The sequence below is a fragment of the Armigeres subalbatus genome, chromosome 2 (genome assembly GCF_024139115.2).
Source record: "Armigeres subalbatus isolate Guangzhou_Male chromosome 2, GZ_Asu_2, whole genome shotgun sequence".
Taxonomy (NCBI): Eukaryota; Metazoa; Arthropoda; class Insecta; order Diptera; family Culicidae; genus Armigeres; species Armigeres subalbatus.
Window position 1 is genome coordinate 457,129,130 of NC_085140.1, and position 72,089 is coordinate 457,201,218.

At 41.5% G+C, this 72,089-nt stretch overlaps 1 protein-coding gene and 1 pseudogene across 1 annotated transcript; both read left to right on the top strand.

Moving 5' to 3' along the window:
* Window positions 1-21,524: 21,524 nt before the first annotated feature.
* On the top strand, window positions 21,525-43,681 carry LOC134210497 (small ribosomal subunit protein uS12-like; annotated as a pseudogene).
* A 17,629-nt stretch (window positions 43,682-61,310) lies between these two features.
* Window positions 61,311-63,095, top strand: LOC134210498 (uncharacterized). Its single transcript, XM_062686540.1, has 5 exons — window positions 61,311-61,393; window positions 61,522-61,834; window positions 61,910-62,106; window positions 62,301-62,386; window positions 63,075-63,095. Exons 1-5 carry the CDS (start codon window positions 61,366-61,368, stop codon window positions 63,093-63,095), a joined length of 645 nt encoding a protein of 214 aa, XP_062542524.1. The 5' UTR covers window positions 61,311-61,365.
* Window positions 63,096-72,089: the final 8,994 nt, after the last annotated feature.

Genomic DNA, 72,089 nt, shown 5'->3' on the forward strand with positions numbered 1-72,089 from the left:
GGGATTCCGACGGGAATCCTTTCGGGATTCCGACGGGAATCCTTTCGGGATTCCGACGGGAATCCTTTCGGGATTCCGACGGGAATCCTTTCGGGATTCCGACGGGAATCCTTTCGGGATTCCGATGGGAATCCTTTCGGGATTCCGATGGGAATCCTTTCGGGATTCCGATGGGAATCCTTTCGGGATTCCGACGGGAATCCTTTCGGGATTCCGACGGGAATCCTTTCGGGATTCCGACGGGAATCCTTTCGGAATTCCGACGTGAATCCTTTTGGGATTCCGACGGGAATCCTTTCGGGATTCCGACGGGAATCCTTTCAGGGTTCCGACGCGAATCCTTTCACGATTCCGACGGGAAATCCTTTCGGGATTCCGACGGGAATCCTTTCGGGATTCCGACGGGAATCCTTTCGGGATTCCGACGGGAATCCTTTCGGGATGCCGACGGGAATCCTTTCGGGATTCCGACGGGAATCCTTTCGGGATTCCGACGGGAATCCTTTCGGGATTCCGACGGGAATCCTTTCGGGATTCCGACGGGAATCCTTTCGGGATTCCGACGGGAATCCTTTCGGGATTCCGAGGGAATCCTTTCGGGATTCCGACGGGAATCCTTTCAATTCCGACGGGAATCCTTTCAGGATTCCGACGGAATCCTTTCGATTCCGACGGGAATCCTTTCGGGATTCCGACGGGAATCCTTTCAGGATTCCGACGGGAATCCTTTCCGGGATTCCGACGGGAATCGCTTTCGGGGATTCGACAGGGAATCCTTTCGGGATTCCGACGGGAATCCTTTCCGGGATTCGGACAGGAATCCTTTCGGGATTCCGACGGAATCGCTTTCGGGGTTCCCGCGGGAATCCTTTCGGGATTCCGACGGGGATTCTTTCGGGCTTCCGACAGGAAGCCCTTCGGTCTTCCGCCGCGGAACCCTTCGGGATTCCGACGGGAATCCTTTCGGGATTCCGACGGGAATCCTTTCGGGATTCCGACGGAATCCTTTCGATTCCGACGGAATCCTTTCGGGATTCCGACGGGAATCCTTTCGGGATTCCGACGGGAATCCTTTCGGGATTCCGACGGGAATCCTTTCGGGATTCCGACGGGAATCCTTTCGGGATTCCGACGGGAATCCTTTCGGGATTCCGACGGGAATTCTTTCAGGATTCCGACGGGAATCCTTTCGGGATTCCGACGGGAATCCTTTCGGGATTCCGACGGGAATCCTTTCGGGATTCCGACGGGAATCCTTTCGTGATTCCGACGGGAATTCTTTCAGGATTCCGACGGGAATCCTTTCGATCCTTTCAGGATTCCGACGAGAATCCTTTTAGGTTCGGGATTCCGACGGGAATCCTTTCGGGATTCCGACGGGAATCCTTTCGGGATTCCGACGGGAATCCTTTCGGGATTCCGACGGGAATCCTTTCGGGATTCCGACGGGAATCCTTTCGGGATTCCGACGGGAATCCTTTCGGGATTCCGACGGGAATCCTTTCGGGATTCCGACGGGAATCCTTTCGGGATTCCGATGGGAATCCTTTCGGGATTCCGACGGGAATCCTTTCGGGATTCCGACGGGAATCCTTTCGGGATTCCGACGGGAATCCTTTCAGATTCCGACGGAATCCTTTCGATTCCGACGGGAATCCTTTCGGGATTCCGACGGGAATCCTTTCGGGATTCCGACAGGAATCCTTTCGGGATTCCGACGGGAATCCTTTCGGGATTCCGACGGGAATCCTTTCGGATTTCCGACGGGAATCCTTTCGATTCCGCCGGAATCCTTTCGGGATTCCGACGGGAAACCTTTTGGGATTCCGACGGGAATCCTTTCGGGATTCCGACGGGAATCCTTTCAGAATTCCGACGGGAATCCTTTCAGAATTCCGACGGGAATCCTTTCGGGATTCCGATGGGAATCCTTTCGGGATTCCGTTCGGGATCCCGACGGGAATCCTTTCGGGATTCCGACGGAAATCCTTTCAGGATTCCGAAAAGAATCCTTTCGGGATTACGAAGGGAATCTTTTCGTGATTCCGAAAAGAATCCTTTCAAGATTACGACGGGAATCCTTTCGGGATTCCGACGGGAATCCTTTCGGGATTCCGACGGGAATCCTTTCGGGACTCCGACGGGAATCCTTTCGGGATTCCGACGAGAATCCTTTCGGGATTCCGACGGGAATCCTTCCGGGATTCCGACGGGAATCCTTTCTAGATTCCGACGGAATCCTTTCAGGATTCCGACGGGAATCCTTTCGGGATTCCGACGGAATCCTTTCGATTCCGACGTGAATCCTTTAGGGATTCCGCCGGGAATCCTTCAGGGGTTCTGACGGGAATCCTTTCGGGATTCCGACGGGAATCCTTTCGGGATTCCGACGGAATCCTTTCGGGATTCCGACGGAATCCTTTCGGGATTCCGACGGAATCCTTTCGGGATTCCGACGGGAATCCTTTCGGGATTCCGACGGGAATCCTTTCGGGATTCCGACGGAATCCTTTCGGGATTCCGACAGGAATCCTTTCGATTCCGACGGGAATCCTTTCGGGATTCCGACGGAATCCTTTCGGGATTCCGACGGGAATCCTTTCGGGATTCCGACGGAATCCTTTCGATTCCGACGGGAATCCTTTCGGGATTCCGACGGGAATCCTTTCGGGATTCCGACGGAATCCTTTCAGGATTCCGACGGGAATCCTTTCGGGATTCCGACAGGAATCCTTTCGGGATTCCGACGGAATCCTTTCGGGATTCCGACGGAATCCTTTCGGGATCCCGACGGGAATCCTTTCGGAATCCCGCCGGAATTCCTTCCGGGTTCCGACGGGAATCCTTTCGGGATTCCGACGGGAATCCTTTCGATTCCGACGGGAATCCTTTCGATTCCGACGGAATCCTTTCGGGATTCCGACGGGAATCCTTTCGGGATTCCGACGGGAAGCCTTTCGGGATTCCGACGGGAATACTTTCGGGATTCCGACGGGAATCCTTCCGTAATTCCGACGGGAATCCTTTCGGGATTCCGACGGGAATCCTTTCGGGATTCCGACGGGAATCCTTTCGGGATTCCGACGGGAATCCTTTCGGGATTCCGACGGGAATCCTTTCGGGATTCCGACGGGAATCCTTTCGGGACTCCAACGAGAAGAAAACTCAATGATACAAATGCCAGTACGTCGCACTGTTTTGTCTAGCTTAATTTTACATCGCCTCGATTATATTGAATATTTTTTAGATCAAGAAGAAATTACATCGCTTTTGTTTATTACACGGCAAGCTCTTGGGTACATCACGCAGTGTAATATTCAATTCGATTCGACTGGATGCATCGAATTCGATTTCATATCCAACACCTTTGTTTGCTATGTGCTTTTTGTTTGTTTGCGTCGAAACATTGATCCACTCTCACCATTGGACCGTCACGACGGCATTGTCTATATGGCGAAACCCATCACATTTGTTGAAATTTTTTCGTTGCCTATCTAGCTTCAGAAAAAAATTATGGCCGTTATTATGGCAAAATGTAATTTAATTGCAAAGCTCTTTTCGTTTGCACAATTGTATTAAAAAATACATTTTCGGATAGGAAAGCGTAATTAGGCCGATACAAATATTTAAAAACAACTATGCCTCTCCGCCCTTCGGATTTTTTACCCAAAAATAATATTTTGAGAGAGCAACGAAATAAAATTCATATGATTTTGAGGATTTTCCAAACATTCTTTAACAAATACGAGGAGTTTTTAGATTTTTTAAATTTTATTAATTTTTTTATTAGCCCCCCCCCCCTTTGAGCTTTCGGAGACTAGTAGGACATAATTTAAATTAAATATTTGTAACGGCCTAATTACGCTAAGAAAAACCTACTAATTTCCAACTCGTTTTCTTTCTTTGTTATACTTTTTATACATTTGAGTATCATGTATAAAATGTCGCTTTTTATTAGAACCCCGTTCCTCTCAGTATGACGTAGTTAATGCAATTTCTAAAGCGAAATGTTTTTGCTCTCCGAAATATTTCGTTCCAAGTATTTATACAAGTACCTTCGATAACAAAATCATTTCCAAGAGCAGCGGAGTCCCAACCCAACTCAACTCTTATCGCCTTTGATGGCCTTCTCACATGGTGGTGTGTATTTAAGTCTCTTCACTGTGCACAGTGCGTGTGGAAATGCCAGCTCTGTTTTTGATCTTGTAGTCCGATCCGGCCAATTTGCAATTGGAAACAATGGGACAGGATTACTTGTCGAATGCAACTTGTCAGTGGCTGAACAGTTGGTGATACTTTTTGCGCACACACTTACTTACAAACCCATACACACACATACATCACCTGAATTCGTCGAGCTGAGTATACACTATGGATCTCCGGGCCTTCTATTAAAAGTTTGTTTTTGGAGCGAACATGAAGCCTTTACGCATATTGTGTATACCATCGTCGGGGGTGACAATGGGTCAAATGGGGGTGAGAATGGGTCACTAGAGTGATTCAAATTTTGACTTTTTCGCTCCCCTGTGCTTAAAAAATTGTTTTTGCTATTTTAATAGTCCTCTCAAATTTTTAGCTGATTTGGATGTAATTTCATTGTGCACGTGCCATTTGAAGGTTATATGAAAATTATTATGAGAATTGAAAATGATGTAAAGGATCGTTTCGTGAAGTAGCCCAGAATCTATTTGAATATATTTAACACATCGCTATCATAGAATAGATCCTAAGCTGAAAGTCAGTTGTTGTTGCGAAGCAATCTTACTTCTGTGAGGAAAATTATAAAGAAAACAGAAATGCTCATTATTGATATTGATGTTATTCTTTTACGTGTTAAATTGAATTTCCCACAATTCAGTATTTCCCAAATAACTTTTGTTGCCAGCATCAAATCGTTTGGCAACAACGACGATATTTTCCCTTGTTAAATTACCTATGTTACTAACGTATTCATACATTTTTACAGCTTAATGGGCAATGATGGGGAACGGTTTTTCACAAAAGTAACTGTTTTCATAGCAATTTTCATATAAGCTTCAAACTGCTTGTGCTCAGTTAAATTACATCCAAATTAGCTAAAAATTTAAGACGATTATTAAAACAGCAAATGCCATCGTTTAAACATAGGGGAGCAAAAAAGTCAAAATTTGAATCACTCTAATGGGTCACTGTTTCAACTACTTATAATGTTTGTAGAATGGATTGAGTGTATCTAAGAGCAAGAAGTCTAAAATATAAGAGACCTTTTTGAACGATTTTGCTCTACGACCTCCAGGCTGCCGGTGAGAGCGATGACCCATTCTCACCCCCAGACCAATTGTCACCCCCGATGGCGTACGAGAAAGGCAGAACTGCCTTCGTTGATACAGGTGCAAGAAGACCTCTATTTTTGAAGAGTTCCACTTTAACGCAAAAAATACTTCAAGAAACACGATAAAATAATTAACTAAATCAACACCTACTGAATATAAATCCGTTCACTGTGACGGATTTCGATTCGCAGGATAAAAATCCTTACAGCCATATTTTGATTTGATAATTAAATTAAAGCAGACCAATTGATTAGACTACCATTGTAAAAAGTTCAATTAGTACCTTGGGAAGACATCCCTATTATTTTTATTGGTGAAGTTGTTTACGTGTTAATGCAATAACAGGCATAGAAAAGCTTTTTAATTAATATGGAACATAAATTGAAAATCAGGCAAAGTTTCAATTGCAATGAAGACCTATTGAAGAAGAAGAATATGTTCCTTATCCCAGGAATGACGAATGCACGTCTCTGTTATTTCACTAGCCCATTGCTTATAGCCAATCGTACTTCTTTCCCTAGATAACATAATTCCAGTTTTTCTGTGTCATTTGTACTCTGATTCAATTATTCCTAGATATAATGAACCAGTATCACCCACACGCCACTATTCTCAACCATACTGAGCAAATAGAATTTGTTGCTCAGTCTGGTTGAAGACTGTTTCGTGTGGGTGATACCTACTTCCCTATGAATCCTACGATCTGTTGATTTATACATTCCCAGGAATCGATGAAACGAAACCTTTCGTCGCTCTACGACTATCCTACGGCAAACGACCGGCGGTATTTACCGTATAACGGAAAGCTGAACATTCTCACTATCACTTCGAAGTTTCACCCACGCGGATTCCATTAGCCGTATGAACCGAAATGAATTGGCACATAAATTATTGGTTTCAGTATAGTTACTCAGCGGGGTGGGTGTCTCATTGCTCGCGACTATGTATAATAATAGGAATATTCTGACAGCAGGTCGTTGATAGAGTTAATATCGCCATGCAGTCGTAGTTGTCAACAAGGTATTCCATCAGTGACATATTCTGAAAGGGGTGTTTTTTATGATATTCAATTCAAAACCTAATTTTTTATGCTTTTCAAAGATTAAATTTACTAAACATGCTGAAATGTTTCTTTGGTGGCTTTGCTTACATGATCTACTATCAATAAAAGAAAGATTTTATCGAATTTTTATTCTAGGATGGAGCTCTACTGCTGTGTAAGTGAAATATGATATATGCTTTTAGAACTATTCCACATCAGTAGAGTTCCACACTAGAACAAAAATTCGATAAAATCTTCCTCGCAATAGAAGTCAACTTTGAACTATCCCCATATGTCAAACGACGAAGCAGCACAAACAAATCTCTGTTGGATACTGCACATTTGTCAGGAATTCCATTTTCACCGAGTGGAAAAAAAGGGCCAACGAAACCAACCATTCGAAACCGTCCGAAAAACTCGAGCACCAAACAAACAGTCGCAGGACTGGAACATGTGACACATCCCTGGGTTGAAAAATTACAAAGTTAAATTTCCCATTTGTTTCCATTTGCTCTACTTTATAATCTCATTTCTGCCGCTGTCACACGAGGGCTCCTCCTTTTCGCTGTCGTTGACCAAAGCTACTACTACCAACCTGCCATGTACCTCCTTCTCAGTGCATCATCGCTGGAGTCATCTTCTCTCTTGCTCCCTCCTGGTTCAAAGCCACTGCGCTGCTGGTGAATTGAACCACTCTGCTATATTACTGGCGCATCAACCCCGATGCCCCCTATGTCGGACCCGAGTGAAAAATATATTTGATAATATCCTGCTCTATTCAGTAAATAAAGGCGAAACTAAACATATACGCAGTAAGTAAGTTTCTAAACCGCGTCTTGGAATTCATTAGTTTGCTATTTCAAAACCATATTTGATTATATGTTGCTCCCAAACAACCACGTTGTAGTGAATATGTTATCCATACCTACTCGGGAGATTAGTCGAATCCAGCTGGATCGCACTCTACCAATGTCTCTCGGGAGCTTTCCCACAAACAAACACACAAAGCCCCCCCTGAACCGAACGAGATGAGTTTGGAAAAAATCCACTTTGCAACGGGTGAGTTACACCAGAGCATCTTACTAAGCACGTGCATCCTTCAACCAGACCCTGCTGCTGGTGGTTGGCTGGATGGTCGGTCGGTCGGGTTGCCCTGGTTGGTTCCCCGTTCCCCCTTCGGTTTGACACATATATTTTCAAATTATTCTATTCTACAACAAAAACAACTTCCATAAATTCCAGCAACTTGGCGCGACGCTGCTGCGCTGCAAGTGGATCTCCCCCATTCGGGATTCCGGTTCGTTCTCGGTGGAATGTCACCGTGGATTTGGATGTTGGGCTTGTTTGAATTGGAATGAAAATCTGAAAATTGGGATTTTGAAACGTGAGAGCTGTATAGTCCGACATATGAGGCAGAGATTCAATAGCGTCCCGAGTACTAATAATATCATATTATATTAAATTATCGTAAGTCCTGTTTCAATTAATACACCCAATATTTTTTTACACGGTTGGTATTCTTTAATTTCCCGGGTCACCTGATCTTTCACAGCTTTTAAAATACCACCTGAATTTTCTTTGATTTTTTGTGATTTTTTTCATTTCCAAAACCCACCCGTGTAAAAAACAGAACTGGGTGTCACAACTTCACGCATTAGTAGTTGATAAACACTTGCAGCCAGTACAGTACCAGTACAGTTTTGATGTAACTTTTCATATTTGTTTGCTCAACATTCTGGAGCGACTCTAGCATACTGACCGGAAAACTTGCAATGGAACACTCAGTTGGGCAACAAAATAACTTTTCTCAGTTGTTAATATGATATAAAATTGCATCCATCTTCAAAAATGTAACGATTTTCGAAAACATGTTTCACTGGCCAAAACGCCCCAGTGTAGGCAGGACGGTATGCTCTTACCAACTGTACACAAGCACAGCGAGCCTGCAGCAGTTGCTTTCAAATTGTATGGACAATATTGAAATGTAATTCACACCTGGATGGACTTATGTTGGTTTTTTAATGCCAAGCGCATAAGGATTTATAACCTTTTTGTTATGGGATAGATAAAATACTAATGAAGGGCTATGAAACGTGTTTGATTACGGTGGGGCGTATTGCCCAGGCACTTTTTGAAATCCAGTTTTTCACGACTTTTCAAAAAAGCTTTATTACATATTCTCAGTAATATTTTTATATGACTACTCACAGGTAATGCATTTGCGACTCGATGAACTACCAAATAACACAAAGTTTGCATAAATTACGTTAAAAAGTAAAAAGTTTTCATATGAATTGTCTTAGGGGGGGCATATTATACCGTCTTACCCTATATTGAAAAATGGCCAATAGGCATTTGTAACAGCCTGTCGATGTAGTACAGAAGCAATTTAGCATGTAAATCAGTTTTATGAATGTCACGTCTGAAGATTTAGTATTTTATAGTTGATTTCATCGTAGCAAAACAATTTGAACAAATGCATTCTGAAAAGTCATCTCGCCATATTTTTTTCACTACATATCAGTACAGATTTTTAATCCAAAAATATATTTATACTGCATAACATTCATGGTTACAGGTATACGATGTTTAAAAACGAGTCAGCTACAAACAATAAAAAACAACAATAATAATTTAGCAGAAAAGTGCTAATTTTGTGTTTTGTTTGTTCTTGTTCTTGTTCTTTCGAAAAATAATTGTAAAAACGGGGTTTTACGAGAGCGCATCTGTTTATTCTATGTATCGCACCATATGACACAGTAAATCTCCCTCGGCACTAAAAAATGACGCACCATACATCAAATATGCATTAATTATGTTTATCGGTAATTAGGAATATTTCAATTGAGTATTCGATTATGGCATTTCATGGTTTCATGTACAATAAACATTAATTAATTTTGTTGAGACTGAAGATATTTTAATAATCATGTGATTACTTGAATAAAGTTATATCTAGAGAATTCCGCAGGCATCAAGATTAAGTGGCTTTGAAAAGGTTTTATATGATGCCAACTTTCTTTTATAGTAGTTAGCAAGAAGCTTTCGAAAGGTTTTGGTGGCCGAGCTCGTATCCATGTTCTTGAAGTCCGTCTTACATTCCGATCTTGAAGTTCGTCTTACATTTACCTTTCAAAACCATTGCAAGAGTGGGCCAACAAGAAGTTTTGGTGTAAGCTCTGAAGAAGCAAAAGCCTTGACTAAGGTTTTATTGATGTAGCATTCATCTCCTCTTGTAGTAAATCATTAAACTTAAAATGTTACTTGGGCAGTGTAACAAACTGCTTTGACGTCCGTACGCCTGCGGAGTGGACGTCCTTACGTCCCCCTAGCTAGCTCTCCTTGCTCTTAACTTCTCAGGGTCGGCAAGACAGCTGTTTGGGGGAACACACGACCCATAAACCTTGCAGAGATAGACCAGACAAGGAAGTCTGGCATACGACTAAGAAGATGCGCTAGAGACATACCTTGATTGGGGGCGTTCCATGGGTTGATACGCCCGAAACGCAGGAATGGGTTCGACGGTTTGGCTTGCCCGGAACCAAGATGGAGGTGATGGCTAACACGTGGCGTCGCCAGGTTGGTCGCCGGAGGTAGACCGTTACGTGGCTTGGTGGCGTCCGACGGGTTCGTTAGCCCGTTCCTCGAAGTGGGGGTTGAACTCGGAGACGTTTTATTGACTTGGTTTTAGTCCGACGGGTTCGTAAGCCTGTTTTTCCATCGAACGGAGGTTAGATTTGAAGACTCTTTCGTTTTGAACTGCACGCTTCAACTGTATCCGACTAACTCCACGATTCACTCTCTTTTTTTCTCTCCTTGCTGCCACTTTCATTCAGTTCTCGGGTTGCCTCCTTTTCACTCCAAAAAGCAGAGGCTTCATTGCGCATCTCATCTCGACAGCTCTTTCGTATGACAGTTTGCATGATTTGCTCGTTTCGAGTCGAGATGCGCAATGCCATCACAGGTTGCCCAATTTCATTTCGCCGGTTGTGGAGAATGTCCAGGGGTGTGTTAGGTTGTTTTATGGGATGGATTTCATTCGGTAACACCGGCTACTCTGCCGTAATCTGAAAAAGTGACGTATACGCCATTTTCCAAAAATGATGTTATCGAGTAGTACTCATCGAGCTCTTTAACAGAAAAATGGAAATCATGTATGTTGTAATTTGGCGCTTACGTCACTTTCTCAGATTACGCCAGTACTGTGAAACTGAAAGGGTCGCTGTTTTTACATCAAACGATTTATTTTTGTTGACGTCGATGACTAAAACAACCGAAGAGAAGAGCTCGGCAGGATAGTTGCAAGGTCATCAGTCAATTCGAAGTTGTTCAGGTGTTCCATGTTCATAGTCTGCCTTAGCAGCCCGCGGAATGGTTCGCGGTTAATCGCACCTATCAGAATATCGTCGTGTACGATGAGGAACAGTAGCGGTGATAGAATACATCTTTGCTTCACACAGTTAGTCTTTGCTCACACCAACTACTTCCGATGGACAAGATTAAATAACAGTTGATTTTGATTTTGTCAAGACTGAAAAAACATCTCAAAAGAATTAAATCACAGTCGAAAGTAATAGTTTATCACACCAACTACGACTCTGATGGGGTCGGACAATGGGCGGGTGTGTGGAGTGCATGATCGTGAGCTGTTCTTGGTAATATCATCGATCGTTTCCTGGATGATGGCAATATGTTTTTTTTTTCATTTCCGAGATTTGTGAATCATATTGCATTTTAACTTCAACTTCAGTAGCTCCGGAAATGTGGGAAATGCGATCATTGGAGTTGTTCAACGATAAACGTTTATCTCGGATTTTATGTATAGTTTGGATGCATTGATCACATATCCAACACATGTATTATGATTTTCACGGTATTTTATTAGTTTATAACGGCTGGATATGACACATTTAGCACGAAACACTTTACTGCACAATCCTTCACATGCGATGCAGTCGATGCGGGCGAAAAACTACAGCATTGTTTACAGATCGACGATTCGTTTTTGTTTGGTCTTTCAGCCGTTATTCGCAGCAAACAAAAGAGCTGAAATTACCAGCAGCTGATGGTTGTCGAAGTCGATTGACTTTAATTGAATGTTATCGATATTTGCCGGATGTAATTGTAGGAATAACACTTTGGTTTGGTGTTTGGTGCTTAGTTTTACAATTAAACAATCTACAATTAAATATTATCAGGTGGAACACAAATGATCATAAATGTGCATAATTGATTAATACTCGACGATTTGCCTTAATTTTTATAAATTCGACTTTTTATTCTATCTCACCTTTCAACCCAACGACCTTTTTCCCTACAACCGTTAGTTCTATTTTTGTTCTTTCGATTTTTTGCCCTTCGACCTTTTGTATCCTAGACCTGTTGACCCTTCGACCTTTTGACTCTGATTTTTTGTTTCTACCTTTTGTCCCTTCGACGTTTTGACCCTTCGACCTTTTCTCCTTTCGGTCTTTTGACCTTCGACGTTTTGTCCTTCGATCTTTTGACCTGGCCGAAATGGAGAGAGAATGAAAGAGAGACCGCATAGTCAGCGCTTACGCGCTGCATGTGGCCTGGGAACTGCATAGTCTGGAAATAGTCATAAGACAATGACACTGTAAATTGACTCTTTCTTGGGAAAATGTGTATGCAGTACATCGACCATCGATGCGATGGGTCGATGACTGACGAGGGTTAAGAATTTATTGCAGTGTGCGTGTGCGTTCTGCTAGGATTGAACTAACCGGGATGACATGTGTGATGCACATGCCACAAACTCATTTAACTTTGTCTTATTACGAGATAACACATACTCTACACATTTACCATTTCATTATTCCAAGCAGCCCGCTTTTGAAAAACCCAGATTATTCCACCTAGCGGTGATGATGCCTTTCTCGTGCGGTAAAAAATAATATTTTGGGCGAGATTTTAGGCATTACTTCTGAGTCCATCGTCCGATCCGGCCAATTTTCAATAGGAAATAATGAGACAAGATTGCAACCTTTTTGTTTTTTGAGCAAGGGTTAACGGAAATCTGCATCCAGACACTTGAGGAGGTTAACTCAGGTAGTGTGGGGATGGGCATGTTATCCGACCCACTAAAACCAAAACCCTTTCGCCAGTCTGTACCCCCGGCCCGCAATTAAGCAATACATCAGGGGAAAGAGTAAAGTGCGGCAGACTGGGTTCGAACCATGGACGTCGGGGTCGGGAGACCGGTAGGTAGACCACGCGCCCATCGACACTTAACGATTTCAAGTCGAGTCAAGTACGAGACACTGAAGACGGCCTTACTGTTGAGGTCGAAATACGTATCTGTCAAGATACAATTAAGTGGTGGAATTCAATGGGATTGTACAAACTCGTCTTATGACAAGTGATTAAAACCGGGTTTTCCATTGCACAGCGTCGAATTACCTGAACAGGTTTCCCAAATTATGAAATCTAACTCCTGCTAGGAAGGGGGAAGGGGTTTCTCACAGACTGTTTCAACTGCACTTGTTAAAAACACTTCTTCAGCACACGGACGCCTGATATTAAAGAGGCCGAATTTGGGCCATGGCTCCTCTTGTAAAAGAAATTCCCTCCATGTTTTCCCGCTATTTTGCATTTTCCAAGCATAATGCCATGTTGGATATTTAATAGCACTCTCATGTCATTACAGCGGTACCAAACCCTAACGTTTCTGTGGTAACTCTGCTGGTATTACACGAGAAACGTGAAAGCTCCGACAAAACAACATGACAACCAAACAAAAATCAGGGTAGAGAATGCAGTGAGATCTTTGGAGCCTTATAAATCTGCAGGACCGGACGGAATAATTCCAGCAATGCTTCAAAACGGCGAAGCAGTGCTGATTCCGCCGTTAATTGAGATTTTTAAGGCAAGTCTCTTTATACCAAAAGTAGGCAAGCGAGATAAGACGCATTCTAAATCGTTCAGGCCCATTAGTCTTTCATCAGTTCTGTTGAAAACTATGGAACTATGATTATATCAACTCAAATTACATGATTAAACATCCACTGTCTAAGTTCCAGTTTGCTTACCAGTCCGGTAAGTCAACAATTACGGCACTTCATACAGTGGTATCTAAAGTGGAAAAAGCGCTATCGGCAAAAGAAATAGCACTTTGTTCTTTCTGGGATATTGAAGGAGCTTTCGATAACGCTTCTTATTCATCAATGGATCGTGCAATGAAGAAAAGAAACTTCGACACGAACATTATCAAATGGATTCACAGCATGCTTGCAAAAAGAGAAATCTCTTCAAAGCAGGGAAGTTCGTCTCTTACAGTATGGGCAACCAAAGGTTGCCTTCAAGGAGGGGTCCTCTCACCACTAATGTGGTCCTTAGTTGTAGACGATCTTCTAGGAAGCTTGAAAGAAAAAGGTTTCGAGGTTGTAGGCTTTGCTAACGATATTGTGGGCTCTAAATTTTACCCAATCGTGGTGTATTCAGGAAGGCCTTAGCATTAATCCGTCAAATATTGTAATTGTATCATTCACCAGGAAAAGGAAACTTGATCTAAAAGCTCTAAAGCTTGGAGGACTAGAAATTCAGCCTAGTGAACAGGTCAAATACCTGGGAGTCATTTTGGATTTTAAGCTGAACTGGAATGCTCATATTGAGTGTGCGATCGGAAAGGTAACTAGTGCCTTCTGGATATGCTCTAAAACATGTGGAAGAAAATGGAGCTTAAGACCAAAATGATAAAGTGGATCTATACTTCCATTGTTCGTCCAAAACTTACATACGCAACTCTTGTCTGGTGGCCAAAAACAAAAGAGGCTACTGCACAGAAGAAGCTGACAAAACTGCAAAGGTTAGTGTCCATCAGGCATTACAATATCATCTGAGCAAAGGATATTATCTTTGCTTCTGCAAAGATATTATCTCTAATCAAAAAGCACTTTGGTAAGATATTATCATTTGAGCGTTTGATGATGATCCGGATAGCCAACGCAGTTCGGGGTTTGTTCGCGTTGCGAAGGTGTTGCTACAACAAAAGCTGTGAAAAAATGTTTCTCCATGACGAACATTGCACTTTGTTTACTGAGCGGATAGATAACTAAGATCGATATCCCATCATTTCATCAGTATATTTGCTCAAAAGATCAATTGTTGGGATGGTTTGCAATGCCTGGTGTCCATTGCTATAACGGGAGCGATGCGTAGCAACCCTTAAAAATCTTTAGATGCTATTCTTAATCTGCTACCATTGTATGAATTCGTGCAGTTTGAAGCGGAAAAGAATATGCAAAAATTTAAACGATAGAAGTTATTCAAGTCAGGCGATTTAGTTTTTTTTTAATTTTAAAATTAAGTTCAACACGTGAGGCGATTTAGTGGGCCACTTGAGTATTTCACAAAATTTTCAATATGGGCCAGTGATGAATATGAATGGAGACTGGATGAAACCCGTGGAGAACTATGACATTCCTTACAACATATATGAATCATCACGTATGGTTTGGGATGTCGGAGGTCCCACTGTTCGAGACGGTTCCATAAAATTCTACACAGATGGCTAAAAAATAGAAACAAAATCGGGTGCAGGAATCTTCGGCCCTGGGATAGCGATCTCAGTGGCAATGGGAAACTATCCAACGGTGTTCCAAGCGGAGATTTTTGCTATAATGAAATGTGCTAATATATGTGTAGAAAGGAAATATAGATATGCAAATATTTGTATTTTCACAGATAGTCAAGCGGCACTCAAAGTGTTGAGTAGCTTTAAATGTACGTCAAAACTTGTCTGGGACTGCATTCTTTCATTGCGAAAGGTGTGCCAAGAGAACTCCGTAAATCTGTACTGGGTTCCAAGGTACTGTGGCATTGGAGGTAAATGGAAAGGCAGACGAGCTTGCGAAACGAGGTTCAAATACACAGTTTATTGGCCCAGAACCTTTCTGCGGTATATCATACTGTACTATAAAAATGTAATTAAAATCCTGGGAAGCACAAAGGTTGATGACCAATTGGTTGGTTGCCGAAAAGTGTGTTCAATCAAAGAGATTTATAATTCCCAATGTTTAAGTAACCGAAAAGCTCTTAGAGCTCAGCAAGAGAGCTCTTTGCACCTTTACTGGCCTAATAACCGTACACTGCCCAAGCAGATATCACTTGAAAAATATATGCCAGATTCAGAATGATATCTGTCGTTTCTTTAACATGGAACGTGAAACCTCGGAACATCTGCTTTGCAGTTGTGATGCATTGTACAAGGGTAGATCTAAATTTCTAAATAGTGGCTTTATGCAACCAGGAGATATTTGGACTGCAAATCCTTGAAAGGTAGTGGGTTTTATTAACTCAATTATACCGGACTGGAAAAATACGCGTCTTAGGTTGTTTACTTGACAAATGATGATCAACCTAGAAGATGCGAATAGTTAATAGTAATCAGGGGTATACCACAAAAGTTCAACTCAATGGACGCAGTGGTTCTACGCCCAAAAAAAAAATCAACAATTTGTAACCAAACGGTTATGTTTATCCGGAGATATATTAAAATCCACTCTCGCGTATTCTGCATTTTAATAAGCGTATTTCCAAAATTTCCAATTTGAGATCTGCATTTAATTTGGTTGATATTTATCCTCAATCAAAATGCACAGTTGATCAAACATTTTAATATATTCAACACATACTTTGCGTTGCCACGAATGCTTGCAAATTACTCTGAACTGGATCAGATTGGTTTTCTGGCTGGTAGCTGATATCTGATAGGCAAGCGAGAAATTTCTGGCATTCTTCTTCATTGAGATTGGCAAGTTTTTTTTATTTCATCCCTCAGTTTAGAAAATAAGGACCTCGGGATCTTGATTAATTTACTTACAGTGTTTTTCGAACAAACGCTTCAGATTTGATTCACATTTGGTCTGTGTTCTGCTTATTTCCACCAAGTGGCTTTTTGACTGTATTGTGATAATTATCTCGTAAAAAGAACACAAAACATGATTCATATCTATTTATGCGCTTATATGTATGATAAAGAATAAAACCGAGTTGATAAATGTTCGATACGATTTGTTAATAATAAGAGCCGCTACATGCTATTTTATGCGTAAAATTGAATGACTTTTCGTTGTGTCTTGGTGCGGATTGTTCTGCCAAACTATGACAGTATCCAGCTCTTTTTGATGTTGTTGCGGAAGAGTCTTACGAGCAAGGGTATTTGAGAACTCTTCTACGAGCAGGCATTTACTATTCCTGACATCCGAATTTTAAACCATGCTAGTGCAACATTGATACAAACTCCACAACTTTTCCCACTGTAAAGCGGTGAGCTGCGCGGCTACAAAGCAAGACAATGATGATGGTGGCTGGAATCGATTCTTGGTGCCGGTCTAAGCGATTTTCGGCTGCGAGGCGGCAATGTCCCAGTAGGGGATGTAATACCAATAAGAAGAAAAAAAAACTTTTCCCAATGCTTGACACCAGTTTAAAAAAAAGGTACATATTGCAGCGATGATGTCGTAGCTTTTGGTTGTAGCTTTCAAATCAGTACAAAAATGAAAATCTTATTTCAAGCCTCCTGATTATGCGTAAACCTAATAAATTGAAATTATTTTACTTACAAAAGAAATGATATAATTAAACTAAGAAAATGTATTCAGTTCATGATTGATTCTTCAGAACATTTGATTCAAACTCCATGAGGATTTGGAGATCTTACTACATCTCATATGTCTGGATTTGAGACCCATGTGAAAGACAAATACTCGGAGGATATAATTGGGTTGATACCGCGGCTGGGGACATCATGAAAGCCTTGGTTGATTCGGCAGACCATTTGATTCAAACTCAAGGGCAATTTGGAGATCTTAGAACAACTCATATGCCTACATTTGAGACGCAAGTGAAAGGCAAATACTCGGAGGACATTTTGGGATGAATTCACGGCTGAGGAGTCTAGAGAATTCTTGGATGACCAGGAAAGGAACGGCTGCTCAAGGCATATTAAGTTTGGTTTAATAGATCATACAGAGCATGAACTATTTAATAAAAGAGATAACAGCCCTTCGGTATCGCGGGTAGACCTTAAGACCTATAATCCAGGGAATTCTTGTATGACCTGGAACGGAATTTGGTTCAATATATCAAATTGGGCATAAACCATTTTTTACAATAGATAACAACTCTTTCACCACGCTTGTAGACCTTAGGTCCTCGGTGACGCGTGTAGACTCCAGGAAATTCTTGGATGACCTGGAACGGAACAATTGATGAAGGCAAATGATGTGTATACAAAGCATCTACTTTGTTCTTTGGGTTTCTAAGAGTGACTTTTCATAGGCTTACTTTTGGATGTCAATAATGTTTCAAATTCTTTTTACGTCACGTGCCGTAAAAAGGAGGCCGTAAAACGAAGTGACGTAAAAAAAACTGCCGTAAAAAGAGGGTTGAGTGTAATCACAAAAAGGGTAAAATCTTTGCAAAGGTCTCACGACCCCCTTGAACCGGTCTCGCGCAACCCCTGCATTGACTGGCGGTCAATTGTCATCGGAAGACCAGTGGAAGCGTGGGAATTGGAACTTGGAGGACCATCGCCATGTTAGGTACTCCTTCCCGGATGTCACCTCACCGTTTCGAAGCCCAATTACTAATACGGCCAGGGATATTCGGGTTTTCACTGCAATGTTTAACTTTTTAAAGACACACCATATGTCGCCCTGTTCGTTTTCGGCTGTTGCTGGCTTCTTGATTTATCAAAACATTGAGTTTTCCCCAAAAACATCCACAAAAAATTGAAAAAAGGTGAAATTTAAAAAGCTGGGCCGATAATTGAGGCACCGAGAAATTGGTAGCCTCAGTGTACACGCCTTCCAGTCTTCATTTCCATGACACTCATGGTATTTCAATTTTTCAGTAATACAAACAGCTTTGATTTTTTTTGTTAGAGGAATGGTTCAAACATGCCTTGAATGGCAGACTAGCCTTTACGTACACTTAGTGTACAAGAAAGATAACAAATAAAACAAAACATTCCTTTAAAATAAATTCAGTACCAGGTGGCAAGATTTCTGTTTCAACGAATGATGTAGCTTAAAACTCTCTTACACTTGTGTGTGATGTAATATCCGTCATATTTCCGTAATACCTAATATTGCTTCACGTTACCATCTAACATAACCCAATGATGTATTACTGTCAGGCTCAGTGCTTACGCTTGCAAAAGAGATGATTTACGACGAAATGATGCTTGCACACGAAGCACTCCCTCAAGTACCCCCAAACAACCCCCTCCAGCGGTGCGGGAATGGTAATGGAACTGGTAACGATTCAATAGCACTTTCACTTGGGCAAACAAATACTTTTGAAATATGGCAGCCATCAATACCGGTGGCTCGGGAGCGCGGGAAATCCCCGACGGCAGCGGAGCAGAAAAACCACCATAAAATGCCACAATGCGCAATGCAATTGATAGTCGTGGCGCGATCGGGCGTAAAAACGGAACCGGATATATCGGTTGTCTGACTGATGCTGATGGAGTCTGGGAGATTATTGACATGTAGAGGAAATAATATGATGATAAATGTTGCTGGCCATCTATCAATGCATAAAAGAGTTCCATGTTGGATTCATTTGTTCTATGTTCGTGCAAAAGTAATGGCTTCATATTTTTATGGATTTCAAAAGTCTGCAGTTGGATTCCATGATGGGTGTAACAAAAACGGGTTATCGTGCAATCGGCACGTGCGACGGATTTATTCTATTTGTACGTCTCTTGAAGCATCAATCCATTTCTTTTTAATTTCACGGCCGTGCTCGTATTTCCATTCCTCGCAAAGCTCATTTTCCTTCTGAAAAAATGATTACCCCAATTACTGCTATCAAAGGGGAGGAATCATTTGAGATGAAACCTTTTTCTCAGGCTTTCTTTTATCCTTTTCTTTCTTACGACGATGGACGTAATCATCGCCACAACAAAACGTCCAAGAAAATCGATTACCCTCCCAAACAACGGAAAATGGCATCTTTATCACCATCCTCCGAGTTGCAGAAAAGCGGAGAAGTCCGCAGTCATCGTCCTGCTACCTATCTATTTCTGAGCCAACAAGCCGAAATGAATTTTTATTCGAAAAGTTTGGCTCATTTTGTAAACCAGCTTGCCTTGGGTTGGGTCGATTCCTTTCAGTCGACGAAACGGCGAAAAAATCGGAATGATGGCTACCATCATCGAAGAGTCAGCTACCGCCAGTCAGCTTAATGGGGATACTTATTTTCGGAGCATCCTTTTCCTGGACGGCGATAGTTTGGTACTACTACAGGGACGAGCGTCTGTCTGCTCTGGTGCTGAAGCATTGGGGTTTTTCAACTTTTAATTAAGCTCTTGAGCTTTACCACAGCCTGCGTCTTATCTTGGTCGAAAAGCAGGAAATAAACTTTCAGGAAGTTTTAGCTCGCTATGATACATTAATTATAACGTCTCAATTTCTTTTTGTTAGCTTAATTCAGTCCAATTTATTTGCCTGACAAGGAGTTACATCGGCGCGCAGAAAATCAATGGACGGGTTATGAATCTGACTCTAAAGTTCGACACTAAAAACTTACAAAAATGAATGCCCACATCTGCTGTTCAGGACCATCATTAGAGATGCAATTACGCCAATGGGAACATTTTCTGCGCTTTTGTTTCGAAAATGTCATTCATTTGACCCAAATTAGCTTTGACACATAAAGCATAAAATGCAAAAAAAAGTACTCGCATCGAGAATGAGACTGTACTGACGGTGTACTGAATTCATCGAAATTTATGAGGCAATGCTTTGCCAACGTTCTGAAAAGCAGCCGTACAAAAATGGTGTATCCATCCCTGCGCCTGTACAAAGATGATCATCATTCGTCCTCCAACAGTTGGTTCATTCGCTGTGGCAATGCGTTTGTTGAATGCGACTTGATGACGACGACAACGACGGCGACGACGACGATTGTGAAGCCCAATGAGGTTGGCTTTTCGCATATTTCATCCCGGAGCGGGGCCCACGTGATGGGACTCTGAATTATTCACGGCATGGCCTCGTTTCGCCGTGAATGGGCGCAACAACCAACAACCGTCTGCCTGTTTGTGTGCGATCATGTGCACGGCGAACAAACCACCTAACTCTGCAACAGTTACGGTTTTGCCAAGCTCCAATGCAACGCAATGATGTTCCTCGGAACTCGGACTTTCACCTCTGTTGGGCGTTTGATTTGGATGGCAATAAATTTTAAATGGCTTTCAATTCATTTTGTGTGGATGTTTTCACCGAGTCAGGTATGCACAAAATAGACGCGGAGAGGGGTGATGGGAGGGGCGGGCGCTGGGAGGGGATAGTGGAAAACGATTTCCCCGATGTGTTTGCTTGGTGGTGCTTATCCGGTGAATAGAATTATCCCTTTTTGCGGCTACACACAAAGTGCAATCGTTTCACCGTTGAATGAGTTCAACTACGGCAATAGAATGAATTCGCTCAGGAAAACTGGCCCGAAGGATGAAAAGCTTGTGTCACTTGAATAAAATTTGATTTTTAATTGGAAAAATGTCAAATATTTGTATCCAATTAGGTAGTATGCACTACAGTCCAAAGGCGCTTTGATCATTTATTTAAGATTATCTTCAAAACAATAATGAGAATAGCAAATTTTACCAAACGGCTTCTCGATTAAAATTAGTTTCATAAGCTACTCGATTGATTAACAAAACTATCAAAATGTGAAAACTGTTTCAAATCGGAATTAATGTGGAAATTGCGGTAGTGTCGCTTACTGATAAGGCCTGTGGATGAAAGCATTAAAAATTATATCCCAAGCAACACAACTTGTTTCTAAGTGAGTAACAACAACTATGGTGTGACTTACTAAAGGCCTGAATTATGGACAACGCGTCGTATGTGGAGGCTTTATTGTAACACAAAAAGCGCGAGAGGTGGATCCTTGATGTATTTCCAGAGTTTCCAACGGGGCAGCAGGGACTATGTCCAAGGGCTTTACGATCCCTCCCCACGGTCTCTGCGAGTTAGGGGTCCAGCCTAAGACGTAGTGGGGCTTTACAGCGGGCTCTGATAAACTTCTACAAAAAGCTGCTACAAAAAAACTTAGAGGCTGTAACCAGCAGCACCGGAGTCTCCCCAGCAGTGATGTGGTATAGCCCTATTTATACGCGTGGCAGACCACTATCCGGGATGCGGGTGGTCGCCGAGAAACTCTATGATATCACCGAGTTCGCGAACGCAAGGCAGAACATCAGTAAGGAACTGAAACAGAACCTTTGGATGCTCCGCCAGGCTGTTCGAGTCGCACAAGAGCAGGATGCGTTCATCAGGCGGGTGGTGAGAAGAGAGAAAGCCGACAACGGTGCCCAAATCGATGCCTTCTCCCTCCTTGGAGGAGCGACCATGGCCCAAGAGGCGATTGATTCGCCTGCGCCTAACCCGAAACGGCTCAGGCAGCAATCCGGCGAAGGCTCTCAGAGCCAAACGACGTGCGACCATAAAGCCCAAAGCACGAAGGGCGTAGACCTGAGAAGGCACCAACCATGCGCAAGACCCCGGGCCGCAAGAGGGTACCAGCTGGTCTGTGCCATCTGCACAAGGGACCGAAAACCCCTGGCAGCTGGTCAGTAGGGCAAAGCGGAAGTCGAACGCAGCTCGACCCGCAAAGAAAACTAAACCGATGTCGCCCTCCTGTCCGACCCGTACAACGTCCCTGTCGATAACAGCAATTGGGTGGCGGACGGGTCTATGATGGCGGCTATTTGCACGACGGGACGGTACCCGATCCAAGAGGTGATACACTCCTCTGCTGAGGGTGTCGGGATAGCTAAGAGTGAAATCAGGAGTGATTCAGTTTCATTCCAAATTTTCGACCACTATTCTAGTTTGAATCTGGAGCCAAATAGAACAAACTCGCTGATTTCCTCAGCAGTGTTCTATCCATGGTTTTCAAATTTTCAATTAAATGAAATCATCATGCTGGCGCCAAGTAAGGCGCCGGAATTGCAAAGTGGATTGATCCGTAGATAAAATGACGCATTCATACACCAAAACAATTGGAAAATATTTGAATCTCGTGATTCAATCGTGGTTCAAAACTGCAGAAAATAGAACGGAGCGTTATACCAGTTTTATTTTTTTGACATTTGACTGGTATAAAAAATGAATCTAGAACAGCTGCTGGGAAAATGAATGTTTCAGATTCATATTCAAACTGACAGTCCCGAACAATTTGAATCACTGCTGATTTTACCCTGATCAATGGGTGTGTTCTATTCAGAGCATTAGTGATTAATCATAGATTTAATCATGATTAATGAATAATGGGTTATTTAATCATTATTCATTAATCATAGATTTTTACATTCAATCATTATTCACTAATCATATTCATAAATGTTTAGAGTTTATTCATTAATCATAAATTTTATTCATGGCATACATCGCTTTTATTCATTAATCTTTAATCATAATCATATAATTTTTATACCTTTCAATAACCCAATTCAGAAGAAAGGTTACTTGACTATTGATCATTATGCAAATTATATAATTTTATTATTCATAATCATTAATCATTTTTTTTTTTTTTTTTTTTTTAACTAATTTTATTTGCTGATTATCTAATACATGCATTCATCTCTTAGACTAGGTGTTCCGTGTTTTCTTAACACTATCATCCTTATTTGCTATGTTACTTTTTAGTTATTATTAATACATTTCAATTGCCTCTGGCAGTTAGAATTTTTTCCTCTGGTTGAATTGAACCATGTAGGAATTACAATGTTTTCAACTTAAACTAATCTTAACCTATTTATACTAAGGGTACAAGGAGTTAATCGTTGCAATAGAAGATTGCAACGATTTTTGTCTAAAATTGGAAATTATTTTGTTGGACATTTGTTGCAATGTCTCAATATTAGAAATTCTATGAAGTTCATTGGTACTATACCACGGAGGCAACTTCAGAATCATTTTCAAAATTTTATTTTGAATCCTCTGGAGTGCCTTCTTTCTGGTATTGCAGCAACTAGCCCATATTGGCACAGCATACAACATGGCAGGTCTGAAAATTTGTTTGTAAATCAAAAGTTTGTTCTTAAGACAAAGTTTTGATTTTCTGTTTATAAGTGGATATAGGCACTTAATATATTTGTTACATTTGGCTTGAAGGCCTTCAATGTGATTTTTAAAAGTTAATTTTTGATCTAGCAGAAGTCCTAAATATTTAGCTTCGCTAGACCAATTAATTGGAACCCCATTCATAGTGACAAAATGTCTGCTAGAAGGTTTCAAATAAGAAGCTCTCGGCTTATGTGGGAAAATTATAAGCTGAGTTTTGGAAGCATTCGGGGAAATTTTCCATTTTTGCAAGTAAGTGGAGAAAATATCCAAACTTTTTTGCAATCTACTACAAATGACACGAAGGCTTCGCCCTTTGGCTGAAAGGCCCGTGTCATCTGCAAACAAAGATTTTTGACACCCTGGTGGTAAATCAGGTAAGTCAGAAGTAAAAATGTTATACAATATGGGCCCCAGTATGCTGCCTTGGGGGACACCAGCCCTTACAGGTAATCTATCAGATTTAGTATTCTGATAGTTTACCTGCAGCGAGCGATCTGATAAATAATTTTGGATCAGTTTAATGATGTACAGAGGAAAATTAAAATTCTTCAATTTTACAATCAAACCTTCATGCCAAACACTGTCAAATGCTTTCTCTATATCAAGAAGAGCAACTCCAGTCGAATATCCTTCAGATTTGTTGAGCCGAATTAAGTTCGTAACTCTTAATAACTGATGAGTGGTTGAAGGCCCATGGCGAAAACCAAATTGCTCATCAGCAAAAAATAGAATTGTCATTAATATGAACCATCATTCTATTTAAAATAATCTTTTTAAACAGTTTGCTTATTGAAGAAAGCAAACTGATTTGGGGATAACTAGAAGCCTCAGCTGGATTTTTGTCTGGCTTCAATATTGGAACAACTTCGGCGTTTTCCATTTATCAGGGAAGTATGCCAATTGAAAACATTTGTTAAATAAATTAACCAAAAGGATAAAGAACTCTCAGAAAGTTTTTGATAAGTATGTAGAAAATACCATCATCACCCAGGGCTTTCATATTTTTAAATTTTCTAGTAATAGATCTCACTTCATCCAAATTAGTTCCCAACGTAGGGTCAAAAACATTATCTTGGTTGAGAATGTCTTCGAAGCTTCGTGTAACCTGATCCTCAATTGGACTAGTGAGACCTAGACTAAAATTATGGGCACTCTCGAACTGCTGAGCAAGTTTTTGAGCCTTTTCGCCATTTGTTAATAAAATTTTATTTCCCTCTTTAAGCGCTGGAATTGGCTTTTGAGGTTTTAAGAATTTTCGTTAATTTCAAAAGGGTTTCGAACTGGGATCCAACTTGGAGACATTATTCTCAAAGTTGGTATTTCTCAGAATAGCGAAACGTTTTTTAATTTCATTTTGCAAATCTCGCCAAATAACTTTCAACGCGGGATCGCGAGTTCTTTGGTATTGCCTTCGCCTCACATTTTTAAGACGGATCAGTAACTGAAGATCGTCGTCAATAATAATGGAGTTGAATTTAACTTCACATTTCGGAATTGCAATGCCTCTGGCTTCGACAATTAAATTTGTCAAAGATACGAGAGCATTATCAATATCACTTTTGGTATCGAGAGGAATATCAACATCAAAATTCCTATTGATATACGTTTTATATAAATCCCAATCAGCCCTATGATAATTGAAAGTAGAGCTGATTGGATTATAAATGGCTTCTTGTGAGATTTCAAATGTCACAGGAAGGTGATCAGAGTCAAAGTCAGCATGAGTTACCAATTGGCCACACAGCTGACTTGAATCCGTTAAAACTAAATCAATTGTAGAAGGATTTCGACTGGAAGAAAAACAAGTTGGGCCATTGGGATATTGAATAGTATAATATCCCGCAGAACAATCTTCAAATAAAATTTTACCATTGGAATTGCTTTGAGCATTATTCCATGAACGGTGTTTGGCATTGAAGTCACCAATTACGAAGAATTTTGATTTGTTGCGAGTCAGAATTTGAAGATCAGCTTTTAATAAATTCTTTTGCTGCCCATTGCATTGAAAAGGCAAGTAGGCTGCAATGAAGGAAAATTGTCCAAAATTTGTTTCAACAGAAACTCCCAAGGTTTCAAAAACTTTGGTTTCAAACGAAAAAAATAATTTATGTTTGATACGTCTATTAATGACAATGGCGACCCCACCACAGGCGCTGTCAAGACGATCATTTCTGTATATAAAATAGTTTGGATCTCTTTTAATGGAGAGTCCTGGTTTTAAATACGTTTCAGTTATAATGGCAATATGCACATTATGAACTGAAAGGAAGTTGAATAATTCATCTTCCTTACCCTTTAGAGAGCGGGCATTCCAATTTAGAACTTTCACACAATTATTTGGATCCATTGAAACGGAGTCCGATAACAATTTTTGTGTGTACTTTATACCAACCTGAACAGCTTCAGGAATGGTATTTGCTTTGAACATTGCATCAATCATGTGATGCAATTGTTCAGTTAAAAATCAAAATCGGAAGCAGTCATGCTACCTGAATCGGCAACATGACCGTTATTTTCCGTTGGGACATGGGTATAAACCTCATTTTGAGAAGAGAAATTTTGTCTACCAGCAGCGATGTTTGCATACGTAGGTACATTGGAAAATTGGAATTTACTGAAGTGCTTGCTACCCGTTGACGAGCGGCAAAATTTGTTTGTGAATTTTTGGTGGGTATGAATTGCTCGACCGGTAACTGGTTTCGAAATTTGAGCGTTTGAAACATTTCTACCCGTCGAATCTGGGATCCGATTGAATTTCCCCGTCATCAATTTTGCACGGAATTCAAAACTTTTTGCGTGAAGGGCATTCCCAGAAATTGGATTTATGATTGCCCCACAATTTGCACATTTAAATTTATTGAATCTTCTCTCGCAGGACATGCGTCCTTGGCGTGAGAGGTTCCACCACAAATCATGTATTTAGCATTCATGTGACAATGTTTGGTTCCATGACCCCACTTTTGGCACTTACGGCACTGGGTAGGGTTTTGGAAATTTCCCAGGCCTGCGGAAATGTTCCCATGTAACACGGACATGAGACATAATACAGGCCTTTTCCAAACTTTTCATATTATTTAGTTCACTTTTGTTAAAATGAACTAAATAAAATTCTTGAGAAATGCCCCTCTGGGAAGTACCAGAATGGGATTTCTTTTTCATCTTAATTACTTGGACTGGTGAAAATCCAAGTAATTGAGAAATTTCAATTTTAATCTCATCCAGTGATTTATCATCACTGGGGGACCTTTCAAGACGACTTTGAACAATCGCTCAGTTTTGTCGTCGTATGTGAAGAATTTATGGCGCTTCTCAGTTAAATAGTGAAGAAGACGTTTGCGATCGTCAAAGGATCCCGGCAAAACGCGGCAGTCACCCTTCCTAGCAATCTGAAATGAAACCTTGATCCCCTGAAGGTTACTCAAAATCTCATTCCGGAAGCCAGAAAACTCGGCAACAGATACCACAATTGGCGGAATCCTTTGCTTTTTCGCATGAATCGAATCACCTGGGCTAGAGGTAGATTCGATTTGCTCAATTTCATCATTCATCAAATCGAACTGATTGCTCAGTTCGATTGGAGAAGAATTATTTCCGATATTAGAGTTAGAAGGAATATCTGAATTCTCCAGCTTCCTTCTATTTTTTCCGCGCTTTGGCAGGACGGTCTTGAAACCTTGTTTCTTTGAAGGAAGTGGAGCATCCAGAGACTCCCCCTCCCTCTTGTTTTTGTGAATACTCATTGCTGAGCGTGGAGACGTGACCTTCTAAGAGGTTTTTTCCCAGAACGGTGTCCCTGCAGGATTACCACCGCTTGTCGGAATTTTACTTCCGCAAACGGGTCCAACGTAAAACGAAGGCACGGGTCCTTGCAAAGATCGTAACGGGATCAGTGGGTACAAATAGCGCTAAGAAGCACCGTTGAAATTAAAATAGCTTCGGGTAGTATTAAAAACTTCCTTCCGCAAAGAGAGAAAGAACCGCACAGCACGAAAGCACGATGCGGTCATGAATCATTAATCATATCGATCGTTAATCATTAATCATACACATGATGTGTCAACATTTAATCACGATCATTAATCGTTAATCATACTCCAAAAGTTTTATTAATTAATCATAATCATTAATCATTGTCAAAAATGAATAAATCATTAATCATAATCTTTAATCATAGAGTTGAATGATTTAATCATAACCAATTTAATCATTCATTGGAAGCTTTATTCATTAACGCTCTGGTTCTTTTTGTAGCTGCTATGCCCCACCAAGGTGGCCTTTAAACAGTTCAACCAGTTAATCGATAGGCTATCGTCTGACCTAGTGGGTCGTAATCCGGTCGTCATTGCAGGAGATTTTAACGCTTGGGCAGTGGAGTGGGGCAGCTGCTGCATCAATCGAAGGGGTCAAGCGTACCTAGAGGTGCTAGCGAATCTCGACGCAGTGCTAGTCAATGATGGTTCCGCTAGCACGTTCAGAAGGAACGCGGTCGAGTCAGAGATTGACGTAACGTTTGTCAGTCCTGGTATGGCACCAGACTTCGAGTTGAGGGTGGACGAGAATTACACCCATAGTGATCATCTAGCAATTTGCTTTAAGATCAACCATGGCGTGCAACATCAACATGGTGGAGAACCAATCAATTCGACAGCGAAGTTTTCACCGCGGCCCTGGGACTGAAGGCCAACACTGAAGGTCTAAGCGGGGATGCGTTGGTAGCTGTCCTATCACGCGTGTGCGACGCCACCATGCCGAGGAAAGCCCTACCGAGAAATGACAGACGCCCGGTATACTGGTGGACTCCCGAGATTGCGGTGAAGTGTTTCGAGCTGCAAAATCGAGCAGTAAGAGAGCGTTTTTCAACCTATGCGAAGGAGCCAACCCGAATCCTTGAGGTGACGCCTACAGGATAGTGACAGCCAAGACCAAGGGGAGCTCTCCACCCCCCGGACGGTCCCCGGATAGATTAGCAAGGATTATCGAGATACTTTTCCCATTCCGAGTCCATGGCCTCCTGCACCGCAAAACAATATGGGTGCTCCGTTGACGAACAAAGAGTTACTCGCGGAGGCCAAATACCAATAAAGCTCTAGGGTCTGATGGAGTTCCGAACAGCGCTCTCAAGGCAGCAATTATAGGGAACCCGAACATGTTCAGGCTAGCTATGCAGAGATGCTTAGATGAGTGTAGAATCCCCTAAAGATGTAAAAGGCAGAAATTGGTATTGTTGTCGAAGCCCAGGAAGCCGCCGGACGACCCATCGGCGCATAGACCAATCTGTCTTATAGACACAACGGGAAAGTTTCTAGAGAGGATCATCCTCAACAGGCTGACCACGTACTCAGAGGGTACGAACGGGCTGTCAAGCAATCAGTTCGCTTTTCGCAAGGGTAAGTCCACGTTGGACGCTATCAACTCGATGGTAAAGACCGCAGCAGATGAGTAGTCAGAAAATTTATCTTGGGAAGACCGTACTGCTGTTTATATTGGTCAAACAAGCCGTAAGAACAAGATACGTCTACGAGAACACGAAACGCAGTCGTTACAAATAAAGCAAACGAATTCAGCCTGCCAACAAATTGTAATACAGTTCTCTCCCTATCGGACGTGTACGAATCGTAACCAGATGGACATAGTTCCAAACATGAGTGACAGCGCACGCGAAACCGATCTTGTTGGGGTATTTTTTAAATTTCAGACGATTGTAAGAGCTATAAGTGTTATGTCTTGTCTCGCGTCACACCTCTTATGAGTGATATTCACATCCTTAATGAAGGAAAGCAAATCAGTTGGAATCAACAGAATACTAAGATGGGACTAACGTATCTTGGAAATATTGCCACCTGGTGCCGTAAGTGCCCCAACAAGTTCAGAAATACTTATTTTTTTGACGAACTTGACTACTGACTGGCGTTCTCGACTTGATGTACATTATCCCAGATGGGAAGTATACAAATCTTCTGGATTTCTCTACGAAAAGTTGCATACTGCTTATGAACTGTAACTAATCGAATAATGTCATCGGCACCTGGGTGGATCTTCGTCACTCGTCCCAAGTGCCACTGCTACAGAGGCAACTTGTCTACCTTTAGAACCTAAAACCATCGTTCCAATGTGCAATTTGTCTCTTTTCCCCGTTCATTTGTTCCGATTGTGAAGATCCGACAAGCAATCTGTCGAGTCAACTATCCGTTACACAAAACTTGACTGAACCGCTCGACTCCATCAACTTAATCAGTTGTCCAGAAATTCCTCTAGAGTTGGCTCTGGAATCGCCGGCAGCGGTCGTAGATCAATAAATGTCCCGGAGTCTGTGATTCCAGATATATGTGGTCGTTGTTGATCAGAGTATTCGGTTTTAAATTGCTCACTGATTTCTTGTCTTGCTCCAACAAAGTTCGTGAAATCGTGACAGCACAGGAAGTTACTGCGGGTTTCCCACGAGTTAGCAACGGAGCTACCCGGTCGGCGACATTGAAGAATGCTGATGAACCCATAGCAGCGAGTTGGCAACGGAGCCACCTGGACGGGGACATCGAAGATTGCTGATGCCATCTTTCGGGTGGATGGCGACGACGACCCGTAATGCAACCCAGCAGTTTCGTAGGACGGCGACAAAAAGTGCATATGAACTATTAATGAATAAAGAGTTAGTTCGATTTAGGCTCACGACAGAGTAGGTTGCTTTTTTTTAAAAGAAAATCCTGCTCCGGAATTTTTAACTCGCGTCAAGCTACGAGTCTTCTCAAGGTTGCCATGATTGAATCCTGACCCAGGAATGCTTGGGTTGTCAGATCAGCTACCATCTCTATTCCATGCTTTGACTATTAAACAGATGATTACGCACAGGTAACAGTTAACTGTAGTCTGTAGCTCACTTGCATAATGCTTGTCGGACGATTTACGGACAGCAAAAAAGCAGCTGTGGATCCTTGGTGCGTAATCTTGAGCTTGGCTTCGCTTCATCCCTTGCAACTGATATATCGACTGGAAAGCATTCCGACTGAGCCATTTTGACTAATGCTTTAAGAGCTTCTGCTTTCTTCTTTTTCCCGTGAGGGTGGTCCATAATACATCCTTTACTCTACTCATCGTACTCTTTAACAGAAAAATGGAAAACTTGTATGTTGTAAAATGGCGCATACGTCACTTTATCCAAATCCAATCCAAATCCAATCCAAATCCAATCCAAATCCAATCCAAATCCAATCCAAATCCAATCCAAATCCAATCCAAATCCAATCCAAATCCAATCCAAATCCAATCCAAATCCAATCCAAATCCAATCCAAATCCAATCCAAACCAATCCAAACCAACCAAACCAATCCAAACCAATCCAAACCAATCCAAATCCAATCCAAACCAACCAAACCAATCCAAACCAATCCAAATCCAATCCAAACCAATCCAAACCAATCCAAACCAAACCAATCCAAACCAATCCAAACCAATCCAAACCAATCCAAACCAATCCAAACCAATCCAAACCAATCCAAACCAATCCAAACCAATCCAAACCAACCAAACCAACCAAACCAATCCAACCAATCCAAACCAATCCAAACCAATCCAAACCAATCCAAACCAATCCAAACCAATCCAAACCAATCCAAACCAATCCAAACCAATCCAATCCAATCCAAACCAATCCAAACCAATCAAACCAATCCAAATCCAATCCAAACCAAACCAACCAAACCAATCCAAACCAATCCAAACCAATCCAAACCAACCAAACCAATCCAAATCCAATCCAAACCAATCCAAACCAATCCAAACCAATCCAAACCAATCCAAATCCAATCCAAACCAATCCAAACCAATCCAAACCAATCCAAACCAATCCAAACCAATCCAAATCCAACCAATCCAAACCAATCCAAACCAATCCAAACCAATCCAAACCAACCAAACCAATCCAACCAATCCAAATCCAATCCAAATCCCATCCCAATCCAAACCAAATCCAATCCAAATCCAATCCAAATCCAATCCAAATCCAATCCAAATCCAATCCAAATCCAATCCAAATCCAATCCAAATCCAATCCAAATCCAATCCAAATCCGTACATTTAATCCAACTTTTAGTTTCGCGTATAGTACACCATCAACCATTTGCCATCAACTAGTACTGCTAGCCAATAACTCCAAACTAATAATAAATTCAAACTTCCGAATTCAAATTTCAAATTCCGTGATATCTGCCCTTACAGGTAATCCTGCTATGGCTACTAAGTCAGTACATTCCAAGATAAATTTCTAGATAATATATTTGGCTTTAGGAACAGTTTCGAATAGTACAGCATTGAATATTTCTCCATTTCTCTCAGATTTCGTTACATCATTGCTCAACTGGTAGTCTCATGTACGTCGCCAAGTGGCTTCATGAAATCTAAATTTGTTTTAATCAAAATCAATTCTCGCAGGACTTTGAAATTTTCTAGATCGTAAACCATTTTCCGTTGGTCTTCCATACGCAGCTTGTAGTTTCACAGACACGTCTTATAGTTTTCTAAACCACAAACCATTTTTTCAGCGGTCTTTTAGACGCGTCACCACAAACCATTTTCCGACGGTCTTCCAGACGCGTCTTGTGATTTAGCAAACCATTTTCCGACGGTCTTCGAGACGCGTCTTGTGATTTAGCAAACCACAAACCATTTTCCGACGGTCTTCGAGACGCTCCTTGTGATTTAGCAATTCACAAACCTTTTTCCGACGGTCTTTGAGACGCGTCTTGTGATTTAGCAAACCACAAACCATTTTCCTACGGTCTTTGAGACGCGTCTTGTAATTTAGCAAACCACAAACCATTTCCAACGGTCTTTGAGACGCGTCTTGTGATTTAGCAAACCACAAACCATTTTCCGACGGTCTTCGAGACGCTCCTTATGATGTTGCAAACCACAAACCATTTTCCGACGGACTTTGAGACGCGTCTAGTGATTTAGCAAACCACAAACCATTTCCAACGGTCTTTGAGACGCGTCTTGTGATTTAGCAAACCACAAACCTTTTTCCGACGGTCGTCGAGAAGCTTGATTGCAAACGTGATTTTTAAGGGTATGCGATAACACATTTTTTCCTAACGAAACGAAATGAAACGAAATTTAAAATATTTATGTTGATTCGGATCGAAACGGAACGAAATATAGATTCACTTTCGAGACTTCGAAACGATACGAAATCAAGGTTCACTCATTTCGAAATTTTTCGAAACGAAACGAAATTTTAATTTTTTACCGCGGAATTTTTATTAAATTGGTTTTACATTATGTACGCAATTCTGATTTCACTTTTTCGAAGTCAAATAATTGTTTTGCGACCAATAAAGTTATAATAACAGAAGAGGCAGTCTACCATAAGTCGCCGCTTTCTCGTCGCATGAGGTAAATCGGCGATAAAGCAATACCCCATTATTTGTGCCGCTTTCGAAGGAATTCATCGTGGAGCGTGTGCTCCCGAATCTGACCAATTTTATACCAGTTTTATATCAGTAAGCATATAAAAATTAAGAAATTGTGGGATTTTTTAAATACTTAAATAATTAGTTTAGTCTTATATACAATCAGCTTGACGAATTATGTGTCCTTGGCATATGAGAACAGCTGTTATGATCAGTATGAGCTGAAAGCTGGAAGCTTTTAATGATCTGAATTTTAATGATCTTTCAACCCGTTCTGGTTTTTTTTTTGCAAACTCTATGCGAAGATCTAGAAATGAACGCAAATCTGCAATGTTCCTTTCATATTGTGCAAATAGTCAAATAGCTTGGTCGACTGTACACATCGTAGTTGCTAATCATGATTGGCCGAGAAACAGCAAATATGCACAGCTCACCAATTAAATAATATTCTTGGTAAATGAAATTAAATTATTAACTTATTAACTATCAATTAAAAAAGTTTTTCTTATTGTATACTTTCGTCAGAGTTTCCAATTCATGACCAATACCTAACGATGCTCCTTATTGTCAATTTAGGATTAGGAACGGAAAATTAGTTTAACACTCATTGTTATAAGAGACCGAGGAATGCTCTGCATCTCCGTGAGCGCTACGGGAAAGGAATCATTGGTTAGTTGAGATGGTGATTCATGTGAAGCCCCTTGGTAAGCGACTAAACGAGGTGGAGGAACTCTCATCGCAGTTAAATGCTCTCTGACAAGTTTGTCGGTTCATCTACCGGAGAGTGAAACACTTGAGCAGATTGTTGTGTAGGTTATGCTCACCCATAAATCCGTTTACATCTGTGGCATTTGCTTGAGGCCGAACAGTGACCCCGATAAATTTGTTGCGCATTCCGACTGTGTAAATCAAATCGTCAACATAGCTACCCCATGTGACACCGTAATCCTAGTTGGGGATGACAACCATTCTAGGCTCAAATGGTTATATGATGACGAAGTGGAAGGATACTTGCCAACCAACGCTTCTTCCGAGCAAGAGTTAACTCTAACTGAAACTTTGATTGCTAGTGGCTTGAGTAAATCTGCAATGTATCAAATTCGAACGGAATCTTCCCGAGCAGCACAAGTTGGACAAAACTGGTTGCAGCAACTTGATTGTGACTAAATCTGCGCTAGGAGTCTTCCCAGATGAGTGGAAAATATCAACAGTTACTCCAATTCATAAGGCGGGTAGCTCCCATAATGTTGAGAACTATCGTCCAATCTCGATTCTTAATTGTCTGCCCAAAACACTCGAACTGCTGATTCATGAACGTATGTATGTGGCTGCTAAACCTGTTATCTCTGAGTACCAACAAGGCTTTGTACGAAATCGCTCAACTGTAACAAACCTGATGACCTACACTAGCATGCTGAATTCTAACCTGGAGAAGAGATGTCAAGTTGACATCATTGACATCGACCTTCCGGAGACTTTCGATAAAGTTCCTCACGGATTAACTTTAAATAAATTAGAACGTTGGTGGCTGCGTTCTTACCTGATTGGTAGGCCACCCTTCGTTAAATTGGGCACTGTCTCATCCAATACATACCCTACGCCATCCGGAGTGCCACAAGGCAGTCACCTAGGGCCGCTGATTTTCATCATTTTCGTGAACGACTTATGCTGTAAACTTCGATCTCATCGCCTCATGTACGCCGATGATTTGAAAATATTTCGAATTATTCGACCATTGACCGATTGCTTTGCGCTGCAACAAGATCTAGACGTCATAGCCAACTGGTGTTGTTTAAGGTGATTATACAATAAAGCCAGGAATCGGCCATTTTGTAAACCACGTGCTTTTCCAATATTTTTTTCAAGAGCACGAGATGGAAGAACCATAACGCGTATGGGGCTGAAATGATGGTAGATCTTTCCTTAGTTATGCTGAACAATCATAATTTGAGTTTCGGCACTGTACGAAAACTATTACGCCACATCTGGGCTTTTGGAAATGTATGTAGATGAACGTGTGGTGAATTTGAAATTCACCACGGGCTTCATTCTATAATCACCTTAAATGGTATGGAAATAAATGCGACGAAATGCAACTCAATAAGTTTTACCAGATGCAGAACGCATCTAAACTTTCGTTACTCGTCATGCGGAAAAGAACTGAAAAGTGTGAGCTCCGTAAAAGACATGGGAGCTACGTTTGACCGCAAGCCGAATTTTAGTGAACATATTGCAACGAGTACTGCAACGGAGCGATTCCAAGCAACAGCATCAAAATTTAAGAAAATTTTTAATTCATGATTTTCTATTGAGTTGAAACTTTGCACAGTTTTTCAATTTCATCTAAATCGTCATTTTTCGATATCAAATCTTCATATTGAGTCACGACTAACTTTTCAAAAGGGTGTATGTGAAAATGGTTCAAAAATATTTAAAAAGCTGCACAGCAAAAACGGAATGTTCGATTGTTAGGATTTTTTCAGCAAAGTTAGACAACTAAATGGTGATTCTTAAGAAAATGTGCACAGTAAAAAAAATTTTTTGCCTTTAAAAATATCATTTTGTCACAAAACTCAAATATCTCAAAACCCTATCTTTTTTCGAACGTAATTTTTTTAGGGAAAACGGTCCATTATATTAGCTATCTACCATAAAGATTTGGTGATGGTAAACTAATAAACAAAAAAGTTATGACATTTCAAACATTTCACAATTTTCACATATAGTAAACAAAAAAAAATTTCCGTGTATTTTTTTTCAAGAATCGCAGTTTGATGCTGATTTTATTGTTAAGGGCCTTGCGTGAGTTAAACAAGTTGTTTGTATGATATTCCATATTTATGTATTCGTCGATATTATGTATATTATATGTATAAATATTATATGTATAAATAAATAAAAATGAATTAATATTATCCTAAGTATTAAATTAAATGTGGCAGTTACACAATGTTGTTATAGAAACTCTAAGAGTTTTGAGTATAGTTTTGCTTTAATTTTATTTTCCGACAATGGAATGAAACAGTGAAATTTTTGGGTTCCTTGGATCGTTTTCGCGTTATTAAATTGCTCACTGAGCTCTGAAGCCTTTATTTCGTACTCTTCAGTAGTAGTAAAACAAAATGATAATTTGGTTAAATCTTTTTCGTTTCTACGATTTGCCCAATCAAAAAGTTCTTTCGCAGTTTTAATTGGATGCTCACGTTCTTTGGCTAAACTTGCTCTTGTGGCCATGCGCTTTATTGTTCCTCCAATAGCATCACAAGGACCTTTGCCATGTGATGTAGCAAAAAAATGCCATTCTGCATCAATTCCGTACATTTATTTAAATTGACATAGGCTCGAAAAATTCTTACGATTTTTGTACTGCGACGCTGCTCCATCAGACATGAAATATATCTTTTGACTTCTTTATGCTTATCAACGCGTAAAAAGTTAATCATTTTTTCAATGAACAAGTTTACGGATACTGAATCGTGTCTTAAATCTTCGGAAATTATAATAAAACTTAAGTGTTCAATTTGCGTACTTCCATTAAAATAAATAACGAATGGATGAATTGTAGCTTGTTGTACGTTCCAGTGATGGGACTGCACTTCATCTTGCAATACAAAGCTTAAATATCTTGGCTGTGCATATGCACAGCATATGTTTCGAAATGGACAAATTGATATGAAATTTGCGAAAAAGAATCCACGTGTCCTGGAGGGACTCGAACCCTCAACCTCATACTCTCTAGATAGGCGTGACAACAAGACCACTTAAAGGTCACGTTTGCGGAAAAGCCATCCGAATCCGAGTACCAACCTCCTCCGCGGTTAGCTCTTTTTTGCAAATTTTAATATCTTACGGAAGCTTGATTTACTCAATCTCCACATGTGATTTACTGTTGTATATCCACAGTCAAGCGAGTGCACATTGTTTATTAAACGAGAGAATCGCACTCCATGCCCCCAGCAACGGACTGGGCGGGACGGTATAGAATGCGAATTCAATCGCACTCTGCTGTGCCAAAGGCTTGCTTGGCTAAAGCATTTGATGAGTTTGATTGCCTTTACGTAAACGGTCGCGTGTACTCAGACGACTAATGACGGTGAAAGACCGACACTTGATTACAATTAATTGCATATTATTCGGCAACTCGGCCGTACGAAAACCATTTTTTTGTTAAATATCTTGGCTGTGCATATGCACAGCATATGTTTCGAAATGGACAAATTGATATGAAATTTGCGAAAAAGAATCCACGTGTCTTGGAGGGACTCGAACCCTCAACCTCCTTTCACCGTCATTAGTCGTCTGAGTACACGCGACCGTTTACGTAAAGGCAATCAAACTCATCAAATGCTTTAGCCAAGCAAGCCTTTGGCACAGCAGAGTGCGATTGAATTCGCATTCTATACCGTCCCGCCCAGTCCGTTGCTGGGGGGCATGGAGTGCGATCCTCTCGTTTAATAAACAATGTGCACTCGCTTGGCTGTGGATATACAACAGTAAAGCAAATGTGGAGATTGGGCAAATCAAGCATCCGAAAGATATTCAATTTGCAAAAAGAGAGCTAACCGCGGTGGAGGTTGGTACTCGGATTCTGATGGCTTTTCCGCAAACGTGACCTTTAAGTGGTCTTGTTGTGTAGGGGTTATCACGCCTATCTAGAGAGTAGGAGGTTGAGGGTTCGAGTCCCTCCAAGACACGTGGATTCTTTTTCGCAAATTTCATATCAATTTGTCCATTTCGAAACATATGCTGTGCATATGCACAGCCAAGATATTTAACAAAAAAATGGTTTTCGTACGGCCGAGTTGCCGAATAATATGCAATTAATTGTAATACAAAGCTGTAATTTTCAGAAAAATCACAAATGACTAAAAATTCACCATTTTGTAATGTATTTTTCGTATTTTTTAAAAAGCTGGATTGTTCTGTTTTAATTAAATCGTGAGGGATTAAACTTTCTAATTTCAAGCAAAAATATGACACAAACTCATCTACAGGTTTTACAATAGTTTCTATGTCACACCTATCCGTGGTCACCCATTGCTCAAATGATAACTGATCAATATATTTTCCTTCAAACTCAGCGAATAAAGTATTTTCCAATGATGAAGAATCTGGACAATCCGAACAAGATCGTAGATAGCAATTTGATGTTGTATTTTCACACAAAAGACTACCAGTTAACATTTTAATATCCTTTGTTAAATTGATTCTTTTCAAACTATGTAAAATAAGATTAATATTCTCATGGGTTGTGCACACACACACATTATGTGTTCCTGAATTGGAAAGAAGCTTACATTGCCTTGGCCGAAGGCTTGCAAATGAGGAAAAACCTATTTTAATATTATCGTGAATTTCCTTGAAGCGTGTGTACGCTTCTTTCAAAGTCGTCATCATTAATCGTTTTTGGATTGCTTGACGCTTTCCATCTTTTTTACTGATACATAATCTTTTTGACCAGGCATAGCTCGACTTACTTCATCATCTTCAAAATATTGAACTACTATTTCTTTTGTCTCATCTGTTAATGCAGTACTAGACCTAGTATTTTTGGTTGAAAGACAGTTATTCTTCAATTGTTTTGCCTCTTTTATTGTATTTCTATTGGTTTTGAACTCATCAATGGCATCCTGAATAGACCACGAACTTGGCAGCATCGACAAAATCAATAATTTTTCTTTCCTTGTCGTGGCTGCATTCGAGAACCTTTCCTTCATATTTATAATTACCTCATCGTAGTCTGTATTTTCCACATCATCAGGTCCTAATTTGAAGAGGTTTCTTCGTACAGCTTCGTTTATTTCACGGTATTTTTTCTCCGGGTAATAAACGTAGTCCATCTTACTCCATTTAATCGGAGTCACTTTTATCCCAGCTATGCCCTCGTTAAAGCGTTCGATGTTGACCTTTTGGATACACTCATCTTCCGATTGATCTGTTGAAACAGATTTCGCTGATGGTACGGTGGCAAGGCTCTCAGCACTTAATACTTCTGGTAATTCCTCAGTTGTTGTCGATACATCTGGCAATTCCTCAGTTGCTGCCGTTTTCGAACTTCCTGCGCTCTGCTCAACCGATGATATACAGATTGCTCTTTTGTCAACGTTTAGACGGCAGGACGTGCAAATGCGTAAATTTGTATTCAATGTGGACATTGGAGCATAACCAGTCGCTTTCAGTTTATCTATGGTGCTTTCGGTGAGATTTCGTAACTCTTTTGAACACTTTTTTCCATCAAACGGCCTACAACAGTTGAGAAAGCGGCTACTCATGTTGTTCGTAATATTTCAATAAACAAAATCACTTTTAAGTTTTTACTGACTAGTTTGGTGTCATTTGCTTGACTGAAGAAAAAATTACTATAAGATCTTTAACAACCTTAGTAGTAGTAATTTTTTGCTTTTTCGTGAGCATTGTCATGGTATGTACCTATCATGCATTTGTTGTTGTTGAAGATACCCGTTTCCTCCCGATCATAAAGTCTATTCTCTAAGAGGTATATTTTTTGCAGGTAAACTATAGACGTACACGTGTATATAAATCTTTGATTTTGCAGCTTTTGTCTTAAAAATAACATTTCTGATATGTTTCTATCAACGTTATTATCAACAGGTTTCAACACTATTAAAAAGAATTTTCGCCAGTCACGTGCAATGAAAATTATGACACTATCAATACTTTTGATCACAACACTGGATCGTGTCTAAGTTTCTTATAGATGCTATGAATAATTAAATCAAAATATCATGAAAACAACTTGTTTAAATCACGTCCCTTAACAATAAAATCTGCATCAAACTGCAATTCTCGAAATAACTTACACAGAAAAAAATTTTTTACTAAATGTGAAAATTGTGAAATGTTTGAAATGTCATAACTTTTTTGTTTATTAGTTTACCATCACCAAATTTTTATGGTAGATAGCTAATATAATGGACCGTTTTCCCTAAAAAATTACGTTCGAAAAAGATAGGGTTTTGAGATATTTGAGTTTTGTGACAAAATGACAAAGTATTTTCAAAGGCAAAAAATTTTTTTTTTTTACTGTGCACATTTTCTTAAGAATCACCATTTAGTTGTCTAACTTTGCTGAAAAAATCATAACAATCGAACATTCCGTTTTTGCTGTGCAGCTTTTTAAATATTTTTGAACCATTTTCACATACACCCTTTTGAAAAGTTAGTCGTGACTCAATATGAAGATTTGATATCGAAAAATGACGATTTAGATGAAATTGAAAAACTGTGCAGAGTTTCAAATATTTTCGAAATGGTCGCTCAGGATCGACTGACATGCCCCCGTGGAATGCCTCAACGAGGCTTTCGCCGTACTAAGCTTCATGCGCCAGAACACTGCAGATTTTGATGACGTTTACTCCCTGAAAAGCCTGTATTGCTGCCTCGTGCGGAGTGTACTCGAATATGCTGTGCAGGTGTGGGCGCCCTATCACGAATTCCAGATGACGCGAATTGAAAGGGTCCAAAGCAGTTTCGTTCGTTTTGTCCTCAGGCGATTCCCGTGGGATAATCCTTTGAGGTTACCGTACTCTGAAGAGCGATGCCAACTGATTCGACTCAAAACCCTTCGATAACGATGTGGAGATTTGCAGAGGGTTTTTGCATTTGACATTATTAACAACCACGTGGACTGTCCTGAGCTCTTGCAGCAAGTTAACTTTCATGTTCCGCCAACGTCAGCTCTTCCAGTCTGTCTGACACTTCACAATGTTCGGGCAAAATCATCCGCTTGAACGTTGCTTCAACCTCCTTAACGACATTGATTTGTTCGATTTTAATTGTAGCAGAACGATATTCAAAACTAGATTAAGGAAAATTAGCAAATTAGTTAGCATATAAGTTTTAAACCAGTCTGCACAGTTAATACTGAAGATAAAGATAAATAAATAAATAACTATTTATTGTAAACGAAGCTATTTTGAAAACAAGAAGACGAAAACTGTGTTGCAAATCAATCTAACGCAAGTTCAATGTGCTTCGTTTAATAAACTTTTACAACACTATCGATTCCGCATTAAATAATGTTGTGCTCTTCGATGCAGACGTTAGTTTTATCACTTCGCGTTCTCCAACACTAGCTGGCGTGATCAGCATCAACACGATCGATTGCACACTAGTTAAACAAATTTCTGCTACTCGAGGTAGATTTTTTTCACTTCGCGTTCTCACGGACTAGCTGCCGTCTCACGATCGATTCCCCATTAATATTGTGCAAATAGTAAAAAAATATCACCAAATTTAAATTTGAATCAGTGTTTCACTGAAGACGTTTTATAGAAGAAAACTACATACGTATTTGTCAACTGAGAATGGGGTAATGTAGTGAGCGTTAATAGAAAAATTTGTATAATCTAAAGTTTTGAAAACAACTTTAAGATTTTGTTCAGCGGCGCAGCCAAAATTTTTGATAATATGAAGTCTGGTTTAAGTTTAAATTTGTTTCGAAATTCCGTTAAATTTCGTTAGAAGCTAGTTTTTTCTAGCGAAATTTTTGCAATTTTTCGAAACGAAACGAAATTAAGAATTTAGATTTCGCCATGCTCAAGTTCCGCGAAATTCCGCGGAATTTCGTTTCGAACCACCTGAAACGAAATTTTTCGAAATATCGCATATGCTTAGATTTTACAAACTGAAATATATCACTTGTGACAATTTAACCACTTTAATTCAACTCACCTCATGAAATCAGCGACATGATCCAAAAAATGACTGGCAGGATCGCCAAAATGGCCGGAACTAAGGGAAGATCCATAAAGTACGTCACGCAAAAAATGGCGATTTTCGACCCCCCTCCCCCCTTCGTCACACTTTTTGTATTGAATCTCTAAAATTTTTGTATGAGTCGTCACGCTGCTCGTAACCCCCCCTCTCCCCTAGGAGCGTGACGTACTTTGTGGACGGCCCCTAAGTTGTGACAGCGACTCTCCGTGGATGCGTGTGCACGCCGCGGAGGTCTGACTAGGAGAGGCAAAGTCATGGCTTGCTGCTCGCCGATTGACACGCTTAGAGTTTCCATCCCGGGACATCCCGGGACAAAAAATCCCGGGATTTAGGAAAATTCAGGATTTTCCGATTCCGGGATATTATTTTTAAAATCCCGGAAATCCCGGGATTCCCGGGACAAAAAATACTGTTGTATTTCGGGTTTGCAAACAGTGTAAATTGTCGTCTAACAAAAGTTTTTTTTTTTAAACGAAACCCAACTTAGGTGATAAACTCATATCATATTTTTATACCTTCCATCAGACATGATTTTTTTCCAAGTTGGTTTATTTGGTAGGCTCAGGCATGTATATGGAGCTCAGGTTTTGTGTGATGTAAAATCGATATCATCTTATTATTAAATTAGTAAGAGAGGAACAGACATGAAAATATCGGAGATAGTTAATAGAACACCTTCACAAAAAATATTAGATTCCCCTATACCAGCGGTTCTCAACCTGGGGTACATGTACCCCTGGGGGTACCTTTGCTGGCCCCAGGGGGTACCTCGGACAAGAATGCGTAATGGCGGGTGTATTACAATTCCAAAGAAAATTTACTGATGAAGTTTGAATAATTTGATACAGGGCAGATAATAGTCATCGTCATAGCACGAAATGCCACAGTAGCGACGAGGTGCAGTGTCTTCATTGCTACTCCACACATCGTCAATGACGCGCACGACGTTAGCTTTCATCGTGTAACCAAATCGTCAAAACGACATCGAAGAACGAAGACTTCATACCGTTATTCTTCAAACGACAGCTGTCATGCGAAGATTTTTATTAATCCTTTGTAATAATGAGTTTGAAATGCCTTATGAAAGCGTTATTAATGTTATCGATACATTTATGTTACCAAAGTTCCTACTAGTTGTTTATTTGAGACGCCATTATGTTTTAACCAGTCCGTCTATAATGACGTACAATCAATTGTGTGAAGAAGTGACGACGAAAATCGTCATAACTTTTGGTTGCACGACTATCATCGTGGTACGCATGCGGAGCGAAGAAAAAGAATAGGTGTTGCGTCGTGCAATGCTATGACGACGACTACATTTTTGTCGCTTTCTTCATACGACGAGAATGACTATTGTAAGTAAATCAAAGTCTAGTGACCAGCATAGTAACAAAAGATCAAAAAAAGAAAACGTCTTATGAATAGAGTTTTAAAATCTTCAATGTAATCTACCTGATTGAAACAAAATGTTAAATAATATGTTAAGAATATGCTTTTGAACTACAATCTAGAATCTTAAGATTAGAAAGCCTTCGAGAAGTTTAGTAGCTTCATTGCAAGAGTCTTGAAATGCTCCTTCTTTGTATATCGGAAGCCTTCTTCTAAGTAGCTCATAAGCCTCCTTCCAACTGCTCCTTCTATGTATATCGGAAGCCTTCTTCTAAGTAGCTCATAAGCCTCCTTCCAAGAGGACTTTTTCTATTCAAGTGTTCGTTCGGTTCAGACGCCTTTACACGGTATCGGTAAACCACGTGGAATCCGTACCGCTCGGAAGCACATCCGTCACCGCCGTGGCCAGCGATGGCTTATATGAGCACCCGCTGGAAGTCAAACTCGTTCGCCAGAGCCTTTTACGCCAAGGGAATCGTGCTCGGAAAGGTTGGCGTCGAAGGCAAGCAGCCGAACTTCGCCATCCGTAAATGTGTCCGACTGCAAGTCATCAAGAACGGCAAGAAAATTACCGCATTCCTACCACGGCGCCCGGCGGTGATATTCTCGGAGTTCGCTTCAAGGCAGAGTAAGCCAACGTTTCGCTGCTGGCCCAGTACAAGGAGAAGAAGGAACGTTCACGATCGTAAAAGAGGAAAAAAAAACAAATCCGCTGGAGGAATTCTCAGATTCGCTTTGGATTATATTACTTTAGAATATAGTGTTTTAAGTATTGTGTCTCTAAAAAAGTGAAGAAAAGTCCAAATACAGTTTTATGTGATGATTAGAATCACTGGAAAAAAAGATTCCAAAGCAATCTTCCAAGAACCTATTTTTAAAAGGCTCCGAAGCCCCTTTTAATAAAGCTTCGTAGGGTCAAAAGTCTGAAAAGCATATTTAAAGACGCTCAGAGGCCTCCTTTTAAGAAGCTTGGTGACCTACTTTCAAGAGGCTCAAAAGCCTTCTTTCAAGAGGCTCGGAAACCTCCTTTCGAGAGGCTCGAGAACTTGTTCAATTCGTATTCGGAATTCGTAAGAGGCTGAGAAGCATCATTCAAGAGGCCGAAATGCGTCTTTCTAAGACGTTCGAAAGCCTTCCTTACACGAAGTTCGGAAGTCTCCTTACATGAGGCTCGGAAGCCTACTCTTAAGATGATCAAAAGCCTCCCTCCAAAAAACTTGGAATTCGTCTTTAAGGCTGAGAAGCGTTCTTCCAAAAGGCAAAACGAGGCCTGCATTTAGGAGATTCGGGAGCCTCCTTGAAAAAGGCTCGGAAGAACCTTTCCAAAGGGTTGGAAGCCTCCTTTAAAAACGCTCGGAAGCTTCTTTTCAAGAGACTCGGGAGATCGTTTCAAAAGGCTTAGGAGCCCCCTTTCCAAATGCTGAGAAACATCTTTTCAAGATGCTGAAATGCGTCCTTTCAAGACGCTCAGAAGCCTCCTTTTAAAATACTCGGAAGTTTACTTTCAAGAGGCTAGAAAGCCTCCTCCGAAGCCGCCTTTCGGGAGGCTTGGAAGCTTCCTTTTACAAGGCTGAGGAACGCCCTTTTAAGAAGCTAAAAGCGTTCTTTTGAGTCGCTCAGATTATTTTTTTAAACAGGCTAGGAATTCTTTTTAGGAGGCTTGAAAGCCTCCTTTCATTGGGATGAGAAGCGTTATATCGGAAGCTCGGAAGCCTCATTTCAAAAAGGCTATCGGAAGGCTCCAAAAGTCCACAAAGTCTTGTAAACATAATTTGAATTGGAAAGTTTCACGGAAATGAAAATTTCAGACTAGCTCTCCGGTCCGTTTTTGTATTTACATCGAAAAAATAGGGGGTACCTTAATAAATGCAAAAGTTCGAAGGGGTACCTTCCCAGAAAAAGGTTGAGAAGCGCTGCCCTATACCACTCAATGGAAAACAACTGACTGATACTTTTTCCAGCAGCTACAGCTCTCTATTAGTTAAACGACAAGTATCTATAGTACAAGATCAGCTACATCTATTTAGCGCCTGCTTCCTACCCATCTCCCGTCTACAGAGAGGTTGTGTACACTAGCTGATATTCGCCTTGCTAATCTCCTCGCGCCGCCCAACATTGAGTCAGTCTTCCTGAGCTTCATGCCTCCAAAACAATTCTTGATTCAATTCATGTCCTTCCAATCGACGTTCGTACAACAAACTTTCCAGCACATGCGCAAGTATAAGTGGTCCGACCCAGATGCTCTGCCTATTTTTTTTGCTGCTGACCAGCTCCTGACCAAAGCTTTGCTTGGACTCCTACTGACCAATCCCCAACCTCCCACTAAATTCTGTACGGCGCTACCCGTGACTTTCGCAGGCAATGCATGATCCCACGATACCACGAGACTTATGCGCCCGATCCATGGATCCCGGACTGCGATTACGTTTATGTAGATAATCCATCCACACTATGTTTAAGATCTGAAATCTTCCTGGACCATAATCTGTTCCAGGGTTGTTAATCGATGAATTATCGTCGTTAATTTAACGCCAACTCCGATAACGATAATGGTTGTACGATGATGTTTCGTTGACGATAAAGTGAGCGTTGATTTAACGTTATCTTATCGTTATCGAGTACTCGTTGATTCATCGATAATTATCGAGTTAACTGTAACGTATACTACAGTTAAAACACAGATAAACAGACGTCTCACTCAATACATGTTCCATCGTTTACCTTTTTAACGGTTGATTTAATTTTATGTAGGTGGTCAATCGGCCACCGATGGCGCTTCCATCGATTTTGCTTGTGTTTGACGTTTACGCACTACCGCCATCTGCTTGCCGCTTGGCCACTCATTATAGCATTGGGCGACAATGTTTCCGTGACGATGATTTTGATTGCATTTTGTTCTAAGTGAGACGTCTGTTTCTCTGTGGTTAAAAGTACAAATATTCTCAAGTTGGTTTTACAAAACCTGTTTCAAGCATTGCATCGCCATCAAATATTCAGAATCGCGTTTAAATCGTGGACTTAATTGGAATTCGAGAAGGTCACCGAATTTACCAATCATTAAATTTCTTACAGAGTCTTAGTTTTCCATAGTAAATAATCTATATCTTAATATTTTTAATATCTTAACTGTTTATTTTGGTTTTATTAACAAAACTTCTATTTTGAAGATGCAAAACACCCAGTTAAACGATTATTGCATCAAATATTGTTTTAGAGTTTTATAAAATATGAACTTTACCCCTGAACATTGAATAAAATCGTTTTTAAATAAAAAAAAATAGTTTTCTAAGGTAACATCGAAAAATCCCGGGATCCCGGGATTTCCCGGGATATACGAACATGTTCATCCCGATTCCCGGGACAACGAAAATGGCCAGGAAATGGAAACTCTAGACACGCTGATGTGTGAATTTATTAACACACGCTGAAGGCATTTTACTCAAACCCCACAGCAATATCTCCTCACTTTGCCTTATACCAGCCAGATGTGCAAATTAAAAAAAAGCATTGGCTTCTTTCATTGTATTAAACCACAATAAAGAAATTTAGACCGGATTACAATCAATATTTCAATGATAATTATTCTAACTCAATTCCGCCAAATTGGATTCCGCGCAATGACTTTCGGTGGAAAAATACATTCCGCGAATCTGAAAGTCTCTTTAACCTTTTGTCTGTGCTCTGGGGTCAATATGACCCCAGGCCACTTTGAGTGGCTGCCATTTTTTTAGTTTTCAACCGATTCTCCTAATTTTTGGTAGTTTGGTAAAACTCGCCGAGATCTGTCTCCTATGTGCAAATTCGCTTGAAAAATCTTGTAAATATGGGCTACAGTGTTTTTTTTTCAAAAAACTTACGTTGTCTGTGCTCTGGGGTCAAATTGACCCCAAATTGAAATTGCTATAACTATTTTAATGTTTGGCCAATTTTGGATTTTTGGGGCTGTTTCGAAAGATAATTTATTCATCTTTCAGGTCGTTACAAAAGATTGACTATAGGTGGGCGGGTACATCGCTGGGAGGGGTTTCCGTAAAAAAGGGTACAAAAACAGTGATTTTTCATGCTTATTTTATTATATCTGAAAATCCTACCCATTTTGAACTGCACCTTTTCAAAAAGGTTATGCAGGAAGGCGTGTGCATTGACATGAGGCATTGATTAGTTTAGCGCTTGGTCGCTAGGTGGCGGTATATTTGAATTCATTATTTTAGACTACTCAAGTAACTCCGATATATGGAATTTTCTCCATTGTAAATATTCTTATCGCTAAATTTTGAAATTTGTAAAGATGACGTCTGTAACAAACCTCGTCTGGTGGGAATAGATTGCCATGTAACGAAATAAATAATTAGGAAATTTACAAATAGGCGACGCTAGTGTACTTGCAATATTCTTGCATATATGAAATATTGCTTTAGCTTGAGATCCCTCATACCTACACCCAAGTTGTATTCGGCAACATTGTTCAGGATGTCTAGCACTACAAAGCGGTGCTCAATATAATGAGCACTTCTTTCCATTTTTAAATTTGTGCGATAAGAATATTTACACTGAGGAGAATTCTATATACCGGAATATCTTGAGTAGTCTAAAATAATGAATTCAAATATACCACCTCCTGGCGGCCGAGTTCTAAACTTATAAACGCCTCATGCCAAAGCACATGCCTTCCTGCATAGCCTTTTTAAAAAAAGGTACAGTTCAAAATGGGTAGGATTTTCGGATATAAGTAAAATAATCATAAAAAATCACTGTTTTATACCCTTGTTCACTAAAACCCCTCCCCGCGATGTACCCGCCCACCAATAGTCAATCTTTGGTAACGACCTGAAAGATGATTAAATTATCTTTCAAAACAGCCCCAAAAATCCAAAGTTGGCCAAATATTAAAAAAGTTATAGCAATTTCAATTTGGGGTCAATTTGACCCCAGAGCACAGACAACGTAAGTTTTTTTGAGCACAGACAGAAGGTTAATAAAGACACAAAAAAAAAAACATTCCGCGAAATGTCTTTCGGTGAAAAGATGCATTCCGCGAAATGTCTCTCGGAGAATTGGTACATTCCGCGAAATGTCGTACCGCGAAATGGTTTTCGGCGAAATAGTATAGAACCGGAAAATCGTCCCATTTTCTCATACTGATCTTGATTAATGCCACCCAAAACCAGCAAAAGGTCACATTTCTCACCCTTTTGGGTTATCTTGCTCAGTTTTTTAAATAAAGTTCCAAAGCGCGCTTCCACTTGAGCCAATCATTCCGAGGATCGCGGCTTGATTAGAACAAAATAAAATTTTCAATTCAGTTCTTCCAATCCAATAACCAATTCGTCATTATTTTTTTTACTTCATCGTTCCAATAAAACACAAATAAATTTCAAGTCATTTTATTTTCATGTCATGAATATTGTTCGCGCGACACAAATTCTGGTTTTCGGACCCTTCAGAACATAGTTTCACACACGACGGACTTGGATTCAAAAACTACATTTATTACGCGAACAGAGAAACGAACAATTTTGGTTAACAAAAACGACGACATATATTTGTTACCGCGACGGAGGTTTATTACGTACTGGACGTTTTGCCAAGACCTGTTATGTACCTAACCAGATGATTTCCGATCGAGAGGCGATCTTCGGTAAATACTAGCAATATACAACACAACTGACAAACTTTATCAACAAAAATGACCGGTCCAAGAATAATAGAGAGAGGAAAAAAGACAAATAGTGTGGCGACCGTGTGGAACATGTTTTGGTCACTCAATTTGCTCTCTACTTCAGACAGGCTCAACCAAATATGTTGTGCCACCCACACAGTTTCGCTTACATATATGCTATCAAAACCGACTTTGACTTATGACGACCAAGCTATTATCGAAAGCACACTAGAGGGAATTTATATATTTTAATAATTTTTAACCGGATATTTGTATTGACACTTGCCTTGACACTCTATATTGCTGAATACACTTCACTACTCCTATTTATTTCCAACTACTAACAGAGATTTCCTTTCTAAAACATATATGAAAATGGAACTAACTAATTTTGAACTGGGTATACCCCGTTAGGCATAAGGACGACAGGCATGATGTACGTAAGGCATAATGGACGTTTGGCATAAAATGACCCATGGAACAGCCTATCACATGAAGAAGACAGAATTATGACAAACGTTTATTATGCCTAACGTCCATTATGCCTAACGTACTTATGCTTAACGTATTTATGCCTAACGTCCTTATGCCTAACGTCGCGGACCCTGTTGAACTAGCATTCCTTTCCAGGACGTGGCCAGGTATACAATTGTTTCTGTATATGAAAAGGTATTAATCCCAAATACCAATTTGCGACAGTACACAGAAGATTGTTCAATTGAGCATTGTATATCCACCAACAACGTGTACAATCAGCTTTGTTATGCTAATTGCTATTCGCAATTTTCATACAACCGATCCTCAAAACTTAGTGTTCCAAGATAAACTTCCACAGCTATTATTTGAAAGCTTTCGATGCCAACCAAACACATGAATCTGCATATTTGGTGGAGAGCAAAGTGAAATTCTATGCGCAGATAAGTCAAGAGAATTTCGAACCCAAAAGATTCACTGGTCCGGACCGAGAATCAAACTCGCCACCTCAAGCATAGTGCCTACACATTCTCCTTTGTAATGCTTTACTGTGTCAGCGACCGAAAACAGAGCACACAGCGTAAAATGCACAATGTAAGCCAAAAACACCGTCCGGAATAATGAAGTAACAAAACACTAAATTAAAACCTTATTTAGCAACACGTGCAAAGCGCCTGCCCCTTGCCAGTCAATTTTATTCTTAAATTTTTCCTTCCCTGAAATAATTACGTCTTCCGTTAACTTATCACAACAGCTCTGCACGTATCCGAACGATTGCCGCGCGGAGGAACAGTATTTCACTCGCCGCCCACCTTTCCAACACAGAGCATTTTCCACTTGGTATTCAGCTCCCATCGTGCGATGCCTTTCAAAGCCTCTTGCAGGAAGGACACAGGATTGGATTACAAATGAAGCATCCTGGCTCAAGTCACGTCAGTTGTGTCCTTCGTTTCTTATTCCCGTGCTAAGAGGCAGAGCCTGCACTTGAGTGAGTGGGATTCAGCGACAACGGAGCAGACGATGCTGACGTGAAAGGTTTAATTAAAAATTCTGTTTCTTCTGGTGAACCTTTTCAGCTTTCGGAAACGTTTCTTTCCAGGTATATAACGATCTAATTTGAATTGAGCATATTCCGAACCAAACGCTGGAAGCGTAATTAAATTCTGTAGAATCAATCTTCTTCGCTTCAGTGCCCCATTATTTGATTAACCACAAATTTACAAAGCTGATTAAACTCGAGTTCGCCATAAATAGAGCAAAAGTTTGTACGAATGTGGTTTGGTCTGCGGAATAGACGTCACCCGCCCTTTCCGTTACGAAATTTAGAAAGACTGAGGTTTTCGGGTCAAATTACCCGAATGGTGCACAGTCTGCACTACATCAAACCACTGCTGGCAAACCAGTCGAGTGATGGCGCAGCTGCTCTCAGGACCGTCGAGTTTCTTCTCCTCAACCATGTTTGCGGAAAATGTGGACTGTGAAACTTTTACCACCACGCACTCGACAGACCCTCCTTCTCCTTGGGATGACGGGTGGACGAGCGAACGAGCGCTAATTCTTCAACAATGCGAAAGGGCGTAGGGGTTAAGCAGTGTAATCGAAAATCCGCAGTCCAAATAGTGCTCCTTCAGCCAGTTTCCGCAACTTACTACATCAGGGTGGTCGGAGGAAAGCTTCCTCCCGTTCCACACTGGATTCTGGCATTGTTTGCGGGTTACCACTTTGTCGATTGCTGCATTTGCTCCTCTTTGAAGTAGTGACGAGGAAATTGCAGCATGCGACCGAGACAGACACTTGCAAACCACGCATAAAATCTTCGTGTGAATGTCAGTTTTATACTTGGATGTTCCCCACTTGAAGCCAAATTCAATAATAATACGAAATCTCAATATTTAGGAAGCAGAGGCATTTCTAGCATTAGAACAAACAGCTTTTATTTTGGACAACAATACCTACACTTTTCAATCCGTCTTTTTACATTTATTCAACTTATTTTCACTTATCTAATTCTACCAAAGTTGAACATGCGTCACGTGCACAAAAACTAATAACATCTATGACGCAAAACAAACATTGCACATGAGCTCAATTAATGCAACTAGTTGTGAGAATTTCGTTGGATTTCACCGATAACAAAAATCTGACGAGCGCAATCAAAACTTTTCCCTTTCAAGTCATCGTGTGGTCGCCGCATAGGTTGTGTGGCTTACCAACCACTTTGACAGGTGCTACGATTAATTGATAAAGAAGATGAGGTTAATAGAGCGAACGTGACTTTACTGCACTGCTCCTCTCGACGTGGCGGATCGGATGGTCGGTCGTGGGTGTCTGTTCTTGAAACAGCTTCGGTCATCGCACGGAGCACAGGCGCAGGGAAAAGTTTTCCGTCCAAAGTTATGGGAAAATCAAATCTGGCAGAAAATCCGACTGACATCTAGAAATGACACCTGGATGATAGTTTTATCGGTCACCGCAGGGTGTGAAGACATGCTCTCGGGCCTACATGAAAACCTCCCACGGAGAAAGTTGTTCATTATTATGCGGTACGTGGGGCAAGCCAAATAGGATGACGATTATCCTGTTAGTTGACTCTGGTCGCTTGCGGTAAGGGAAATTGTTTTCAAATTGATTGAAAACCTACGCTTTATGAGCTAATTCGAGCGTACGGCGCTTGTTTGTCAAGAGTATTAACAGCTTAGTGCCCATTCCTGTGATTCACCGCATTCAGCATCGACCGCAACGTGACTATAATTTGGTCGGTTCCGTTTGAATGTGGTTTGCAAAACACAGTAACGGAGAAGATCATTCCATTAACGTACGCCTCATTTGCTGCTAATGACCGCCTACGAACGTGATTTGGATACATGGCTGCTCCATTATTATCCCTTCAGGAATAGAACCAAGCGCTACAGTCAGTAGTGCGAGCGGAACAAAAGATTAGGACCTCTCTTGCGATAATGATTCATTATCGAGATCTCAGAGTGGTGGAAATAATCTTGCCGACGTTACGAGTTAATTATCTCCCACAGGTATTTAGCGAATAATTGAGAGAGTGGGAGATAAGGTGCTCAAACTGATGACTTAGCAGTGCTGCTGGGGCATGTGGGCAGAAGCAAATTAGTGTCCCTTGGTAATGAGCAGGAAAGAGGCATCCATCTGCAGTGGTCAGCTCCAATTTGATTCAACGTGCTTACACATAACTGGTATATTATTGAACTATTTGGATAAAACATAATCGTTATTACATGTCAGATTTTAATTTGTCAAAAGATATTTTATAATTCATTTCACCTTAATTTGGAATGATGATCCCTTTGATAGTATTCGCGGCAAGCCGCGAATACAACGTGCCCACACATCATCTATTTATCGACTTCAAAGCCGCATATGATACAATCAATCGGGACCAGCTATGGCAGCTAATGCACGAAAACGGATTTCCGGATAAACTGATACGGTTGATCAAGGCGACGATGGATCGGGTGATGTGCGTAGTTCGAGTTTCAGGGGCATTCTCGAGTCCCTTCGAAACGCGTAGAGGGTTACGGCAAGGTGATGGTCTTTCGTGTCTGCTATTCAACATCACTTTGGAGGGAGTAATACGAAGGGCAGGGAGCACGAGTGGTACGATTTTCACGAAGTCCGTCCAGTTTTTTGGTTTCGCCGACGACATTGATATCATGGCACGTAACTTTGAGAGGATGGAGGAAGCCTACATCAGACTGAAAAGCAAAGCTAAACGGATTGGAGTAGCCATCAACACGTCGAAGACAAAGTACAAGATAGGAAGAGGCTCAAGAGAGGTCAATGTGAGCCACCCACCACGAGTTTCTATCGGTGGTGACGAAATCGAGGTGGTTGATGAATTCGTGTACTTGGGCTCACTGGTGACCGCCGATAACGATACCAGCAGAGAAATTCGGAGACGCATAGTGGCTGGAAATCGTACGTACTTTGGACTCCGCAAGACGCTCCGATCGAATAGAGTTCGCCGCCATACCAAACTGACAATCTACAAAACGCTAATAAGACCGGTAGTTCTCTACGGACACGAGACCTGGACGATGCTCGTGGAGGACCAACGCGCACTGGGAGTTTTCGAAAGGAAAGTGTTGCGTACCATCTATGGTGGGGTGCAGATGGCGGACGGTACGTGGAGGAGGCGAATGAACCACGAGTTGCATCAGCTGTTGGGAGAACCATCCATCGTTCACACCGCGAAAATCGGAAGACTGCGGTGGGCCGGGCACGTAGCCAGAATGTCGGAAAGTAATCCGGTGACAATGGTTCTCGACAAAGATCCGACGGGAACAAGAAGGCGAGGTGCACAGCGGGCAAGGTGGATCGATCAGGTGGAGGACGACTTGCGGACCCTCCGCAGACTGCGTGGTTGGCGAAGTGCAGCCATGGACCGAGCTGAATGGAGAAGTCTTTTATGTGCAGCACAGGCCACTCCGGCCTTAGTCTGATGATAAATTCCGGTTTGATAAAACAAAAAAACAACCGGAAACCGATTCAATATGGGTATTGCCGGAATGGGCTCGATGAGTAATAGCCGGAGATCGATGTTTGGCCCAATTTTGAAATTCAAATATTCAATTTGATAAAACGACAGGAAATCCTTTGAATACCATCGGAAGACCATACCAAGAGTTCCTCCAGGGTTCCTCCAGGAATTCCTCTGGAAGTTCCTCCAGGAATTCCTCCGGAAGTTCCTCCGGAAGTTCCTCCAGGAATTCCTCCGGAAGTTCCTCCAGGAATTCCTGCGGAAGTTCCTCCAGGAATTCCTGCGGAAGTTCCTCCAGGAATTCCTGCGGAAGTTCCTCCAGGAATTCCTGCGGAAGTTCCTCCAGGAATTCCTGCGGAAGTTCCTCCAGGAATTCCTGCGGAAGTTCCTCCAGGAATTCCTGCGGAAGTTCCTCCAGGAATTCCTGCGGAAGTTCCTCCAGGAATTCCTGCGGAAGTTCCTCCAGGGATTCCTGCGGAAGTTCCTCCAGGAATTCCTGCGGAAGTTCCTCCAGGAATTCCTGCGGAAGTTCCTCCAGGAATTCCTCCGGAAGTTCCTCCAGGAGTTCCTCCGGAAGTTCCTCCAGGAATTCCTCCGGAAGTTCCTCTAGGAATTCCTCCGGAAGTTCCTCCAGGAATTCCTCCGGAAGTTCCTCCAGGAATTTTTCCGGAAGTTCCTCCGGAAGTTCCTCCAGGAATTCCTCCGGAAGTTCCTCCAGGAAGTCCTCCGGAAGTTCCTCCAGGAATTCCTCCGGAAGTTCCTCCAGGAATTCCTCCGGAAGTTCCTCCAGGAATTCCTACGGAAGTTCCTCCAGGAATTCCTACGGAAGTTCCTCCAGGAATTCCTCCGGAAGTTCCTCCAGGAATTCCTCCGGAAGTTCCTCCAGGAATTCTGCGGAAGTTCCTCCAGGAATTCCTGCGGAAGTTCCTCCAGGAATTCCTGCGGAAGTTCCCCCAGGAATTCCTGCGGAAGTTCCTCCAGGAATTCCTGCGGAAGTTCCTCCAGGAATTCCTGCGGAAGTTCCTCCAGGAATTCCTGCGGAAGTTCCTCCAGGAATTCCTGCGGAAGTTCCTCCAGGAATTCCTGCGGAAGTTCCTCCAGGAATTCCGGCGGAGGTTCCTCCAGGAATTCCTGGAAGTTCCTCCAGGAATTCCTGCGGAAGTTCCTCCAGGAATTCCTGCGGAAGTTCCTCCAGGAATTCCTGCGGAAGTTCCTCCAGGAATTCCTGCGGAAGTTCCTCCAGGAATTCCTGCGGAAGTTCCTCCAGGAATTCCTGCGGAAGTTCCTCCAGGAATTCCTCTGGAAGTTCCTCCAGGAATTGCTCCGGAAGTTCCTCCAGGAATTCTTGCGGAAGTTCCTCCAGGAATTCCTGCGGAAGTTCCTCCAGGAATTCCTGCGGAAGTTCCTCCAGGAATTCCTGCGGAAGTTCCTCCAGGAATTCCTGCGGAAGTTCCTCCAGGAATTCCTGCGGAAGTTCCTCCAGGAATTCCTGCGGAAGTTCCTCCAGGAATTCCTGCGGAAGTTCCTCCAGGAATTCCTGCGGAAGTTCCTCCAGGAATTCCTGCGGAAGTTCCTCCAGGAATTCCTGCGGAAGTTCCTCCAGGAATTCCTGCGGAAGTTCCTCCAGGAATTCCTGCGGAAGTTCCTCCAGGAATTCCTGCTGAAGTTCCTCCAGGAATTCCTGCGGAAGTTCCTCCAGGAATTCCTGCGGAAGTTCCTCCAGGAATTCCTGCGGAAGTTCCTCCAGGAATTCCTGCGGAAGTTCCTCCAGGAATTCCTGCGGAAGTTCCTCCAGGAATTCCTGCGGAAGTTCCTCCAGGAATTCCTCCGGAAGTTCCTCCAGGAATTCCTCCGGAAGTTTCTCCAGGAATTCCTGCGGAAGTTTCTCCAGGAATTCCTCCGGAAGTTCCTCCGGAAGTTCCTCCAGGAATTTTTCCGGAAGTTCCTCCGGAAGTTCCTCCAGGAATTCCTGCGGAAGTTCCTCCAGGAATTCCTGCGGAAGTTCCTCCAGGAATTCCTGCGGAAGTTCCTCCAGGAATTCCTGCGGAAGTTCCTCCAGGAATTCCTGCGGAAGTTCCTCCAGGAATTCCTGCGGAAGTTCCTCCAGGAATTCCTGCGGAAGTTCCTCCAGGAATTCCTGCGGAAGTTCCTCCAGGAACTCCTGCGGAAGTTCCTCCAGGAATTCCTCCGGAAGTTCCTCCAGGAATTCCTGCGGAAGTTCCTCCAGGAATTCCTGCGGAAGTTCCTCCAGGAATTCCTGCGGAAGTTCCTCCAGGAATTCTTGCAGAAGTTCCTCCAGGAATTCCTGCGGAAGTTCCTCCAGGGTTTCCTCCGGAAGTTCCTCCAGGAATTCCTCTGGAAATACCTCCAGGAATTCCTGCGGAAGTTCCTCCAGGAATTCCTTCGGAAATTCCTCCAGGAATTGCTCCGGAAGTTCCTCCAAGAAATTCATCAGGCAATTCCTCCAGAAAATTCTCCGGAAGTTCCTCCAAGAAATCTGCCAAAAGTTACTCCGGAAGTTCCTCCAGGAATTCCTTCGGAAATTCCTCCACGAATTCTCCATTTGCACACTTTATTCTGAAAAGCCGAAGTCCAGCCTTGTAGAGCAGAGAAACTACATTTCTATAGAAATACGTATTGTCGTTCGGGGTGACATTGGGCCTAGGGGGTAAGATTGGGCCAAAAACGAAAAATGTTTCAACTCCTCATATCTCAGAAACTGTGACGAATTTTGATGAAAACTACAAACGGTTCGATAATATATTAAAATTCACGTCTAGGAAATCACAAGATAAATTCCAAGGATTAATTGTGTTCGTATCATAATGCTTGGGCACGGCAAATGCTAGGTAAAGCGTACCATTGGTACTTCGCGTACCTGAAGGAATAAAATAGACCCCATCTCGCGGTCCTTAGCCTCTTACCCAGCAACTCCTATCCCTACCTCCCCGCGGTGCTGGCCGGGATACGAGCAACCTTAGGGAAGATCGGGTAACCAACCCCGGTGGGAACTATGGTCGTATGCTGACAGGGAAGGGGGGGGTTTGCTCTTCTTCGGAGGTGCAAATCTTATTGAGCGTCTCTTCTCCATGTCAGGATCGGCTCACAACAGTGTCTGTTCTCCATGTTAGGGGCGGCTGATCATCGTCCGAGTGCCAGCGAGGGACTCTAAGTGAAACTGTGCACCATGGTCCACCGGAAATAAGGAGGAATGGTCCTCTGGAAATTTAGGGGTTTGGTGTCAGGCCCTGCAAGCCAGCCTTTAAAAAACATAAGCAACGAACAATCAACAAGAGAGTACGGACCGGAACCATCGGCGAAGACCACTGCGACGAAAAGGGACTAGCGATTGGAAACTCGGTTCGTGGAACTGCAAATCTCTCAACTTCATCGGGAGCACACGCATACTCGCCGATGTGCTCAAGGACCGTGGATTCGGCATCGTAGCGCTGCAGGAGGTTTGTTGGAAGGGATCAATGGTGCGAACGTTTAGAGGTAATCATACCATCTACCAGAGCTGCGGCAACGCACACGAGCTGGGAACAGCTTTCATAGTGATGGGCGATATGCAAAGGCGCGTGATCGGGTGGTGGCCGATCAATGAAAGAATGTGCAAGTTGAGGATCAAAGGCCGGTTCTTCAACTTCAGCATAATCAACGTCCATAGCCCACACTCCGGAAGCACTGATGATGATAAGGACGCATTCTACGCGCAGCTGGAACGTGAGTACGACAGCTGCCCAAGCCACGACGTCAAAATCATCATAGGAGATTTGAACGCTCAGGTTGGCCAAGAGGAGGAGTTTAGACCGACTATTGGAAAGTTCAGCGCTCACCGGCTGACGAACGAAAACGGCCTACGACTAATTGATTTCGCCGCCTCCAAGAATATGGCCATTCGTAGCACCTACTTCCAACACAGCCTCCCGTATCGGTACACCTGGAGATCACCACTGCAGACAGAATCACAAATCGACCACGTTCTGATTGATGGACGGCACTTCTCCGACATTATCGACGTCAGGACATATCGTGGCGCTAACATCGACTCGGACCACTATCTGGTGATGGTTAAACTGCGCCCAAAACTATCCGTCATCAACAATGTTCGGTACCGACGACCGCCGCGGTACGACCTAGAGCGACTGAAGCAACCTGATGTCGCCACTGCATACGCGCAGCATCTCGAGGCAGCGTTGTCGGAAGAGGGTGAGCTCGATGGGGCCCCTCTTGAGGACTGCTGGAGTACAGTTAAAGCAGCCATTAACGACGCAGCGGAGAACAACGTCGTGTATATGGGTCGAAGTCGACGGAACGATTGGTTCGACGAAGAGTGCAGATAGATTCTGGAGGAGAAGGACGCAGCGCGGGCGGTCGCGCTGCAGCAAGGTACCCGGCAGAACGTGGAACGTTATAGACGGAAGCGGAGACAGCAGACCCGACTTTTTCAGGAGAAGAAACGCCGCCTGGAAGAAGCGGAGTGCGAGGAGATGGAACAGCTGTGCCGTTCTCAAGATACACGCAAGTTCTATCAGAAGCTCAACGCATCCCGCAAAGGCTTCGTGCCGCGAGCCGAAATGTGCCGGGATAAGGATGGGAGCATCTTGACGGACGAACGTGTGGTGATCGAAAGGTGGAAGCAGCATTTGAATGGCGCTGAGAGTACAGGCAGTGAAAGTCAAGGCAGCGGAGGAGATGACTACGTCAGTTCTGCGGACGATGGAAGCCAACCAGCCCCCACCTTGAGGGAAGTTAAGGATGCCATTCAACAGCTAAAGACCAATAAAGCAGCTGGTAAGGATGGTATCGGAGCTGAGCTCATCAAGATGGGCCCGGAAAAGCTGGCCACTTGCCTGCACAAACTGATAGTCAGAATCTGGGAAACCGAACAGCTACCGGAGGAGTGGAAGGAAGGGGTTATATGCCCCATCTACAAGAAAGGCGACAAACTGGAGTGTGAGAACTTTCGAGCGATCACCATCCTTAATGCCGCCTACAAAGTGATATCCCAAATCATCTTCCGTCGTCTGTCACCATTAGTGAACGAGTTCGTGGGAAGTTATCAAGCCGGCTTCGTTGACGGCCGCTCGACAACGGACCAGATCTTTACTGTACGGCAAATCCTTCAAAATGCCGTGAATACCAGGTCCCAACGCACCATCTGTTCGTTGATTTCAAGGCGGCATACGACAGTATAGACCGCGTAGAGCTATGGAAAATTATGGACGAGAACAGCTTCCCTGGGAAGCTTACCAGACTGATCAAAGCAACGGTGGATGGTGTGCAAAACTGTGTGAAGATTTCGGGCGAACACTCCAGTTCGTTCGAATCGCGCCGGGGACTAAGACAAGGTGATGGACTTTCGTGCCTGTTGTTCAACATTGCGCTAGAAGGTGTCATGCGGAGAGCCGGGTGTAACAGCCGTGGTACGATTTTCAACAGATCCAGCCAATTTATTTGCTTCGCGGATGACATGGACATTGTCGGCCGAACATTTGCAAAGGTGGCAGAACTGTACACCCGCCTGAAACGTGAAGCAACAAAAGTTGGACTGGTGGTGAATGCGTCAAAGACAAAGTACATGCTTGTGGGTGGAACCGAGCGCGACAGGGTCCGCCTGGGAAGCAGTGTTACGATAGACGGGGATACCTTCGAGGTGGTCGAGGAATTCGTCTACCTCGGTTCCTTGCTAACGGCTGACAACAACGTTAGTCGTGAAATACGAAGGCGCATCATCTGTGGAAGTCGGGCCTACTACGAGCTCCAGAAGAAACTGCGGTCGAAAAAGATTCGCCACCGCACCAAATGTGTCATGTACAAGACGTTAATAAGACCGGTAGTCCTCTACGGACATGAAACATGGACAATGCTCGAGGAGGACTTGCAAGCACTCGGAGTATTCGAGAGACGGGTGCTTAGGACCATCTTTGGCGGTGTGCAAGAAGACGGTGTGTGGCGGCGAAGAATGAACCATGAGCTCGCCCAACTCTACGGCGAACCCAGTATCCAGAAGGTAGCTAAAGCCGGAAGGGTACGATGGGCAGGACATGTTGCAAGAATGCCGGACAGCAACCCTGCAAAGATGGTGTTCGCTTCCGATCCGGCAGGTACGAGACGGCGTGGAGCGCAGCGAGTGAGATGGGCAGACCAGGTGCAGAACGACTTGGCGAGTGTGGGGCGTATCCGAGGATGGAGAGATGCGGCCTCGAACCGTGCATTGTGGCGTCAAATTGTTGATTCAGTGTTATCTGTTTAGATGTTAATTAAATAAATGAACCATAATGCTTGGAATTTGAATGCAAAAATATTGATCGAATGAACCCGTATTAAAATAGTGTCAGTAATGCCCAACAAATCTATTACATGACTAAATTTTAGATCGATGGATACCTGGTGATCATGTTACGATAATCTGTTTGTTGTTTTATCGAATTTTATGAATATTTATTTAGCGGTCTTGCTTTTTCGTAGCAACGAGCAATGCATGCTAAAAAGGGCGGGCTTGGTAGTCATATGGCTACTGCTTCTGCCTCATACGCAGGAGGTCGTGGGTTCAATCCCAGGTCCGTTCCATTCCCCTACTTTGTATCTTTCTCTTTATTTCTCATGTTCTAGCAATCGCTAGAACTGGAAATGGACTTCCATACCGTTTTCATTACTATTCCTATACCTTCAACTTGAGTATTCTAACAGTAATCTGCTAGAATTGGAAATGAACTATAGAGCTCGTTTCCTACATCCAATTAGAAATTCCATCAGTAACCTTCTCCTACCTATCACATTGGCAGCTCGTTAACCAAGACGGACCTCTGCCTCTCCAACATAACCCAGAAATTCCAACAAATTCCGCATGATCTCGTGGCAAGTGCAGAGGTATATTCGGCTTGCAGTGGGCGAGTGATTGCATCATCATTTCCTCCCCCTTCCCTACATTGACTTGCATTCTGACGTGGCAGGCGCCAGTATGACCTAACAAATGAGATCACCAGTACTTGTACATTGAAGATGTGTGCTAGTCCCAAGCAAACATCTGTTGGTTCCCTGTGCAAGAACAGCTGATCTGGTCATAATGGAGTAGCAACTACGAGCAGTCAATCAAGCTCAAGCTCAAGCAACGAGCAATGCATGCTAAAAAGGGGTGAGATTGGGGCCTTTGGTTGATTTGCCATACATAGTTGGTTAAAGCCGTAATGTAGGCAATTATTTTTTTGAACGATTGAATCGTTGCATCGTCACCGCTGAACTTTATTGTATGTGGCCCAATGTCACCCCCTGTGAGGGGTGAGAATGGGCCAATTTTAAACAACATATAACTTTGAAAAATTTCTCTCAATTATTATTTTTCCTCCACACAGTGGTAAATTTATTGTTCAAGCTTGTACCTAACTAATTACAACTTGATTCCAATATTAACTACTAGAGCTTTGTAACATTTACTTTGAGCATACCACATTTTGGCCCAATGACACCCCCGTAGACGGTACTTTTGTGAATTTATTTTCGATTTTCACAAAAAAATGTGCGTGCCAAAAAGAATCCAACAACCCATAAGCATTGGTGATAACAATTATTTCTAATGTTTTTATTGGCATTCAAATGCAAAACATAAACCTATGGTGGCGACACCTACATTTCAGTTGTGTAATTGACGAAGTGATTAGAAGTTTAATTTCTATAGATTGCAGCGATACGGTGCTGAGTGAAATAATCCTTTTTCGTTTGATAAATCCAGGATGCAGCAAATGGAAACCAGTTCAAAAGGTAGAAATTATAGTTTTCTTTGTCATATGCGTATTTGTGATTCAAATATTCGTGTTATTGTATGCAATAATTGAGATCCGGTTTCATTTAGTGCAATTTGAGGTTAGTATATTTTGTTCAAATTTCAGGTACCGAAGATCGGGATGTCGAAGTTACTATCGTCGACATTCTTGATTACGTTGGTGACTCTGTACGGCCAATCAAGGAAGGATTTGCGGTTTTCAATGCAAACCATATAGTTTGTCTTGGATATCGAACATTCAATTCGAGTAATGTCCATATCACAGCATACGTTACACAAAGTTCTCATCCGGGTCATTCTCCGCACCAAGTCAATCTCAACTTGGGATCATCGGTGGACGATTGGAAGCTAGGCTGTTCATGTAAAGCTGGGACGGCGAAGTGTAAGCACATTATTGCTTGCCTTCTTCACATTGAAAAGTGAGTAATTTTCTTCTGCATGTAGGATCTTGTTATACATGGGGTTTATCTGAATATCATTATTAATCATTTTAGGTACAGGAAGCTGGAGTTTCTTTCGTGCACTGACGTATCGCAAGCATGGGGTTTGTCAAAGTCCCAAAAAATGACACCTTGGGGAGCTAAACGGGTTCAAGATATGTGCTGTGCGCCTACTGTTAAAAAATTAGAAGACAAACACAGTTTGGAGGAAGAATGCATAATTTCCGAGTCATTCACAAGGATACTTTCGGGTAAAAACAATTTGTAATTTCTAGTTTTTGTACGTATACTTCGACATACCAGAAGACCATTTATTCTCTTCAAAGAAATGATGTTTGATAATTTCCCAGTGTCTAAATATTACATTTAATAAATACAATTGATTCACACCCACTTTATATCTATATAGCTCATCATCATACGCATTTTTTATTTTATTTTTCAGTTGCGAAAAATTCAGCAGTTTCCAAACATATGAGTGGACGACAGATGAATGAACCTATAATATATCCAAATCGAGCCGTGCAGGCTGTATCCAGTGTTGATACTTCGCCGCTATTTTGCACAACGGAAGAAATCATATACTGCTTATCGCTTACGCATAATCGAATTGAATCCATTTCTTGTGTGTTCAGAAATGACAACGAACTTGATTATTACAATTCAAATATGACTACTGATATTAACCGATCAGCAGAAATAGCTGTGTCTACTAGGGAGCAAAATTCAAATGAGTGGATGTTCCAAAGATCTACCAGAATAACAGCCAGTTCATGTTACAAACTATATACTTACCTCAGAAACAAAACACCTAACTGGACTAAGAAAATTGATAACTATTGGAATACAAAACCATTAGGGGTCAAAGCGGTTATATATGGAAGAAATGTAGAGGTGAAGGCATTTGAATGCTATCGTAGAATGCGTAACCCGCTGATAAAAAAGTGTGGATTGGTTATTCACCCAGCAGAACCTTGGATTGCAGGTTCTCCAGACGGAGTTGACCCGCTAACAACAACATTACTTGAAATCAAATGTCCTGTTGGCAGTGAAGCTAGTTTGGAAGACATTTTGCAATCTCGAAACGTGAAGCGATATCTGAAAAGGTCTGAAAATGCACAGATATATGAATTAAACCAAAACCATGAATATTACTGCCAAGTGCAAGTTAATCTATGGATATTGAATTGCTCAATTTGCGACTTTATCGTATATTCAGAAAAAGATAACGATTTCATAGTTGTTGAAATTCCATACAATCTAGAATATACGAGCAAAATCGTTAACTCCCTGAAACAATTGTATTTTGACAAAATGTTCCCAACGCTAATAAAATGATGTATTTGAAGCTTTTCAATTATTTGTGTAATAAAAACTATCGTTGAGCTCTGATGTAACAGTTATTTTATTGAACACATATGCTAAAAATGAAACTTAACATTAAAACTTTATTAATGTACAGCAGTAGTAGAACCAATAAATGCAGGGTTGGTCCAAATTCACATCCAACCCAATAAAAAAAGGAATCAAATCGTTTGACAAATTCTCAACTTTTATCTAATTACATCTATATTCCTTTGACCTCATCAGAACTTGTTATCAGCCAGAATTGGTGCAGAAAGGTTTACAATTCCACAAACTATTATTGTTATGTCATCTATATGTCCAAGGATTGGAGGTGTTACACAGTCAGTTAAAACATTGAAAATTTTAATCCGTTGAATCACCCTTTCAACATGAATCCTTGCTTTGGGAATGGCCTCGTTATTGCTGGCCTCCAATGGACTAAGCCGCTCACTTCGCATAAATGGGGGTATATGCAATTTTATATGATTTGTGAGGCATTCATGTTGAATCGAAACACCCTTATCTACCATCACTTCGTCGCGGTGTGCCTCCAGACGATTAATAATTTGCTCCTGATTGAAGATATATTTGTCCGATGATTTGCCAGTGTATGCATTACTTATAAACGATATTAGTCCCGCGGGGGTGACTCCTATTAGAAACTTGATTGTTCGACGACCTTTATAATTCGAATAGCACGAAATTCTACAGTTAAGGCATTTCGGTGTCGCGACTGGAACTTCCGTGCAGTCGAGCACGATAGTAACGTTTGGAAAATGTTCTCGAAAACACAACGGAATGTTCTTTAATATTTCTTCCTTTGCTGGCCAGTACACGAATGGTTTGAGAACCCTGCGCAATATTTGTACCATGTGCGAAAAATAATTTGAGACTGTTACGCCTGATATGCGGAATAATATTCCTAACGCTTCAAATGACAAATTCTGTTTCAGTTTCGCCAGCGTTAAAATAACGCGATTGGTAGTATGCATGCTGAACTGTCTGCAATAGAAAGATGTCTCAAGCTTTCTACAAGCTAAACAAATTTCTTCCAACAAGACTAGAGTTGGCACGCCAGTCCAAATGTTAACCTCTTTGTCTGTCAATAACAAGTCCGACAAAATGAAGTTTTCGGATTTAGCTTTGCTTACTTGTGAGTTAGATATTGCAGATATTGCAGATTTGAAGCTTGCCTTAACTGAATTCTGCAAACTATCTTTTTCCGCAGGTGGTTTTTTAGCGGTGCTCTCCGCAATCGGTGTATTTATCGAAAGCTGAGATGTGTCAAGCAGTAGAGTATCGTTTAAAATTTGACTTTCTTGAAAGCTCTGGCCAACCGCAAAATCATTTGATCTATTTCCACCGATTTCACCATCGTTATGATCCTCACACGAATCCACCACGAAAACCGGCACATGCGTGGATTGGTTCTCCGAAATCCGGTCACTTGAAGTATTTTTCTTCGCTTGATCCTCTTCGTGGCAGTAGGTAGAACCGTGCGTGGGGCTAGCTTCAGAAGAACTTGTTGAGTCCGAGCCGGTAGTTGTATTTGAGAAATTCAACGATGGAATGGCGTCTCGTTTTAAACGTGATCCACCTGTCAGATAAAATGATAATTAGGGTTGGTATACCATTCGGCGCCATACATAACTACTTTTTTAAAAAGCATGTAGGTGGACTTTATATATCAAGCATAATAAAATTTGTAATAATCCTCAAAATTGCTTAATCAAAAACAGGAACGCATGCACCAGTTGTGCACTATTCTTAATTTGGGTTCCTATTATTGCAATTCCTATTGTTTCCTATGGAATTGGTCATAATAGGACTACTAGTGTGCAACTGGTGCAAAGTACATCAAAAAGCTAAAGTTCGAACATAGAGTAACCACTTATTACTTACCGGGAAAATAATTAGATTTCGAGAAGTGTAAACTGCACACTTTAGAGTTCGCCGTAGGTAGTTTAGAACACTTTAAAACTCGTATCCACTCCTTGAATCTAACATCTTTGCGACCAGGAAACTTATGTAGTTTTATGTCCCCTTCCGTTTTCGATCGACATCCTTCGACGTAACATATCCGGTTACTCCGCGGTGGGCAGGCATACTCACTATAATTATGATCTTCTAAGTGGATTGGCAAATTTAGCTTCTTTAAATCCCTTCGTGGAAGCTTTATTATCCGACTAATCTTCTTGGACGGAACTGCGGTAGCTTTCAAGTATCTGGAAGTCACTATAAAACAAATAAGAAGATTGAAATGGGCTTCAGATATTTATATATATAATATATATACTCAATTGTAAGCATTTGTCTTGTATTGACGAATTGGATTTCAAGTATAAATAATAAATTACCTTTAACAAAATCAGATAACATGAAATGACGATTAAAAATCAGTAGGCCTGTTGTGTCATCAGCTTCTTTCAAACCCAAGGCAATCTTCCACCTACGTCGGATTTGCTTTCCAGTCGGAAAACGGTGCAAACTTGTCTTTCGTTTGCTGGGTTTACATTTAGTGACGCAGCAGGATCCTCCATATTTCACCGAATGTTCCAGCTTCACTGATGGAACTGCGGTCTTCCTGAGTTTCCATCGTGTGTCTGAAGTCAAGTAAAAATAAGCACAACTAATATGAAAATTTTAAATGTAGACACTTACTTTCTATAAAATCGCTGGTCACAAAATGTTGGCTGCAAATTTTCTCCTTGCGGTCTCCGGATAGGACCATGTATTTGGTCCACCGCGAATAAACTTTGTGCCCGGTAGATGGAACGGAAAAAAAATTTACTTTGTAGCCGGCTCCACCGGAACGATTTTCGCAGCCAGGAATTACGCACTTCTGAACTGTCTTCATTTTGGCAACAACCACTCAAATACACAAAATGGAAAGTTTTACCGATCTAACGCGTCAAATAAAAACTTTTTCAGCTAATTTCGGCGAAAAATTGAAAAAAAGATCAAATATTTTGAAATAACAAATCTGTTTGACATTTAAATCAGATTATATCATCGTCATGGCAACAGCGCCATCTGATAGTGAATTTTTACTCTTGACAGCGAATCACGTTTGACATTCATTCCCTGCGATCACCTGATTTGCTTTGACGTTTCTACTATTGACAATGCTATGAGGGGACTACAACGCAAATAGGAAGAATATTATGTTGACTTTATGTAATAAAGCTTACTTCCTGAGATGAGCAGTTCGATGCTGTTTTATGTGGCTTTCAGCTGTCCAACCAACTTTCAGAAAGTTATTCTCTTACAGTTCATAAACCACTTTATGATTACCCAAGATTCCATTACTTCACACATTTTCTACTTTCGCAAAACTAAAACCATAAATTAAAATTTCTTAATTTAACTTACCCGCACCGATCGCTCCCACAGCAGTAACCCAGCTTGCATGGGAAAATTGTACATAGTTAAAAGAAAGAATATCTCCAAGAAGAAAAAAAAAGATAGCAAAGTGGTGCTGGCAGCAGCGTGCTACCACTTGATAGAATCCAGAACCGGAAAAGCTTTTAACACCCGCCACACTCACGGATGTTGGAAAACTTAACCCCAAAGCGTGGCATCCGTTTGCGACGCCGCCGCCGCCGTCTCCATCGTCCGTATGGTGGAACTGCGCTGCGTTGGTGGAAGGGCACTCCAGCTTTATGACCGCACGGTTCGGTAAGCAGTTTTAAAAGGATAAGTTTAAAGTTTCTCAGATCTTGACATTTCTCTGGCGATTAAAAATGAAAGCGGGGAATCTTTTTATGATGAAACACGACAGACCAAGTTGGATGCGCTACGATCCATTTGAAAAATTAATTTAAATCTGCGAAATAATGATGCTGGGACGAAGGGTGAACCGTTTCTGTAATGTTTTGACTCATATTTCAGTAGGATTAATATTATGCTTGACCAAAGGTGTATGTTGATTCATTTCGTACTAATATTCGTTATTATTCGTCTAATCAATTATTCTCCTGGATAGTTTTGAAACTCAATTAAGTTTGATCTACTTTGTCTTCTTACACAAAGCAGCGAGTGCTAAAACCTTTATTGAAATCAGCCTCGAATACAATTTAAAAACTTATGAACTCACCTTACAACATGCTTTCCGACCTCCACATCATTGTCACTCGCCAACTGGCAGAATTTTAATTATCTTTACATTTGCATATAAATTGCCCTGCATGATGCTTCCTCGAGGCAATGGGTGGGGAATGCTGCTGAAGTCAAACAATGAAAATAAGTATTAAATACGTCTTGGTGGGGTTATTCTTCTTAAGGCTGATTTCCAAGGTTTCATTTAGGTTCACTTGTATTGTTCCTACTAGTTGATTTTCTTTTTAATTTAAAGGTTGTTTGAGAAGGATGTGGCGTAGATTGGCCAACATTGGCAACAGATTTGAAGCAAGTAAAACCGCTGCTACATTTTTTCCTCCGCCCAACATTAACTCACATAAAAAATCCTCGGTGGCCTGGAAGAAAAAATCGATTAAAAATCCAACGAGCAAACATAATGCATCACTGCGCCCGTTGTCGGTCGACGGGATTGTTCAGTTTCGCAATCCAATGATCCGCCCACCGAACCAAACACAACCGAGCAATCAATAAAATGGGCCGCAAACATCAAGCACTACAACTCACTACTTCGGGGGTGGATGCAGCAAACCCTTCGCCCTTTTTTTCCGCTGTGGCAGCTGAAGTTCATGGCGTGGTTGGAGTGCGCGCTCGCTGCGATCGTCGTCGGGAATTTCCCACTTTGTTGCAATATTTTAACTGGTCCATGTCTGTTTCCGCTCTCGAATCCACCATCCGAGCACGGTCGCGAAACAAGGAGCCGAAACAGGGAAAAGCACATCGATGCATTTCTGATTTATGAGGCAAGAAAATTTATTATTGAAATGCTTCCGCGTCATCTGAGCGGAATATACAGAGTGTGAAGGGAATCTCCTGCATAGTTCTTTCGAAAGGGGTCGACGGCTTCTGTGGCGGTTATTGCGAGTCTTTAGTTAATTTAGACTGTTCAATCGAATTTCTCACCATGTTTTATAATGACTGAATCTAGAACTAATTCAGAAGATTAGAATTTTTCCTTTCTCAGCGAAAAGAAGCTTGAAGCAGGCAATGCTGAATGTGCCTAAACAATATTGATTGGAACATTTCCTCGATTTCCAAGAGAATAAAATTACTTGTACTTTATGAGCTCAATCGAGTCGTAAAAAGTGTTGATCAAATCTTGGCATTTATAATTCTGCAAGGTTTTAATACAAAGAATGTAAGCTTTTTGTACGGATACTGTGTTAAAATAATACAAAATTGTAAGATTTCATTACAGTGGTATATAGCCTCTGTAAGGATCTTATGCAGAACTGTATTAAAATCTACAATCGGCGAGATGCACAGATAGATAGTAGTCTAACTAATACGCTGATAACTATTGGTTAGGGGTGATGAACTTCATGATGACATTCAAAATTAAACAGTGTTGCAGAGAACCGGAGGAAAGAAAATAAATGGAGACGCATGGTCGGTTGTGAAACGTCGACAATAATTGCCGATGCCGACTGACTCGGAGAAAGACGCAGCAGATGAAACTCTAAACCAAGTGAGCTACTAGCATTGGACGATCCTCCCACAGCTCCTGCTTCAGATGAAGTTGGCTAAGATTGAAAAGTGTAAAGTGAAATTGTCATGAAAGAAAAGGTAGAAGAAAACACGACCTCGGAAGCTGCGGAGAAGACGATGACTACCTGCAGTGCTTATCAAACAACTTCCGGAGTGGTTGAACAGATGATCGAGTGCGTCAACTGCGAACGCACCGCTAGTTACTTGACGACGGAGGCGGCGAAAAACCAAGTGGTTCTATTCATTCACGGAGTGTCAATAGTATAGGCTTAGTGAGGCATGAGGGGAAGGGAGGGAGGGTTTCAGCTACCGGTACTTATTGTGACACAGGGGGAGGAAGTTTAAAAATCGTCTCATAACAAAATAACCAAATTTAATAAAGATTGAAATTCAAACTGACCCAGATGCAGCAAAACCGTGATTACTCTGATTTATTTATGGAAATTTTGTACACTCAACCCTCTTTTTACGTCACTTATAGGGGGACGTAAACCAAATGTGACGTTAAAAGAATTTTTGCTAAAATTTCTAGAATTTCACTTAATTTATTGATCGTGAGGATACTTTCAAATACATTCACTTGCGTCTTGCACGAGGTATTGTAAGATCTCTCCTAATCCAGTCATATGAGATATTATAAGATCTCCAAATTGTCCTGGAGTTTGAATCAAATGGTCTACCGAATCAACCAAAGCCTTCATGATGTCTCAAACCGTGGTATCAACTCAATTATGTCCTCCGAGAATTTGTCTTTCACTTGTGTCTCAGAACAAGACATATGAGGTGTTGGAAGATATCCAAATTGTCCTGAAGTTTGAATCAAATGGTCTACCGAATTAACCAAGGCTTCCATGTTGTCCCCAGTCGCGGTATCAACCCAATCATGTCCTCCGATTATTTGTCTTTCACTTACTCCAAATTGTTTTTAATCAAATGTTCTGCCGAATCAAATAAGGCTTTCACGATGTCCTCAGCCGTGGTGTCAACCCAATTTTGTCTTCTGAGTATATTAGTCTTTCACTTGAGTCACAAATTTTAGCATGTAAGATGTTGTAAGATCTTTAAATTGTCCTGGAGTTTGAATCAAGTGGTTTACCAAATCAACCAAGGTTTCCATGATTTCTTCACTCGCGATATCAACTCAATTATATTCCCCGAGTGTTTGTCTTTCACTCGTCTCAAATCAAGGCATATGAGGTGTTGTAAGATCTCAAATTTGTCCTGGAATTTGGATAGTTTGCGAATTGCGTCTCAAATTCTGACAATTGTTCTAGAGATTGAATCAAATGGTCTACAGAATAAATCAATGTCCACGAAGTCTAGACTTCAGAGATATCTTCGATGACCTGGAATGGAATAATTGTTGAATGCGTATCTAATATGGATCTATGGATTAAAATGAGACGAACCATTTAAAAATGATAATCCTGTAGACTCAAAGACCTGTACTCCATGACTTTCTTAAACAATAGTTGAAGATGTATCCATTTAGTCCTATGGATAAAAACTGGTATGAGCCATTTTTTTTAAGAGATAACAGCCGTTTAATTACACATGTTGACCGTAAAGCTTATATTTCAGGGATGGATGATATTCATGGATGATCTGCAATGGAACTATAGTTGAAGCCGTATTCACTTCGGTTCTATGGATCAAAAAGGGCATGACCCATATGAATTGACCGAATTTAGTCAAATTGCCACAACCATCCCTACAAACATTTTAGTTTTAGGCTGATTTTACTGATGTCATGTAGAGTAAATAATGGTTTTCATGACCGTTATAAAACTAAAAAATATCCTTGTGATGTTTGTCTTACTTGTGCTGCTCGGGTTGTTACCACGGCAAAACGCATTATTAAGGCCTTGGTTGATTCGGCAGACCATTTTATTCAAGCTCTAGGACAATTTGTAGATCTTAAAACAACTCATATGCCTGGAATTGAAACGCAAGTGGAAGACAAATACCCTGGAAACATAATTGAGCTGATACCACTGCATGGGACATCATGGAAGCCTTGGTTGATCCGGTAGACCATTTGATTAAAATTCCTGGGCAATTTGGAGATCTTACAACATCTCATATGTCTGGATTTGAGACGCAAGTGAAAGAGAAATACTTGGAGGACATAATTGGATTGATACCGTGGCTGAGGACATGCCTTGGTTGATTCGGCAGACCATTTGATTCAAACTATAGATCAACTCATATGCCTACAATTGAGACGCCAGCGAACGACTAACACTCGGAGAACATAATTGGGTTATTATTGCGGCTGGGGATATCATGAAAGCCTTGATTTATTCGGCAGACCATTTGATTCAAACTCCAGGACGATTTGGAGATCTTAGAACAACTCATATGCCTGGATTTAAGATGTGAGCAAAAGACAAATACTTGGAGGACATAAATAATGGTTAACTTGGCTGGAAACATCATGGAAGCCTTGGTTGATTCGGTAGACCATTTGATTCAAACTCCAGGACAATTTGGAGATCTTAGAACAACTCATATGCCTACATTTGAGACGCAAGTGAAAGACAAATACTCGGAGGACATATGCGGGATGAATCCGCGGCTGAGGAGTCTAAGGAATTCTTGGAGGACCAGGAAAGGAACGGCTGCTTAAGTCATACTAAGTTGGGTTTAATAGATCATATGGAGCATGAACCATTTAAAAAAAAGTAACAGCCCATCGATTACGCGGGTAGACCTCAAGACCCATATTCCAGGGAATTCTTGTATGACCTTGAACGGAATTTGGTTTAATTTATGAAATAGGGCATAAACCATTTTTTACAAACAATATCTTCCACATAACGTACATATTCACATATGAGTTTTCATAACATTGTAAACTTTTTTGTTTTAAATCACTGTTTTTAATCACTGTTTTTTTTCGTGGTTCATATACTTTGATTTATTACAACCGCTGTTATCATCGTATTATTGAACCTTTCTACAATCTGAAACATCTGGAGTACGACCGTTTTCAACTCACTACGTTCATCAAATCGTCAAAGTCAGGGCCGGATTTAGCCGGAAGGGGCCCCGGGGCCGACAGCTTGTGGGGGCCCCAAAATGTACTAAAAAGGTTGGTTTTGGTACATAAGATTTGTATCATAAATACCATACCATTGTACCATAAATCCGGCCCTGGTCAAAGTTCAATGGCTATGTCAGTTTGTCGCTTATGCGCCGGGGAATTGGGAAAGAATGACGAAACCGCTTGCAATGGATTCTGTGAGTCTTCCTTCCATCT

What these genes read in the sequence shown, in the direction of transcription:
- LOC134210498 (XM_062686540.1), top strand. Translation starts at nt 61,366, where the DNA reads ATGCAGCAAATGGAAACCAGTTCAAAAG. An exon ending in TGCCTTCTTCACATTGAAAA is followed by an intron (nt 61,835 to 61,909) that starts GTGAGTAATTTT and finishes TAATCATTTTAG; the next exon opens with GTACAGGAAGCTGGAGTTTC. An exon ending in ATTCACAAGGATACTTTCGG is followed by an intron (nt 62,107 to 62,300) that starts GTAAAAACAATT and finishes TTTATTTTTCAG; the next exon opens with TTGCGAAAAATTCAGCAGTT.